Source organism: Leptosomus discolor, chromosome 6 (genome assembly GCF_034619465.1).
Source record: "Leptosomus discolor isolate bLepDis1 chromosome 6, bLepDis1.hap2, whole genome shotgun sequence".
Taxonomy (NCBI): Eukaryota; Metazoa; Chordata; class Aves; order Leptosomiformes; family Leptosomidae; genus Leptosomus; species Leptosomus discolor.
This window is the reverse complement of record NC_141396.1, coordinates 6,242,429-6,314,517: the sequence shown is the minus strand read 5'-3', so window position 1 is coordinate 6,314,517 and position 72,089 is coordinate 6,242,429.

Here is a 72,089-nt window from a genome sequence, read left to right as displayed (position 1 = left end):
ATCCCTGCAAGTCGGGAGCAAAATTGAGTATGATGTTTGTAGAGAAAATAGATGTTTTCCACAGAGCTACTTGTTCAGCTGCAGCACTAACTTTCCTACAGCAAAAAAAAAAAAAAAGTTCAAATATTGTTTTTAAAAAATTAAAAATGTATATTTAAAAAAAAAAAAAAAAAATCCATCCAGTATCTCTCTGGAAGGTGATCAGCTGCAAGAGGTAAGAAGTTCAGTAAAGAAACTTGGTGCCTGAGTTCTGTCGTTGCTGCCAGTTGTGCATGTTCTATAGAAACAGGTTAATGGAACTTAAAAATCTCGTTTAAATGTAATTCAGTTGCACCACAAACTGACTGAATCCTTTTCTGCTTTGAACCTTAACTTTTTAGAATAGGTCTAAAATCACGAAAGACGTGCTGAAGGTTAAGCATGAAAGAGCTTTTGTGACTCAGGATAAAAAGTTGCCTAAATGTTTAATTTAATATGCAGATAAAATCAGGGATTCTTTCCACAGCTGAAGTCTCTCCCAGAGGAAAAAGGTAAATTGCTAAAGGGAAAAAAAATCAATTGGTATTGGATAAATGAATGTCTAGAGGTACCACAATATTTGCAGACAAGTTCAGATTATGTGAAAGCTGAGTATCTGTGAGAGGGAAGTTGATTTGCTTTGCAGTGTTCAGTTGCCTGATTGCTTGCACTGCGACATAGATAACACCCCTGCTGCGGAGCATATGTGTATGTCACGGATCTTGTGGGAGTCTAACTTTTCCCATTCAGCCTCCAAATAACTGTGGGGTTTTTTTAAGTTTGTAAGATCATGATTGCTTTATTAAAAGAAAAACAAAACAGAACAAACAAAGAAAACGCTCTACCTAGGCAATTTGCTTCATACTTATAAAATACTAAGTTGTAACCGTGTCATTTATATGGTTACATCAGAATCACCGTTCAGATTATGAAACTCCTTCAATTTTCTGCAGATGGGTCTTCTCAACTTACCTTAGCTCCTAATATCACCCTAGAAAGTCCAAGACTTCTCTGCAGTAGAAGGATCCTGCTGTTGGATCTTAAAGGATCTTAAGGGATAGTATTGTACAGCGTTAATGACAAAATGCTGTAATTATGTGTTTTTCTTTATCAGTTGCATTTTCAGGCCTTGGCTTTACCACCTTCTACTTAGCTGGAAAATTACACTGCTTCACGGAAAATGGCCGGGGGAAGAGCTGGCGGCTTTGTGCAGCAATTCTCCCGCTCTACTGTGCCATGATGATTGCCCTGTCACGTATGTGCGATTACAAACATCACTGGCAAGGTAAGCCATGGAGATGCCTTTTTTCCTACCTTTTTTTTTTAATTAGCCTTGTATTTCTTTGATTATTTTTTTTGCATTAAATCACATGAGTTAAAACATGATCTTCCTTGCTCCTGGATTGATGCTGAGGGTTTCAATGCCTAAAAATACTGCAGGGACCCTTTACTCTTCCATTTTTTTTATATGTACAATGTACATCATCATATTCATATACAAACCTTCATCAGTGGGTTTTTTACACCATCATTTTTTACAAATGTACAGCACTGCCATAGCTGTCTTGGATGGACCCAGCTGTAGGCTGTTGTGTGGCCTAGTCCTTGCCTACTGCTTTCCCAGGTACCTGCTAGGTACCTGTTGGGTACGTGAGTGATTGCTAATATGTGGTTGCATGTGCATAGGACTGGACTGAAGCATTTGAGTGTAGTTAGTCATTGCAAAGATGCACTCAGTCATTCGTCTACATTCTGGTCATTTGATGCACGTGATGTAATACACTGTTTTTCATTCAAATCAAAGTATATTGGGCATGAGGTGGGTTCATGGCCCCTCCTTGAGAAGTGTAGAAACATTGCGTACCAGGCTACATAGCATAGGTTGTAACAGATTCTGCCCACGCTGAAAACCTTGCTGCAAAGTTTGGTGTTTTCTGTTCTCTTAATTTTTTTGGCCAAGGTTGTAATTGCTTCCAAGGTGTCAGTCACACTTTCTAAAGTCAGGTCCTACTTAAGGGAGAGAAATATTTCATCTTCTCGTTACATCTTATTAAAAATGATTTTCTGTAGTTTTGGACTGCAGATATTTTGTGGTTGATGTTTTGTTACACTGACTAGCTGTTAGCATGCCGCATAGTGTGGTACCATACATGTGGTACCAATGAATATTCATTAAATTGTAACTGCAAATAGATGCTGAATGTATTCAATATGGATGAGTAGCTTATTGAAGCAGCATGCGGTGTCTTTTTTGATTGTAAAGTACATTCACAAAGCTAGAGAAACATGCCATATGATCTTAAATCTTACCTTTGTGAGGGAGTGACAGTTATTGACAGAATGGGAGATGGCTCTTAAGACTCTTAACAGCAGCATTTGATATGTGGGTGAGTCGTATAAAATGTCTGTTCTTGGATGAACCTGCATCCTACATATAATGAACAACGGGATATTCTTAAGTGAAACATCAACAATCTGAAGGATACTTAATCCTAATCTCTTTTTCATTTACTTCTTATTGTTTCTAGTGGAAACTTCGGATCTTCATATTATGTAAGCATTCTCATGTAAATAACGCATTGTTATAGTACAGCTTAACTAGAGTAGATACCTTTCAGGAGGTTTCTTAGTGAGGTTGAATTAACTAGCACTGACCTTCATAGCTTAAGGCTATACTGCAGCATCCTCTCTTCCCTCACTTCTGGAGTGCAACACCAGTCAGACCAGCTGCATCTGTCACAGGAAGACTGTTGTCACAGGCTCCTTTAAAGTTCAGGTGTGAGATGTAACGGATAGAGAAGACTATGCTATTAATTTAGTATGCACTTTTATTACTAAGTTACAATTCTGTGACTTCATTCTGTTAAGTTAGAGTTATATCATGCCTTACCCTCTCACACTGATTCTTTCAGACATGGACCTAGTGGAAAGTCTGGTAGGTTGTACATATGACTTCCCTCCAGTGTCCACAGATCAACTTACTACTGTTGTCAGCATCTACACTTTCACTGTCAGAAAATCCTACCATCTATTATTTCTTTTACCATTCCTTGACTCTCTTTTTCGCTGCCTTTGTACCTGCCTTCATTCATGTCTCCTACTAAGTAAACCAGCCTGTAATTACTTTATCCCTATTTGTCCCCATATGCCTATCAGAAATACCAGTCTTGGTACTGTTATGTAGGTCATCTTGGCTTTATGTGGTGTTGCTGGTACAGTACTGCTGGCCTTGCAAACTACACTCCCCTCAAGGTCCTGAGTGCTCATTTCAATTTTCTGATTCATACTGGGTGCCTGTTGTTTACCTGTCTTCTAAGACTGGGATGGCTTGACCCTGGATGCCAGGTGCCAACCACAGCTGCTCTGTCACTCCCCTCCTCAGCTGAACAGGGGCGAGAAAATATAACAAAAGGCTCATGGGCTGGGATAAGGACAGGGAAAGATCACTCAGCAATTACTGTATTACTGTCATGGGCAAAACAGACTTGATTTGGGAAAAAAAAAAAAAAAATTTATTACCAATCAAATCAGATTTCCCTCAGGAACAGACTGCTCCAGTGTGGTTCTCCATGGGGTCACAACTTCTGCCAGCAAACCTGCTCCAGCGTGGGCTCCACCTTCCACAGGTCCACCGGTCCTGCCAGCAGCCTGCTCCAGTGAGGGCTTCCTGCGGGGTCACAGCTTCCTTCAGGCACATCCACCTGCCCTGACGTGGGCTCCTCCACGGGCTGCAGGTGGAGATCTGCTCCACCATGGACCTCCATGGGCTGCACGCGGACAGCCTGCCTCACCATGGTCTTCTCCATGGGTTGCAGTGGGAATTGCTGCTCTGGTGCCTGGAGCACCTCTTCCCCCTCCTTCTTCCCTGACCTTGGTGCCTGCAGAGCTGGTTCTCTCACATATTCTCACTCCTCTCTCTGGCTGCAGTTGCTGTTCCACAACAGATGTTTTTCCTCTTCTTAAATCCATTATCCCAGAGGCGCCACCACCATCACTGATGGGCTTGGCCTTGGCGAATGGCAGGTCCATCTTGGAGCTGGCTGGGCTTGGCTCCATTGGACATGGGGGAAGGTTCTAGCAGCTTCTCACAGAAGCCACCCCTGCAGCCCCCCTGCCACCCAAACCTTGCCATCCAAACCCAATACAAAGACATATCATTCTGTTGGTTCCTTTGCATAGTTTCAGTGAAGTACAGCCTATCTGTCTCCCACTGAGCACTTTCTGTTCTCATAGAGCAGTCAGCATACCAGAGCAAGACTCGACCATGCTTTTTCATGCTCCTTTTTTTGTGTTTGTGAAGCATCCTGTTCTCCCATAGCTGCTTAATCACCGACCATTAACCTTGACATGTTCTTTAAGGAGTCTCCTGGTTTCCTGCAGATGCCTTGTCGTGTTACAGGGCTCATTACTCTTCTTTGCTCACCGACACTCAGAGTCAGGGGCAGCCTCCCGCACAAAGCTGCTGAACGTGAGGTGCATGCCTCGCCAAGCTGGCTGGGGGGACAGAGGGCAGTTACGAATCTCATGCTCAGTGTGTGACACTTGGCTGGTTTGAACTCTGTTAAAGAGAGAGAGGAGCATGAATGAATGTGAATGGGTGTACAGGTTTACTCTCAAGTTTTGAACACGTTTGCAGTGTGTACTATCTCTTGCCAAGAGTAAGAATTATTTATGTACTGAAACATGTGCTATGAGGCAGATTATTATGGTTTATTTTATATATGATAGAAGAAAACTACACCCCAGGGGTTGTGACTGTGTCCATTACAGCTGCACATATTTTTGTCTTTGAAGTTTAAGGAGTTGGAGCTGAAAACTCAGCTCTTCCCAAGCTAAGAACAGTGCTGGCAGACATTATCCTGCAGGTGACACATGCTTGTACCTGAAAGAACTGCATTCTCAAGGGAGAGACTTGTTCACTCTGTAATATTACAGCACAGAAGCTCAGGCCTCAGCTTTTATGCTCAGCAGAGTCAACTAATTGTGTTAAATTACTTACAGTGGCGTTGTGATAGAGCCTGAACTATGTTGTGGGGAGTGAACGAGGACCGTCAATATGATGTCCATACTGTAGGTGAAGGATGGAGTATCCTTGCATTAAAAAGTCATTGAGTGGGCTCAAAATGTTAATGAGTACTTTATGAGCTCCCTTCCGTTTGGCTGGAGAATGTAGTATTCAAGATCTTGTTGTTGGTATTGGTGAATATTGGGATATTTCATTATGAATCCTGAATGTATTGACTACTTTTAAGTCCCTAGATCTCTGTATAGGCTTGTAACTCTGAAAGTGTTAATTTACTCATGAAATAAGAGGAGATTTTCTATGAAAAACAGCAAAGATAAATTCTGAGACTGAAAGAATATTCTTCTTCCTTTATGGACAAAGGAAAAAAAAAAAAAAGAAAAAAACCCTGCAAGCTGTGGCTACCACGAGCTCAAACAAAACACAGAGTTGTTGACTTCAAAAACAGGAGTCAAAATAGCTGCCTGTGTGTTTGCTCGTTACCCCCAGTCAAGGTCAGTAAGCTAGAAATCTTTGGCAAAAATCATGTAGTGAATTGGTATTACTGTGGTGTCCAAACTGAGGCTCAGAGTTGCATAATTTGCGTGTAAGCGTTTTGAAAGAGATTATCTAGGCAAGTTTTCAGCAAGTCAGAAATACTGGGGAACTTATAGAGGACTGGCAGAAATCTGGTCTCTCCGTAATTAAAAATAGTAATCGTAGGCTTGGCCTCGTTGTTAAGCGAAATAAGAAAGCAGCTGGAACAGTATTCAATCGACCACAGTTAAAGGAGGGTTATCTGAGAATTGCAGCCAACACAGATTTGTAGAAAATGAGTCTTGTCACAGTAACTAAATTTTTTACAAGTCAATGGATGCTGTAATAGTATACTATAGTGAAAATTCCTGCCCTTGGTAGCTTTTGTACCATGACAGTTTGATAGGGACAGTCCGAATGGGACAAAATCAGTCAGCTTCCAGTATGGGTAGGATAAGCTTCTGTCTCTTGCAAATACTGTGTGCACAGAACCACTTTTTAAAATCTTACTTGAGTCTCTATTGCATTTGTTTGTGATAATTTATGTCCTTCTGCATGTAGGAAGAGAACATAGGATTAGAAGGGATCTCCTAGGTCATTCAGTCTAGTCCTCCTCTTCAGCAGACAACTGTGACTTACAATCACATTTCATAAATTTATCCATCTCAATATTGAGTTTTTCAGGTTTTCTTGCCCTAGCTATTCCTGTTAAAAGGCTCCTCAGAATCGCACTCCTCTGATTACAAGCAGTTTATGAAAATTGAACCACATGCCCTTTGTTCTCCTATATACTAGACTGACAAACCAGGGCATTTAATCTGTATTTAAGTATTTTAGACCAAAAAAAATTGTATTGATTTACCCTTCTTTGTTATTAAACTCAATGATTCACCATTTTTATTACACTGCGGTTTCTTTGTAATTGAAAGTAAAGTAGGGAAACACAGGTATACACAGATGATATGGTGTTTACTAAGTCTTGTTAAAATAAAACATGGTGTCAAGTCATATTCTAGGCAGTGCCTTTTGCCTCATTTCCATTATTGTTTGTGTTCAGATCTGAGGCTTTCAAAGTCAGTGTGTATTTTCAGTGACGTTTTGCTCTGGTTGCTTGAACACGAAACACAAGATCAGGGGAGTATGTTAGTAAGAGGCAGGGAGAACCTGGCAACAGAACGAATCCTCTTACTGATCAGGTGCTATGAGGTTCCCATGGAAAACTTAAAATTGCCCATGTGTGAGAGCTGCAAATATCTCCTACAATGGCCTTGTTTTATCTTATATTATTTAATTTTCCAGTAGACGTATGGGAAAGATAGTTAAAAGGTGTTAAATCAGTTAACAGGCATGCTTAGTCTTTGACCTTTTGGGTGCTTTTAGGAAGAATTCACCAAGCTCAAAATTGTTCTTGACAGCTGTCTTTCTCAGGGGCCTTTCAGGAGCTGCAAGTGAATTGAATGGTTCTAGCTACAGTGGCCCACTTCCTGAAGGAAAATAATTTTCCATCTTATATCCTACCTGCTCCCTGCCTGCATTGGAGAATGCCTTCTGGAATACAGAACAGTCAAGAGCAGATCTGGCACTGTAGCTGCCATGTTTCCTGGGGGTGCTTGGGCAGGGACAAGGAGCAGACTAGTCAGTGCAGTAGTTTGAGGTGTACCTGTCAGCGGGAGAGCTCTGGATGCCATAAACAGCAAAGTTCAGCTGTATTGTACATAAACAGAAAACCTGGTGGCGGTCATTGTAAATCACGGCAAACTGCAAGAAGATACATGGGTTGCCTACTCACAAATGCTGGTCAACAGTGAGCTGGAACATCATGAATATTTAATACCCCATGGAGGCTGTTCTATTCCCCTTGTTTGTCTCCTGAACCATAGCCAACCATCTACATCTTGGGTATTCAAAATGTTGGAGATGTCCCCAACAAAATACCCATTTTATGTGTCCTATTTGATTGTGGTATTTGGCTCCAAATTCTTTATGAAAATTTGAAGTTCACATTTTCTGGGTTAAACACTTCCAGGTCAACCAAATGTCTTTTATTTACAGTTGTCGTTCCTGTCTGACCTTTCCATGATAACGTGCTGCTGATTTTGTTGCTTTTCTTTTCTAGATGCTTTCGTTGGAGGGATCATTGGCCTCATTTTTGCTTATATTTGCTACAGACAACACTACCCTCCTTTGGGTAATACAGCTTGTCATAAATCTTACGTCAGCCTGCTAGATCAGAACTCTGTGAAGAAAGAAGAGAGACCTACAGCAGACAATGCTACTGGCTTGCCTCTAGAGGGAATAACTGAAGGTCCCGTATGACTTTAAGAAATGTGCAGAATGAACTTTTAGCCTTCTCACATTTCCTCCAAACTGGTCTCTTAACACAGTGTTTCTTACTGTACATGTTTTTTCTTTTGTTTCTTTTCTTTTTATAAAGAGAAATGAAATATTTTATTTTCAATGCCATAATATCATACTTTTAAAGTTAAATTTTCTGTTCACATTGACTTGCTGAATTATCTGTTTTCAGTCTACTGCGAACAGATAGACTACTTGAGGGAAGGGGAAAGAACTTTAATAAAAACAATCCCATGTGGAGAATGGGTAAGACAGTAATTTGAAGATGTAGCTGAGGATATAGTAGATCTGGAAACAGATTTTCTGAAATACTGAGTATCTCCTAGGAAGTTCTGGCCATTTTCAGCACTCATTGATTTTGATGGGTGGTGAGTACGCGCAGCAGTTTTCATCAGATGTTCAGCATCTGTTGTGGCCAGCCATTTCTTCATATAATTTGGTAAGTTAGGGCATCATCCTTATGTTTATCATGTTGCCTTCTAACATTAAAAAAAATCTCCACGTGCTGGTAGAACTTCTTATTAATTGTCAAGTTGTGATGAGGTCATTCTGAGCTACTAATGATTGAGCTGCAGAAAGGTATGAACGGTTAACTGTTTGTAAGAGCCAAGACCTGGGCATTAGTAGTTCCACAGGATGATTCTGACATTCAAGAAATTCCACACTGTTGAAATTATCAGCTTACAATATCATATACATTCATAAATTAGGTGATTAGAAACTTGGTATTCCATCATTAGCAATTTTTTGAGAGCTCTTGCAGTAATTACTGTCAAAACAAAATGAAAGAAAAGAACACCCATGACATTCAACAAGCTGAAGTCTCTAAAACAAATTTTAAAAAATCCTAAAACTGTGAGGGTAAAGAAACACAATGTTTCCTGTAAATCTCTGTGTGCCATGTTCATTCTTGTGTAGTGACTCACTGCAGCATTGGTGATCTAAAGAAATGCAAAGATTTTCATTTGTGACTTAGGTGCACAACCATGAGTGCTTGTGGTGGTCTCCAGCTCTGTAACATATCCAGAGGAATGCTGGAGACAGTTTTCCACTATACCCATTCCACGTTTTCAGCTCATCATGTTCTTGAGCATGGTGTTTGCGAAGGTTGGCTAGGTACCTGGATCGAAACTCACCTGAATCAAAACACTGTTGGAATGGAGAAGGTTACTAACTATATGACTTTAGTTAATTTATTATTGCTAGGATCCTGTTTTGTTATGTATGCACTATGCAGTATACATCACACTCCTGTGAAATGACGTACCTTTGGATGGCAGAATGTCAGATTCCAGAATTTATTTTCTCAGATATCCTGTGAAAATGCAGGCAAATGTTCCAGACCACATCTTGGCACTTGAACATTTCTTAGCTGGAGCTGCTGGTTAAAGCAATCAAGATAGCGTTGATCAACGACCATTATTATGGTGCTTTAGACTGGAAGAGACTGCTGCCATAATTATGATTTTTGTGTTCCTGTTGGAATATGTATTGGCCTTGTAGGCATTTTGTGACTCAAACAGCTCAATGTCTTTACCTAAGGCTTGTGATTTACTTTTCTCAAAGGTAAGCTTGGTATATTTTTCGAGAAGAGCTACTTTCTGATTGGCAACACTTGATTTTTTATAGAAAGCAAGTAAATTAGAATCCCTTTAAAAATAAATGTAATAATTGTGTACAAGAGGATGCAACCTTATTATGTACAAACTCATATGATATTTGGAAACAACTATAAATAGGAAATGACATTAAGGAACAGAATGTAATGGGCATAAACCCAGGAGGGTTCTGTACAAATCAGGCCTGATCTACTTGTAAAACAGATACCAGTTTGACTGTGTCAGTTAGGGGCAGGAGTTTTTACTGACCGTTACAGTATTCTGAACTCTGGAATAGAGACAGTTACCCAGACATAACTGAGGTTTTGCTGCTGTGTATATATATATATATATATATGCTAGTTCACAGAACTAGCATCAGCAAAGCAAAATTGTTCTGGCATTGCATTTGCACTGGATTTGACAGAACACTCCTCTAATGTCATTGAGGTCCTATTCTAGAAATCCACACAGTTTAGTGGAGGTTTAATCTTTCTATAAAGTTTTTAAACCATCCTACGGAATTCTGTAACGGGGATATCATTTTCTATTACTTCATATGGGAAGACTAATGAAAGCCCTAGAGTAAGGGTATCATGTCTTTACATTGTGCAGGGCTTAGCCATTAGCTTTTTCTTTTCAGCAGGAACCCTAGTCTTCCAGGTTATATGCAAATGTTAAAAAAAATCTTAAATCAAAATTAGAAGTTTAATACTGGTGCATAGAGCATTTTGCATGTTTTTATATAGATCTGGCTTATTCTCAAAAATGAGTGGGGCCTCCTAACTGTGCTGTACACATTCCCAGTATTTTAATGGCTTTTGATACAACCAAGCTATCTTCTTGGGGGTGGGGAAAGCTTATATAGCCCTCAGATGAGTAGTGGCTGTTAAAAAATTGGAATATGAAGTGTAATGCAGCATAAATACTTACATTGCAAGAGTAATTGGTGAACTTTGCAAAGCAGTAAAGAAAAACCTATTTTAATGGGAATAAATAGAAAGTCATAAAACAGACAACGTAAAAGCTTTGATTAAAATGTAATTTAAATTATTAAAGACTTAATGAAATGAAACTTGTGGAGGGATCTGTAGGCGCTGTAATTACCAGTGCAAAGTCAGTGTCGGGAAGGCATTTTTGTGGATCAATGTGTTTTAATCTCATTCTTTCTCAATGTGAAGGAAATGTAATGTTGTTGTGACGCACCAATAAAACAACACATGAATGTGGGTTTGTACATCTGTGTATTATCATTTTTTTGAGAAGAATAAAAGTTACCAAGTTGGTTTCATCAATAAACCACGGTGGAATACTGCAAAAACCAAGCCCTAACGTGACTGCATTATTGATAAACATCAGCAGTTCCAGAAGTCATTACTGGAACAGCCGTCCTCCTTTAACCAAAATATACTACCCAAATTTCATCCAGGAAAATGTACAGTGTAAGTCTGCAAGACTTGAAATTTTGAAATATTTAACCAGCTGAACTGCATCAGGTCTCCTTCATCTGTCAAGCTCCATATCCCAAATAATACTAGGAGTGCTGTATTTAATAACCACTGTGGATAGACTAGGAAAGGATAACAAAAATCTAATCGAACACAACAGAAATGTCCTGAAACCAAGAGAAGCATGAGATTGTGAACCAGTCAGCAAAGTGTCCCCATAGTGAAGGCCTGTCTCAGGCAATGTGTTAGGAACAGAGCTGGAGTGTTTATGCTGATTCATTTTCAGATTTTGTCGTGTGCAATTTAGTTTGATTTGGCCCTCTGTTCTTTCTACATGCACACAGCAAGTTCTCTCTAGTTCATGTGAAAAAGGAACCTCATTTTCCTTCTTCCCATGGCAAAAAATACTGTGGTATGGGTTGGGGGTGGGGGGAAAAAAAAGTGCCTTATTTTTGTTTTAAGGTACTGAAATTCCATTGGCTTCAGTGGAACTGCTTTGGATCACTAAGCGCATCACATCCAGTAGGTGGGATAAAGCCTCCACCCCATTTTTGCCCACACTTTCACATTTTTAGGATTATAATTAGCAAAATATTGCAAGTAATTTGTCTGCAAATTTGGTTTCTTGTGATAACATGTATCTCTCCTGAGTTAGAAAACTGTTGGGTTGCTCTGACCTAAGGGAAGGGGAAAAGTCTTGAACACAGCAGCATCAGGATGGTGGGAGTGAAAAGGCTAGGCACACGTTTCTGTTGCTTTTGATGTTCAGAGTGTGTTTCAAGGTTGCCACTAGCAATAGGTACCAATGATTATAAAACTTCTGTATTACCTACTCACCGGTGTTACTGCTTACACTAGTGCTGTGCCAGCTGGGACAAATACGGCACGGGCCCTGTATTGAAAAGTCAGGCCGTGTTTACATTAATTCACAGAAAGAAAACAGAAATTCTGCTCTTCATTACACCAGCCTAAACATCGCTGTGCTGCACGGAGTTACTTCACAATAATACTCGTATCAAAGCAAAATTTGAGATTTTGGTCTTCTGTCACCATAGGCTGGGTCTCGCTTCCAGTGAACTCTCATCAACTTAAACATGAAAAGGAGAGCTGGAGTTCCTTTCCAGACCTATGTGTTGTATTGCACTAGTCAGCCTGTTGAGGGTGTGCTCTAAACAAAGTCAAGTTTCAGGGCTTGTGTGCCTAAACTGTCTTGGGAAGGACTGCCTAGAGACTTAACAGTCGCCATTTCAACGGTGTCCATCTGCATAACAGAGCGGTTTAAAAGTTGCATGAATGTCTGTCTAGCAGAGATTTTCTGTCTTGCAAGAGAATATGCTGAACACGTCATTTTTTTCTCTAGAATGCACATTGATCAAAGTCTCTAAGCATCATCTTCAGATATTCCAGTGTTTTTCTCTATTTTTTTTTCTCAATTCTCTTAGACAATCGTACATATAGGTAGCTCCCTCTATTAAGAACACTTCAGAAAATTCAGGACAGTATAAATGAAATTAAAAAATTAAGCATATAAATCCAAATTAACAAACTTTGCAAAAAGTTCTTTGCAGAAAAAGCAAGAGAATAGCATATTGATCAAATGTTATTTGTAACTATGCATTCAGTAGGATTAGTAATCTTTAGGTAATGCTATAAATTAAAATTCAAGGCCATGCTAATATGCTTTAAGTCCAAAAAGAACAAAATTCTATAAATAAACAACAGTACGGCTAGTGGATTAGACACAATGTAAAGATCAGTTAGAAACAGTTCCAAATTAGTTAATTTGATTGACTCTATTTTAAATAGAAAATTCAAGCACGTACTAGGGTTTTATTCCCACAGTTTAAAGGGTATCAAAATTGCTAAGCAGGGCCGTATTGTTGAACAGTTCAGATTAACACCCACAGCCATAACGTGTAGGTACATTTTTATCCCGGTTTGGCTGGGACAGAATCCCAGCCCAGCCATGCTGGCAGGCCCGTTAGCAGTTCCAGTCAGCCAGGGCAGCTGACCTGAGTGAGCTGCAGGGGTAGCCCATCCCGTAATGTCATGGGCGTTATAAAGGGGGAAGGTTTGCTGAGGAGGGGGAGTTCCTGTGAGGTTCCTTCTGCTCTTCTTCTGGCTTCTACCTGGTCCTGAGGACTGGATATTGATTTGGCTGAGTATAACTCTGTGTATGTGTTAGTATTGGTGGTGTTTTCATTAAATCTGTTTCACTTCCACCCACGGGTCTGGTTTTTTTTCCCCAATTCCCCTCCTGGATGGTGAGATGTTGTTGGGTGATTGAGCAATTGTTATCCTTTAGCCCTGGGTACAGGCTAAATGTAGACAATTTTCCATATTGCTCTTTCCCAGCTTTCTTTACAAGGTACATAATCTCATCTACTATCTTAAGAGTACACCTCGTACTCATCTGGTAAGCAGAATTTCGATGTTGCTCTCCTAAGAGACTAAAACTAAATTTGAGGTTTCTGGTAGGACGTGCCCAGTTTCATACAGTTTATTAACTAGAGAACTCCTGTTCTACAGGTGTGCAAATCATTCCCTGCTCAGAAACATGCTTTGAACAGAGAGAAGACAGTACTGTTTTGCCATTAAGTTAAAACTTACTCAACATGTAGAAAATTAAAATGACAAGACTGGTTGGATAATTCCTGATAATCCACTGAGTTGAACTGGGATTCCTTTCACAGATGCCTGGCACATTGGCTGAGCGCTACGGGGTTTTTGCTTCAACTTGCAGTGACAGCCAAGAAATCAGTGTTCAGGCCAGATTTGGATTGTGTTTGAACCCGGATAACTATACTAAAAACATCTCAGCTGCAATAGATGTATGCTGAAGGTACAGAAGTAAAGGTCTGCCTGTTACTATTTTGCTGGCAGCTTCTGAGAAACCTTCCCAAAGGGAAAGCCGAGAGGCATTTGGGGGCAGCCCACATGCCATCTGTGTAGCAAGGGATGAATGGGGCATGAAATAGAAAATCCTCGCTCGGTGCTTTGACCTGATAAAAACAATACAGCAATGCATTTGACCAGTTCATGAGTATTGCAGAATGTCAAGCACGGAACACAATTCAAGCAGGTCCTTAAACTTTCGGACTGAGGTTCTCTATTTGCCAAAAAAGCTCTTAATTTCACTGGCAGCTTTACAGCTGTCATCCGTTATTCTGTCCACCTACAAGAGTTTAACACTTGGTATGAAGACTCAATTCACGTGGTATGAAACAAGTTTGTTTCCAGGAGTCGATGGGGCTGTGCACAAAGAAGCTGGTTTTTATTCCAATGTTTATATATGGTTTGCTTTTATTTGACCTCTTGATCACAGTTATGGCTGTGGATTTTAATTACACGCACACACCTGCCCCACTCCCACCACGTCCTCTGAGCTCCTTCAGGTCCCCTCTTGTTCTTTTCATTTCCAGCGCAGCTATTCTGCTGATGAAGGGAAGGGGAAGAGAAGTGTTTGCTCTTCTACACATACCTTCTCCTGGACGGTGTCTGCCTTCCTCCTCTTCTTCTTCCATCCTCTCTATGTCAGTTAGAGGATTTTTAGGTGGTGCTCTCTGTTGTTTGGCTGTATATTCTCTTGCTCCTCTTTGAAAACTGCCTTTTTTCTGAAGTCACAGCTTTAGTCAGCTTGATATACACAGCAGGCACCCCTCCTTTGGAGCACTGATTTAATTCACAGACTGGAATGGTTTGACCTGACATTTGCAACTCTGTTATTTCCACACTCGGGGAAAGCAGCCAGCAGTTACCTTGGGATCAGCTGTTGGGGTTAACTTCCACTTTTTGATAGAAATGAAATAAATAGGCTGACACTAAGGGATCTGCACGCATAGATCAAGGACAGTGAGATAGCTCACAGGATCCCAAACACTGCAACTTCAGCCTGCCCTGCACTTCCCTGCTCCTCCTGCGTTAAGCAACGCAGTGCTGTCCTCCAGGCACCCAGCATCCAGAATGGAAATATCTGCCCACTCTGCATGAAACCTGTTCCAGACCCTTGAGGAGAAAAAGAAAGTCTCTCTTCCTCACCAGCCCCTGCTGGGGCTGCCCTAAGAAAGCCCCTATGAGTAAACACTATGTTTAGCTCTGCACATTGGAAAATCTCAGGAATGGAAAAATCTGGAATACCTGCACTTCATATGAATAACAAATGGAGAAACTGAGACCTCTAAGTAGCAGTAGTCATACTGGGGCTAAACATAAATTAAAACCAGGAAACCACTGACATAAAATAGCTTGGAATATTAATAATTAAATACATGTATATAATAACTCCTCCCAGCTTAATCCCTTACACAGACACTTATCCCACATGGGAGGTTTTGTATTTGGGGTTAACAGAAGCCTTGGTATCTATAAGCTTCCAAGTCTAATTAGTGCACTTATATATTATAAACAACATTTACCCACAACACAGAATGCAGCTCTTAAGGAGCTAGATATCAGTACAGAATTGCCCAGCTGAATCAAAACAAACTTCACAGAAGGACTGAGGTTGCCATTGTCTGATGCACGACGCCTCTCACTCTCAAGCCACAGGCACTTTTGAGAAGTGGCTTTTACAATTCTTAGTAGGTTAATTAGTAAAAAGAAGTGTCCAAATGCACTTTTGCTCTCAAGTTGAAGGGAATTCTTATCCTGATCCATAGGTGGAGCAGAAGCAGATTTCTGTTCTTCGCATTTTTTTGACGTTATAGATTGAGCAAATGCAGATCTGATCTGCGAGATGCTGTGAGGGACTGGTGAGTGCACTTCTACGAGTGTGGTTTGGAGACAACAATTGAGAAGAATTCTCACTCCCTCCATGATGCTTTCAAAGGCAGCCTACCAACACAGGAACACTCCCAGCAGGCTAATGGTTCACTTTTAAGAACCTTCTGAGATACAAAAACTTTTTAGTCTCCTCTGTCATCAAACATCCTCAGCCTGGCACAGGTGTCAGCTTATCATCCGCTTCAGACAGCTTGAATCCTGATGTGGCTACTTCAAGAAGGGCCGCAGTATACCGAATAAAGCTTCAGCCCCCTGTCTAATGAAACTACGTTGTTAGTGCTGTTCAGTGGAATACAAAAGCTGTAAAATAATTTGTTCCAATGACTTTATTGTGCATTTCCAGTGCTGTGACGTTACTGCCATTGGAAGCTTATTTCTATCCTCCAGCTTTTTGATATGGTCACTGCAGCAGGATGGAAAGAAACTGTGAAATAAAGACGACGCCAATCTGCCATCATGTGAACTGTCTGTGTGAGAACCATAGCTACGGCCAGCTTTGCCACTATTCTAGTTAGCATCCCTCTCTCAAAGTGACTTTCTGACACCAGTCAGAAGACTAAGAAGAGTGAAGAGATGCTGATTATGATAGATGCCCATTACACAATTGCTGGAAGAGGTGTGAACAAGGGAATGTTTGATTTATTGGTCCCAACAGCCTTGCCCATTGCCCCTTGCTGGACATATAGAGCAGATGACTTTCACTGAAAGCTCCCCAGAGTCATATTTTTGTCAAAAATCTCCTTGAGCTTTGAATTCAATTCCTTGTACCAGGGTTATTAGGAGAGAGGAGTCCCTTTTTTATTGAGGGCCATGTTTACAAGTCATTTATTGTTACTCAACAGACTCTTGAATAACTACCTCCTTTACCAGACAGACTGAATATACAATACTATTGTATTAGTCTGTATTCTGTGCACATCGCTTATCAGCATTACAGAGCACTTGTGTGTATAAAACTGCATTTCATCTTCATTTCCAGTCCAAAGGACTGAAGCCACAATGAAAAAATTCAGATGTCAGTTCTTACTGAAACCAATATAACACTATAAAAAAGGAAGGGGAAAAGAACATTATGGAAATGTCACAATGTCACTCTATTCTAATAGGTATAAGCTTGTCTATGGAGTGAATGTGCTAGAACTCATATCTGCAGCATTGTCCAACAAAGATAAAGCAACTTAAAATATCGTCTGTATCGGTGAGTGTGAAAAAGACTGGGGCTGGCCTCTTCAAACAAATCATTTCATGAAACAAAGGGCTAGAAATCATGTTTCTAAGGCTTGTTTGGAAAACAAGAATTCCATTTTGCAAGCATGTGATGCGTTAGAAAATAGTTTTCAGTCCATATGTTAATAAAACTCAGAATTTTAGGAATATATTAATGGAAAAAAGCTGATGATCTCTCCATACACCTCAGTGTATAAAGCCTTCTGCCAGCATGTGGAGAGAATGATTCCCACCCTTGCTTCTTCGAGGTTTCCAACCCACTCCTGTCTACCTAATATCCATGTCAAGTAAATCTTCAGTGCGTGATTTGTTCCTTCTTAATTTATTCCTTTCCTAATTCTACCCTGGGCTGAGAAACCTCCCCCAAAATGGCAGTGCAACTCCTCTGTTTCCGTGAATTGTTCTGACGGGAAACAGTTTCATTTTAGCTTTTGACCATTTTATTTTTAGCATCAGCTACAGTCCCCTCTTTTTTAATGCTAAAAGAAACCCCCCCAAAGAGATGAGCACAGCTGGTCTGAATATCCAATTCAGGCTAATGGAGAACAAGCACCACCTCAGACAAACCCAGCCTCCTGCATCAACATTTTAAGAGCTGACCAGCTTAAGGGAAGAACAGAGTTGGCCTATGGTGGTAAGAAGAGGTGCTACAGGAACTCCTGAGTAGTAAGTGGATTTATTTTTTCAATGAAGAGATGAAAATGGTCTCTATTGTATTTGGGAATTCCTAAGGTGAATGGAAATATATTAATTGTGAGTGCATTTCAGCTGGGAATTTGTGAAACTTAAGCACTGCAGGGTTTAACACAGTGAAGTTGTAGAAGAGCTTTATGTTATGGCTAAAGGGGGGGGTGCAGAAGAATTGACCTTGTTTCTTGATGGCCCTTGGTTTGTGGAATGTTTCTGCAGCAGGGATAATTGGAACTGATCACCTTGTGACCTTTTTCTAACTCTCACTAAATGGAGAAGCATGAGGGTTTGTGTTCTTGAGTGTATTCTCGTCTGCTATTAAATAAAGGCTAAATTCTAACTTGAAGTGTCCTGGCTTATAACCAGTCAAGGCTATTAATCTCTTCTATCTTTACTTTTATGGAATGATTATTCTGAAGAAGTCGACTAGTTTTTTGAACATGTATCTATTTAGTGCTTATAGTAGTTTCTAAGGAGTTATACAGAACTGTTAGGTGAGTAAATACGTATTTTGCTATTATGTCATCCTTGCTAAAAATAAGAGGAAAAGTTACACTACTTCTACTACTTTCTTCCTGTAGAACTATAGCCTTGACAGGGTGGTTTATTTGGTGTAATGGCTATACAATAAGAAGCATTTATAATGCAGTAAATTCAGCTAAGGAGAAAGGTGCTTTTAAGTTAAATCATAGAAAACCTGCCTCGTTATGTTGTGATAATCCACTAAATAGCTAGAGTCACTGCTGTCATTAGTATTACCATTCAGAATCCTACGTGATGTGTAACACCCTCAGAACCTAGGGAAGAAAAGCATAGAGCAAGGCCTGTAAGCTTGCTTTTCCTCTGCTAAATCTATGCTGGTAGCATTACTGACATTCACCTAGGTACATCAAGATTGTGAAGAATTTGTTTAAACATCAGAACTTACAGGCGCAATACAATCTAAAACACTTCTGTGACCTGAATTTCAATGGCTTTGCTAGGAGAGACTGGGACAAAAATACATCTTGTTGTCAGCTGAACTCGACTAAAAGCTTTTCTGTCACTTCCCCATCATGCTGAATTTTCACATAGTTTCAAAGGAAGGCAAGAGGTATAATTTACTCTTCTCGGTGTGTTAAAGGAATAAAGGTTAGGTTCAAAGGGGGAAGTTAATCATACAATGTTCAGGTAAGTGGAGAAAGATTCACAGATGCTTTCCTCGTCTAGCCCTGTGTAGCATCACAACCGATATTTCACAGTCCGGTGACGTGCTTTCACAAAACGCACCATGTCTTTCTTCGAGCTAAATTGCCTGTTTATGTCTTGGGTCATTTCTAAGTGCTTACATTAATGCTCCCACTAACTTTTGTGAGCTAATGCTGCTACACAGGAAAAAAAAAAGTCTAGAAGCTGAGTTTTTAGGTATGAAGTTTTTTCAAAGTGCGTTGATTACTTGCTATTATTAAACAGTGATTTCTGAAGGTGATTATTTAAGAAACAAAGATTCCCCTGCAAAGCACTGGCTCTTACTATCCCGGTCAAATGATGGTTTCTTTTTTACTCTCAGCAGTGCAGGGTACACAGCTGAGCAGTTCAGACTTTATTCAGAGAAGCTACAACTGGCTTATATAAGTGAGGTCTGAGCCAGGTTCCACCCAACACTGGGCCTTTAAATGAAGCTTAGTGTCTCTGGGCTTTCTTTACAGTCAACAGAGCATTCTGTCCTTGGACTGCTCTGGAGGAGGTTTTAAACCTCCAGCTGCAAGTGAATCCCTGACTGTTTAGGATGAATACAGGTATCTGGCTACAGACCTGATAAGGAAAAGTTATATCAAAATAAATGTTCATTAAGAAATAGAACTTCCTTTGATCAATGAAATCAATGGAGGCCAAATACAGTTGGGGAATACCAGCATTATACTGGTCAGCAATTTCCTATAAATTTGTCTGTGGTAAGGTGAGCTAGCAGGTGTGCTCGTGCTCTTAAACAAGTCATCATAAACTCAAAAGAGTTCTTTACATGAGATAAAATTTGTTGAAGTTTAAAAGTGGGTCAGTCAAACTGTTCCATTTCAACAAATCTTAACATCAATTATTCACGCTGATACTTGAGCTCTGATAAAATCTTTCACTCCTTCCTGCTGCACAGTAAATGCAGATAGTGGGATGGATAGTTGTCTGGGGTAGCATGGGTTGAATCGCTCCTAATCACCTAGAAAGGTTGTTTGTTTTTTTTTTTTATTTCTATTCCTGATAACACCCAACAGAAAATATGAAAGGGCTTGAGGGATAAAAGTACCTCTCATCTTTCCTTTTGCTTTTCTGGCATTAAACTCCACTAAGCAGAAGCTGTTTTTCCGTTCATCCTTTGTTCAGTGCTTGTTACAACGAAGGCCGTTGATGCTACAGAAGCAAGTTACTGTCTTGGTACTGTGAGGTCCCCCAGGGCTCTGTAATAGCTGAGCCACAGCTCTTCATTTGCAGGAGTGTAATTGCCAAAGCAAAAGAATGTCACCTGTTAACCCCTTCCAGGGTCCCAGTAACCAGATGTCAGGACACTCATTAGAAATTTAATATTGCAAGTTATTGACTTGCAGGTTTTGTTCAATGAAATGTAAACCCGACTTGATCATGAGAAGGTTTGTGGTTTTAGACAATTCTTTTTTGATGCCACACATAGTGGCAGTGAAAGTGCACACTGCTTAAATCTGACAGAAATAACTTCTAATGTTTAGGGCTGTTCATCCCCACAGAAGTGGTTTCTCAGGAGGAAGGAGTGAATTGATGATTTTTTTTTTTCTTTCTTCCATTTCTTTATGGTTAAATGAGTTCAGCGAAAACGCCTTCCTCCTTCACCTGGTGTGTGCCTAAAGAAAATGTACATGTCATACTGCATACGTGGTGATATTTCAATTTTCCATCAGCACCATCAATTTCAAGAGCAGCCCCTGAATTTATTTACACTGAGCATAATGACACCCTGTTATTCTACAGGAAAAGCCTGGAAGAGCACCACTCTGACTTGCCTCCCTTCCAGAGGTACCACTTTGATGTCCTGTGTTTCTTCCTGGAGCCCCAATCACTGTGCTGTCTCATGCATATCCCTTCCCACACACTGAACATAATACTGGAGATATGATCATATTTTCTAAGAACACGTAGCTCTGCTGCCCTTTTCCTGAAGCTTCAGAATGGATTTGATCCTGCTGGTTCCCTATTAACTCCAAAAAATATTTACCCGCTTTTCAAGTCTGTAGGTGCTGTCCATGATCCAGCTTTGCCTCCAGTATGGGTGAATGTGGTTGAAGTGCCCCTTCCAGAACTTCCCCAGCACGTGTTTCAGTGCATCTTTGTTGGCAGCCAAGTTAGTAACTTCTTGAACAGGGCAAATGAATGTGAAGAGCAAACTTAAAGACACTTTAACACCACAACAACAATCAAAATTACACTGCACATGGAAAGCTGTGAAGCTTGTATGAGCCCTGTATTTATATAGGCAATAGGTCTGGAATATTTCAAGTCATTAAGTATTAATGCCTAGTTCTAGTTAGAATCATCCAAATTTTTATTAAGTGCCAGGTATTAAATAAACCCTTCTTTACGGTACTTAAAAATTGAGAAGGTTAATTATTGATCATACATATTACGCTTTTCTCTTCCTCAGGTTTTGTGCTAAGTGAAAATCCTGATTAGAATTTGGACATGGAGTGTGGGTTTACTCCCTGCTTTGTTTGTGGATTGCTTTATTCATGGGCTGTGATTGTTGCCTTTTTTTTTGTGCTGTCCCACCCTTATTACTTTATTGGAAAACTGGGGGCTTTGCGTTGTTGGATGACTGTGTGCTGTGACCCTACTGTTAGCCCAGTGTGCCTGGCTCCAGAGTCACTCTTTATTTTATTGAAATGGGATCACAACAGAGGACGGAGCCAGAGGAACAAAGTCAGCGGCTGACTGAGATGCTTTGGGCTGAGCATTTTGCTTTTGTTCGGGGAGGGGCTGCCTTCGTTTTGACTGCTTTATCATCACTTAAAAGTATAAAAGGGAGATTCAGGCAGTCTTTCAAGGCAAACGTTTATCTTTTTGAAAACTTGAGCTGGGGAATGTCTGGGCTGAGCCCCAGAGGCTTCCTCCATGCAGGGCTGTTTTATCCCTTGTGCAAGGGCACGCTCCAACAGCCTCTCCCTGAAGCAGATGGAGATTAACACCATGCACCTGACAAGGCACAGACAATTTATTCTGGATACAGCTAGGAATATAGTAGAAATGGCTTACCTCAACTCTTTTGTTCATTCCAGTTCTTGTGACTCATGAGACTGTAATGTGGAAGGAGGACTGGTTTTCATTCTAAATTTCAGTGACAATACCTCACTTGCCAAGTAGTTATTTGTCATGGACGCTTTATGGCCATATGCAGTAACTCAGTTCTGCACTAGTCCCTCATTTCTATTTTAATGAGGTGAGCCATGGAGTATGGAAAAGAGCTATATGCTGTGCACTGTAAACCTTGAGCCTGGGACTACAAAAAAGATGTTCCTTCTCAGGAGAAAAAAGAACAAAGACAACTTGCGCTTGAGCATAGATGTTATACAAGAAATAACGGGAAACATTTCCATTTCCTCCACAGTACAAGCAATCACTAATGACCTACTGCCATTTCTGTATAGTCCAAATTAATGTCAGCTAATTGTTCTGTGACTTAGCAAGTCAGGAAATCTGTTACCTGCGAATGAAGGAGAAGACTGATTTGCCACAGCACTACAATGAACTCCAGAAGCTACTTCCTTGGATTTGTTTTTTCCATAGGGTGTGTTTTAAACGTAAGACTAAATTAAATTGTTCCATCCAGCATTGCAAATTACCTGTGAAATCCATAGAAATGTGGCTTTGTGCGCACAGATGAAATATTGCAAGCATTACTGACTCATGTATAAGAGATTACCAGTGTCTCAGCTGGGCTGGCATTCCCTGGGTGGGCATCCATGGAAAGCACGTTTATTAAGTGGCTGAAGGACAGCAGTGACAGCTTGATTAGTCACCAGCATTATTAAACAAAGTCCTGCTGTGAATGGAAGCCTGTGAGACAACATGTTATCAGCATGGCGTGTGTGACTGAGAAACAGGTGTCTTCCCTGGGATATTGGCTGGGCATTCAGGAAGGCATCCTTTATCCCATGGGAAAACTTCTGTGGTTTCTTTATATGCAGTAGTGATTACAGACCTGCTCTACCTTGATATAAGCAGGAAGGACTGAGGTGATTTTTTTGCCTGCCTCTGGCCTTGATCCAAAGTCATTCGTTAATTTAAGTTGCTTTTGGAGAACACCTTTAATTTTTCAGGCTTCATTCCTCCTAGCAGAAAAATGTCTCACAACCATTTTTTTTTTTGATGTATTTGTGATCTTCTCCTTTGTGTAAGTTCTGGGATAAGAACATAGAACATCTGGAAAGCTGCAGACAATGGCACTAATAAATTATCCTGCAAACTTTTTCAAACCCTCAAACCATGCAGTCTGAATTTGGGTCACTCATTTGCAAATGAATCTGTCTATCCTTGGTTAGATGGATGTACTGTAATGATGCCCTGGCACTTAGCTGCAGGCCATTTAGGAGATGGTTAAGCTGGCTTCTTTTTGTATCTCTAGCTGTTGGCCAAAATTAAAATCAGAGCACTGTGTAAAGTGCAGTACTGTTACACAATGCGACTGCAGCAGGAGATCAGACCCTGGACCTTTAAAATATTTGGCAAATTCTGAAATGGAGGGGAAATACAAAACCAGGAAACAAAACGGGGTGCTACGGACTACCTGTCAGGGTACACCTGCACTAGGAAAGTGGTGGTTTTCTTTGGAACCCCAGTCCAATTTTCTAGAAATACCCTAAAATTTACATGTTCTGTTTTGATAAAAACAAAAAAAGCACAGACAGAAAAAATAAGCAGTGAAGTTTTCCATCATGCATGACACGAAAGAAAATACTTCAGGGACTTCCACTAAACACAGTTTGTAATTTTCAGCAGAATGAAGATGAACATGTGGGATTAGTTATATTTATTCTGAGCATAACTTTAAGACCTTTAAAGATAAGAAAGAATCATTGTAGAATATTTTAGGGCAAATTCATCACTATTGTATGTCCTTTTGATTCCTAAACAAGCCAGTTTTTCACCCCCAAATAGTTGTCTGTAGTACTGCTTTTGCTTTTCTATCTGGGGACTCCGTCCCATTCCTGGGTGTCAAGAAACTGCACGTCTTTTCTAATGTTCTTTCTTGAAGTGCAGCAGGGAGTGTAATGGTGATGTTCAGCATATTCTTCACTACAAAACTAAAACTCATATCCAGTTTAGCCGTGTCCCAAAGGGTTTTGGAGTAGGACTTCAAGCAACCTACCCCTTACGGCAGTAGAGATGGGTGCTTTGAATAATCCCTGTCCTGAAGATATGAAGCAGTTTAAGGCCAGGGTTTCTGGCAAAAGTAGTCCTCAAATCTAGAGCTTTGCTTCAGCTTAGTACAAGCTTTTAATCAACCAGGGACCAGGAGTTTTGTGAGGAGCCGAGCATATTTGTTGTGCCTCGTTACGGCCAAGTAAATCAGTTCTTCTTAGTCCTATAATCAAAGACTCAAAGCAATGTTCAGGGCATTCCGAACACAGCCTTGCACATCTTGAAGCCAAAAAACCAGAGTCTACTGCAATTCAAAAGTGAGTTTGCCATCCTTAGGTGACCATCCAGTTTGCTACTAATTTATTCTGGGAAGTTATCTGTCACACTGAACTTTTTTATGATGGTTATCCATAATAACCTTACATATGTACTATTATCCTATGTCTCTATGCTATTAAAATTACATTAATCCACGTTTTTACATGATAGAAAACACTGCATTGACTTGTGAACTACACAATTTATCAAGTTAAACTGCTGTTTACCTTGTGTTTAAGGGGGGGAAGCTATTGCCAATACATAAACAAATAACTATTTACATAAGCAAATGACTGTTAAAGGTGAAAACACTTATCGGGCAATATTAATCACAAAATAGTGATTGGATTTCCTGGAAAGAAGCATTTGCTTCCCCGGCTCAGTCAGTTTAATGCCTTTGATATTCTACTCAGGAAACTTCTCTAATTCTATTAGCACATTATTTTTTTTTTGTTAACATCTCTAACTTATTTTTAGCTTGTTTATTAAATTTAATAGAACCTAGCAAGTTCTCCAGTTAAACCTCCCAGTTAACATCAATAGTACTTTGCACATGTCCATCAGAACAGCATATTTTAAAGAGAATGTTGCTTCACAAAAACAAAATTAATTGTTTGAAGACGGACATTCATGTGGCAGGAAATTTTGTAGCTTGCTTACAAGTTCTGATATTCAGCAAAAGCTTTAATGATGCTGCTAAAACAGATCCTTCTGTCTCTGGAGATGGAAAGTTTTGCAAAACTGAAGACCCCTGAGGAACATACAGTCGAGGAGAAGCGTTGCCTGCACGCCCAGCGCTCCGCGGCGCAGACTGGCTGCAGCTATCTTCTGCTTGCAAGGGTTCTGCCTCTTGAGGAGCAAACAGCGTCAGATGAGTTCTGGCAGCAGCTCTAAATTTTGGCTTCCTGAACAGTCCTCCTCTTGAGTTTTAACCAACAGTTTATGTATGAACAGCTTTTATTTCCTCTACATTAATTTGTCGTGAATTATCCATTATAAATGATATACTTAATTTTAAACCCGCCAAGGGATAAGTCTGGAAATACCCAAGGAAGACTATGGATCAATTACATGGGAAGTTGGCTAAATAACCTACATTTATCTTTACTAATGAATTCTAATGACTGATTGCATACCAATCGCTATAATAGTGCAGCTCTTACATTCCAGAGCAGGTTAAGCAACAGCTTAGCTGCAGTTACGTACCTGTGGAGAAAGCTGGCAGGAAAATCTTTCCTACCAGGGGTAGCAGACGTTAGGCGGACCACACATTGACGCCTGCCTCAGTCTTGTGAAGGATAGACTTACATGGCCACAGGCTTAAAAGTAAAACAAGGTCAGGGTGAATATTCAACCCCTGGCTGAAGGTCCTACAACCTGTTGCTACACTGAAGGTAGGATCTCTAAAGTGAAAGTCAAAGCTTGGGACAAGAACTGGTGGTAGAAAGTCTGAGACAGAAATAATCAAACTGGAAATAAGACCCCACTTTCCTAAGTGAAGAGATGTATTCCTAATCCTTTCTGTTTGTTAATGATAAGTAGTATTAAAATCACCACTATCTGAAGACCATACACGAGGTCTGTGTCTCTTTCTAAAAGATGCTGTAATTAAATCCCAGGTTAATGGGAAGCCAGGGTAAAGAAAAATAATCGTTTTTTTTTTCTTATTTAAAATCCATTAATCTACATCAGTAGGTGATTAAACTTGCAGCCAGGAAACAATCTATGGCTTTAGAATTTGGATTCTGGCTGTGACAAGTATAAAGGTCCAAAGGAAAAATTTCAGAGAAGTTCCTTAGGTTAGAATTATTTCCTTTTCATCAGTTTGCTGGGGAAGTTAGTTTGGGTCTTCAGGATTTACTGGAAGAAAAAGGATGCTAAATACATATCATAGAGCTATTTTAGCCGTGTTAAACTTTTTTTTTCACCCCTTTCCTCCCCCTCACCACACAATCTTTTTGACTGACAAATATATGTTTAATTTTCCAAACATCTATTGCCAAAGCTATCAGGAAGAACTTTTATTGCATTTTTTCCCTATGTATTTTTATCTACTAGGAAAGAACTTCTTTTGGGGTCTCTTTCACTTTATACTTCAGCAGTATTAACCTGGTAACTCACAGAAGCAAATAGGCATACATTTGTATGTAGTAATTCTGCCTGCAAAAAAAGAAATTAAGTGGGTTTTGTCTCTGGATGCATGAGCTCTCAAGGGAGATCTGCCTACTGCACTGAAGACTTAACGTGCTAAGTGTAACTTTATTCCATAACTTATCCCTAAGCCTATCCAAATTATGGAGCAAGAATAAACTGATTTATATTTGTTTAGACTTGATACTAATAAAAATACCTCACTGCCTGGCATTGCTATGGTTCTCATTACAGTTTTCTGGTTAAGCGCAGTATATAAATTCTTAACCCCCCCAAAAAGTAGGGATTTGCAGTGCTGATGCTTCTGTTTTGGTAAGGATATTAATGTATCCTAAGCTCCTGGTAGATTGCAGCTAGATAAAGTATTCTACTCATGCACTCTCCTGGTAGCTCACCGTGCTCTTGGAAAGGATGATCCATCTCCCACAGGGGACAGTGGTTATCAGCAATTCCTGTCCTGATATGGATGTTTTTGCAGGAGGATTTTTTTTTTTCTTTCAAAAGAGCTTTTAATGCACACATACCAGATGATACCTAAAGACTTGCATATTCTGCCATATATTTATACTCCTACTTATACTTTCAATCATATTTACGCCTCGGGTTGTTGGAGAATTAGGCAAATCCTCCACATAAATAGGAGAACATGAGGGCTAGCAATGATGTATGCGGGTAGCTTTAGGCTTAGAACTTCAGCCTGGTTATATAGATAATACCTTACATGGCATTATTCTGTGCTGTTTTCTTTGTGAGAATATACTGTTAGGAATGTAATAAGTCTTAATGTTCTGGGTAAATAATGAATAATATATTTGCTTAAAACATCAGCTTAAACTATACGTGGGAAACCTGGAGGAAGTCTCGTTTCACATGGGTACAGTTCAGCTGTGTTTTCTAGGGCAAAAAAACCCAAAACATTTTCAATGTGGGATGTGTCCTCATCCCATCGGTTCTTTGGCACTGAAGACTTCCTAAACTTTTGGGTAGCTCTTAAGCTGATTAGCAGTCACTTGTTAAATGAAGTGTGTCAGTTGTCACTGAGCACTATTTCCCAGCAAGAATCCCTCTAGGAGATGTCAGCCATCCTTCATCTGGCTTAGGGCACAATCCTTTAAAAAGGTACAGTTCCCTTTATCTTCCTTTTCTGCAAAATACAGCAATAACCTTCATAAAGCCCAACATTCATGAAATATAGACAGTTGGCACCTACAAGTATTTGCTAACACCGTCTTGTCTTGTACTGATCTGTGGTTTCTGTGTCAGTGACATTGCACTTGGGTGACAAACTCCATCAGTTTTGCTTATGAAGCCTGCAGTGCAGCTGTCCCTGGTTCATCATGTTTGTATGTTCAGACTTAGAAAAAAAAAACAACTCAGCATCTTCTACATCCTCCTTGGGCTCTGCAGGTGACCTCACCTACTATGCTGTATAGAATAATTAGGTTGGAATAGGCCTCTAAGATTATCAAGTCCAACCGTTGGCCTAATACCACCATGCCCACTAAACCACATCTACAAGTGCTACAACAACATGTGTTTTGAACACCTCCAGGGATGGTGACCCCACCGCTGCCTTGGGCAGCCTGTTCCAATGTTTGACCATTCTTTCAGTAATGAAATTCTTCCTGATGTCCAATCTAAACCTTCCCTGGTGCAACCTGAGGCCATTTCCTCTTGTCCTGTCACTTCTTACTTGAGAAAACAGACTGACCCCACCTCACTACACTCTCCTTTCAGGCAGTTGTAGAGAGCGGTAAGGTCTCCCCTCAGCCTCCTCTTCTCCAGACTGAACACCCCCAGTTCCCTCAGCCGCTCCTCACAGACCTGTTCTCCAGACCCTTCACCAGCTTCGTTGCCCTTCTCTGGACACGCTCCAGCACCTCAGTGTCCTTGGAGAAGCAACTTCATGTAGCCATCAGACAACTTTGGATAACCTATCCTACTGCCACTTGTGAGCACAGTCATCTATTTTTGATGCATCCCATGTCAGTCCCGTGTTACAGAGGTAGAGTTGTGGCCCCCAGTCCAAGCTGTGGTTTGCATGCTCCCTCTGTCAGCTCTCTTTCCAGCCCAGCCAGTGCCTGGAGGACAGTTCTGTTGGCTCAGCCCATATCTCCTGCAGGTCTCACCCTCCCCAGAAGATCTGGGAGAGCTGTGCTGCTGGGGGACTTCCCAGACAACTGGCTGGATTAGATGTGTGTGACAATTGCATCTGTTGTTGCTGTTCCTGTGTATTTAGGTCAGTGAGAGCGAGCTATTCGCACAAACACCCATCTTTGAAGCATTGGGACTGGTATCAGCTGTGATAAGATGCTGCAGTGCTGCTCTAAGAGCATTTGACAACTGTCAAGAACACTTTCTATTGCTGCTGAAGCTTAGCAGCTCAGGCCTCTTCTGAAGCTGCTCTTCCCAACCTTTTGTTATTGGTGTATTTGTCTCCTCCCTACCATTACACTACTTGCCATGCTGCTTTCTGGAGTGTCTGGGGTATCCAGTATAGCTCAAATAGCTACTACAAATTTGATACTCCTTAATTTATTTTTTTTTTAGGGATACCTCTATAACCCCAGGGATATGCAGCATTTAAATATTTTCATTCTCACTCAGAATTTTTGCCTTTGTAGGCAGCAGGATATGTTCCTCTGTATCTGTTTATCAGGAGCTGCTGGGTCTGTAGGTAAAGGATTAGATCCTGTTTCCTTATGACCAGGTAACACACCGCAACAGGAGAGCTGAGGGCTGTATGGTTCAGGGACCACACAGATCCTTTCAGCTCTGATCTCTGCCTGCTCTCGGAATCCATCTTTACTCTCTGTATGGAATGTTCTATTCCCCCGCTTTTCTAATGAACTCACCCTTTTCATCCACATAGCAGCCAACATATTTTACTAAATGCCTCCCTCAGTACGGGTTTAGGTCCCAGGTTTTAGTGAGAGCTCCTTTCCATGCTCCAGCTGTGTGCTTTCTCTTGCCTGAGGCGTCTGGCCCTGTCCTGGCATATGTACCAGCCTCCAACACCATCACACTGACAGGACACTTCTATTCTCCAGCTGATAACCGCTCCTATGAACAGTTTGCTGCTTTTCACCAAAAGTGTCACATTACAGAGCAGTGTCTCTGTTTTATTGGTTTCCTCTAAATTGAGTGCCCCCAAGTCCAATCTCACTTCCTACATTTCGCTAACTATTGCTCTATCTGCTGCTTTACAGCATACTATAATAGACACTTTTTGCCTTACAGCTTTGCAAAAGCTGGTGGAAGAAGTTAGTGTTTTCATTAACCCTTTCGATAGCCCCCTGTGCAGCACTTTTTCTCTTTTGGGGATTTCTGCTTTGTCTGACTCTCTTGACAAATTCTTAGATTCCTATGTTTCTGGTGCTGTCAGTTGCTGATTTTTTTTGTTGTTATTCCTTCTGCTGTTATTAATGAGCTCTTTACCCTGTGTGCCTTTTCAGCTAAGACCTCTTCACTGAGTAATTTTGATTTTTCTATTGCGTTTATAGTCCCCAATCTGCTGAGACTGACTGGGTCCCTTTGCCTTGCAGGTGCTAATTGCCTTGCCAAGGACAAATTCTGGGCCAATGGCATTTCTGTGTGCCTTTTCTCATTTCTTATACCAGTCACGGTAGGGTTCCAGAAAGGACTTGCTTAGCTAAAATTGTAAGATTTTTCCGTTCAGTCTAATTGGTGAAACTGAAGAAAATATCAGTGCTTTTTTGTCTCCCTTTAAAGCACATATTTTGTATGCTTCATGTGAGTGCATGGCTCTTCATACTCCTGGAAGAGAATTTCATTATTTAAACTCATCTTCCAGAGTTAACTGAATACCATTAAATCAGCAAGTGCCTCAAAAACAGATATTGTCAGAAACAAGTTGTCTTCTGACTAGATTTGTTAGTGTCTGTAGCTCACAGGTGCAGGGTACTTCCATCTTCTGCTATTTACGTTGTCTTGCCTTCCATCCCTCTGAGGGCTTAACTACTGTCCTGCCACTTCTTCTATCTTCTGCTCAAGCTGTTTTTGTTAATTTGCTTTGCTGCTAGCTGTTATTTGGGAATTACCAAAGGACACTGACAGAGCTTTTCACACTAAAAACCTGAATTCCAGCTGCTGGGCTGGGATGAGGTGAATAAGGTGCTTTGCATAAGGCACTTGCTGTTTCTAGCTCTTCTGCTTGTTGAGGTGGTTCTCCAGAGCAACCAGGATTTTTACCCTGAAGATTGACTGACTTCTCTCATTACCAACAGAAAAGTAAAGGGTTGGATGAATCCCTACAAAACAATCCTTGTGTGGGCATCATACCTCAGAGAACTCTACTCCAGCAGGAGATAATTTGGTCCTTTGTTAGACTCCTATTTTTTCCTGATTAATACTAACTTGAGGTTGCTAATAGTCTCAGAAAATATGTGTACTGCAGCAACTGGCCTTTCTGACTGCCTCCAACTGCAAGAATATGTTTGTATTAACCTGATGGTTGAGTGAAGTTTAACAGATATCATTACTGTGCCAGTCAACAAAGAAATGAGCAGAAATGCTTACTGAAAATCGTGTGTTTGAGGAGAGTCAACTCATTAACTCTCTACGAACTCTCTAAAAATGTCTTATTGGCTGTGGTTGTCGAAGCATCAACTCAAACACGAGGAATTGTACAGCACTGAGCTGACACCCCCCCACCCCCCCCTCCCCTTCAGGCGGTGCAGCCCTGTTGCAAATTCCCATTCTTGTTGGTAGCCAGTGTTGAGCAAAGGGAATGTGCTGCCCCTTGCTGCTGTCTGTGAACAGAACAGCTGTTCACAGTTTCTGATGCAATGATGAATGACAACTTTTCTTTGGGGTGGATGCTTTCTTTACCTGGTTATCTTCTAACAGTCTGTATGCAAAATGCTTGCTGATATTGTTAGCCTAATACAGTCAATTGTGAAGCCCGCACTATCAAGCATTGTGTCTGCAGCTTTACCTCACTACGATATAAAATACTGGGTAAGAAAGCAAATACCTGGGATTTATTCTGCTTCATAGTGATAAAACTTGGATGGGGCAAGCTCAAGGTCCACAAGCCAAGCCGCCTGGCTTTTACGCTACAAAGTTGTCTGTGTGCCACGTTCCCTCCACAGTTTGTGTTGCCCTTTTTGGAGGACTAACAGTGTCTCTTAGGGCAGAGAAGTGACCTGGACTCTAAGGATGAAGCCTGGAGAAGCTCCTCAGCCAAAGCAGATACCAGCCACTTTTGATTTCAATCAGCCTAAGCCCTGAGGCTGCTTTGAGCTTGATAGAAATACATGACCATTTTGGCTTTAGGTCCATGAATAGCTGAGGAACAGCAAAGCACAAGCCCCAGGCGAAGGTGTGTCGGGTTTACTGGTAGACAGTCTGATTGCTCAGCACTAGGGAGGTTCCTTTTAAAGCAAGTTTTCATGATGTTTTCAGTGCCAATAGGGCTCAATAAAGAGATGCTACAGAACAGACCATTAAAGCAGTAGTCCATGTGAAAATATGGGCTTTCAGTATTAGGTTTTGAAAGTAACCCCAAGAAGGATGGATATTTCTGCCAGAGAAGAACAAACACACAAAAGGTTATTAGCTTAGTGGGAACTTTATAAAAGGAACTAAACACAGATGAACATGAAATTAAAATTTTATATAAATGCATTGGATAACTAGTTTTATACTGGCTTAATTAGAACAAATCCTTTCCCCTTGCTAATAATGCTAATTCTAAAGATCTTATGCTTTAATAAATACACTTAATAAGGAGAAGCTGGACTTAAGGAATATTGAACTATTACCATAAAATGAGGGAATAGTTGTACACAGAAAACGGTCTTAGGGAGAGCCCTAAACCAGCATAGCATAGTTCATAAAGTGTTACCAAGTGAGCTATGATGACTTGCCCAGCAAGTCCAAGAGTATCTCAAGCTAATATGCTTAGCCCAAAATAAACACAGACATCTTTAATATTCTACAAGAACTTGTTTAAAATCAGAAAAGGGAAACGACAAAGTGCTGAAAGCCATTTTCATAATGGACCCTTAAAAATGCACCTGAAGTTCTCATGAGTGCATGAATTAGGCCCTTGTAACCCTCTGCTTACACGTACTAAATGGATAATTTTGCCTCTAATGATGTGCTTATATGCAAACAGACAGTTAAATCTTTCTCAGCTCTTTTGGATTTGCAGATACAGAGCCCGGTACAAAACAAATGGATGAACCTTCAGTTTTCAGGCCATTGAAAATTTGAACTTTAATAGATTTTTCACCTTTCATTTCTTACAGTCTATAAAAGTTCTGCATTAAATAATTAAATTTGTCCATCCTACTAACAGAACAGACACTGTATTATTTTCACAGAATGTCAGGGGTTGGAAGGGACCTCTGGAGATCATCTAGTCTAACCCCCTTGCTAAAGCAGGGTCACCTACAGCAGGTTGCACAGGATCACGTCCGGGCAGGTTTTGAGTATCTCCAACCTCCCTGGGCAGCCTGTTCCAGTGCTCTGTCACCCTCAGAGTGAAGAAGTTTTTCCTCATGTTCAGGTGGAACTTCCTGTGCTCCAGTTTGTGCCCGTTGCCCCTTGTCCTGGCACCACTGAGAAGAGCCTGGCCTCATCCTCTTGACACCCGCCCTTTAGATATTTGTAAGCATTGATAAGGTCTCCTCTCAGTCTTCTCTTCTCCAGGCTAAAGATCCCCAGGTCTCTCAGCCTTTCCTCATAACAGAGATGCTCCAGTCCACTCATCATCTTTGCAGCCCTCCACTGGTCTCTCTCCAGTAGCTCCTTGTTTCTGTTAAACTGGGGATCCCATAACTGGACACACCACTCCAGATGTGGCCTCACCAGGGCAGAGTAGAGTGGGAGGACAACCTCCCTCAACCTGCTGGCCACACTCTTCTTAATGCACCCCTGGATACCATTGGCCTTCTTGGCAATCAAGGCACATTGCTGGCCCATGGTCCCCTTGCTGTCCACCAGGTCCTACTCCACAGAGCTGCTTTCCAGGAGGTCAACCCCTAACTTGTGCTGGTGCATGGCGTTATTTCTCCCTAGGTGCAGGAACCTACACTTGTCCTTGTTGATCTTCATTAGGTTCCTCTCCACCCAACTGTCTAGCTTGTCCAGGCCTTGCTGAATGGCAGCCCAGCCTTTTGGTGTATCTGGTTTTCCTTGGGAAAGTTTTCCAGTTTGAGACATACCAGAATTAGGAATATTTCCTAATTTTTATTTGAAATTAAAACCTGGAGAAGTTTTAAAAAATAATAAGTCTCTTGGAACAACTTGTTTAGTTCAGCTCTCAGTTCTCATTCTTTTGCTTTCTTAGATATACAGAAGTCAAAAAATGTTCTGTTCTCTTACTATTATGTAAGGGACATGTAGTTCTCGTATATTTAAATTTAACCTTTTTTTTAATCCATCATTTAGAAGGCAAAATTGTTTTATGTCATCATTTGTGGATGTAAACAGTTTGTCTCCTATTGCCGTGTCCTAATAACCAGAGTAATACAGAGCTATGCTTAAGCTTTTTACTACCCTTTACATAAGGATCTAACTAATGTGGCTCAAAGCCTTGCACCTACAAGTTTGTTTTGAAAGAAGTGACGAGGAACAGTCAAATCCTGACACACAATTAAAGTTGATAGGAAATTTGGAGTGGCTTAGCATAGCTCAGAATATCTGGGTGGGCTTTGGACTTGTGTTGCAAATGCAGATTTGATCTTCATTTGTGTCGAGAGACTGAACCAACCTGACCTTCTGTCATCTTAATATAAGCTGTAACTTTGTATCGGGTAATTTGATTAAAAATTTAAAACCCATGAGATGGGCGAAAGGTTACCTGCAAAACCAGGCTTGGTAGTATGCATAGTGTATTCACCAGCACATTTGAAATGAAACAAGGTCTTAGGAATTTACTCAAATACTTCAGTAAAGCCACAAATGGGAGTATCATTCTGATTCTTCCCAACCTGCAGAGGCTGTGGTACTGCTGTGTAGGGGAGAGAAGAGGAACTCGCTGAGCTTTAATCCGGACACCAACGTTATCCCCAGAATCAAATCGGACCCTGCCTTCTTTCCACATTCTAGCACCTGCTTGAAGTATGAACGGTTGTGGGTATGAGCAGCTACGGTGGAGTTGGAGAGTAGTTCTTAAAGTGACTTTCAAGGACACATGCGCCATGGTTTAAATAGTGCAACCAGATTCCTGTGTGCTGCCAGATCCGCTGCTAAAGGCAGCAAGGCTTGATGCCGACGAGTTTTTATTTGCAAGATCCGGGCTGTGCTAAATGACAGACCATAACAAGAAGTTGGAGATTAGAACCTATGGCCAGGGCTTACATCCAAACTACCCTGAGCTTTTCAAAGACATCTGTGTTCATCGTGTTTCCATCCAGCCTAGGGCAGTTGCTACAGGTCTATAAACTGCAATGTTCACCGGGTCCAACAGGGACTCACTTGGTAAACTTGAAAAAATGGAGCTGTAGGTAGTTAACACCATAGTCACAGAGCAGGCTGAGGACTGTGATACGTGGGTACCACAGCATTGACCACACGTTCAGTTTTGGCCTCCCAGCAAGGCTGATGGGAACGCCCCCGGCCTGATCCTTCAGCCAGGGTTAAATTTCTGCAGTAGATGTCTCTGCATAAACACTTTCTAACACTAAAAGACATTCAGGCACTTAGGCATACTTGTCTGGATACTCGTACTTCTTCCTGACAATAGGGATACAATCTCTTTCCAATTGATTGGAAAAGGGTGCATTTCTGTCTCACCAGTAAATCACACAAAGTGACTTAGCAGCAGTTTTGTATCACAGAAGGTTAATGAGAGGGAAAATGGAAAGTGTTCAGATAATAGCACCACATCTTTTTGCTCTGAAAGTGCTTTGGTTTATGCTGTCATTATCTTGGTCTTTAAACAGGCTAAGAAAAAAAAAAAAAACAATATTAAAACAAATTTATGGAGTAGGATGCTAACCAGTGAATGGGAAACAGCTATTATGAATATTTATATAATGTGTAATGAAGACCACAGGCAAGGAAGGTTTCATTGATCTAGATTGGGGAGGGGAAAGGGCCTTTTCTTAGTAATTTGCTAATTGGACAGACTCACCTGAGGCCATGCAGTGAGTCTGTGGCTAAATGTGGAATACAGCCCACAGCTCCTCAGCCTGCAGGTGCCTTGTACTCTACACAGGATCTCCACAGGCAGAAACACTCAGCAAATTCTCCAGCGGTTACATGCTCCAGGCTGGGATTCCTTACATCATTTACATCCATCACTTGCAATTTGCTGTACTAATTCCACCAGCTCAGCACAAAACCTTCAGATTTATCACAGGACTTATGCTATTGTTCGCCTCATGATCTCTCCAGTCAGAGCTGCCACCAACTTAATTGCGCTGCAAGGAGCTGCTACTGAAGGATCACAATCTGCAGGGATGGGACAAGTGAACACTGAAATTTTGGGTCATTTCATTTTGTATAAATATCATAAAGTCTGATTGTTTACATGGACCCTTTTAAATATGAACAGCTGCAAGACAATGGAAACGAATGCTCTTCAATTTCTGTGTCTTTTTGACAAAAAACTTTAGATGCCAAAGTGTGGAGAAGACAGACCGAGAGATGCAGATCTCTAAATCATATAGTTGTATTTGATTCCTCAGTTAGATGGGGTCAACAGCCCTTCATGAGCCCAGTTCTGTGATATTTTTCAGTACTTTCTGAAATATATCCATGCTCAAATCCTTGTCAATCAGCTTCCAAACAATGATTTTTTTTAATTTTTTTTTTTAAATTTTTGGTAGCTGTTTGGCTGCATTCAAAGTTTTACATGCTAGATAGCTCATTCTTTAATTTAGGTCTGCATCTTCTCTTGTGTACATGACAAGTATATCACTGTATCCTCAAAATCTGTGCATCTGTGAACTTCAGCAAACATACTACTAGTAGCAGGAGTTCTGTAATCACAGTCTAGCTTAGTGACCTGACAGAAGAAGGCAAGAACTAAATTTTGTTCTCTTTGCATGTAGGGAGAGACGGCTGCGGTCTCAGCACGCTTTGCTGACAGCCCTCCTTCACGTGCTCTCTCCAGGGGGTGAGCAATGTGGTCTTTGAGAGCACAAAGTTGGAATTTTGTTAATGAATTCCAAGTCCGGTCTGGTTGCCAGCTGTACTGATTTTATTTGCTTGCAGCACTGAGGTACCTCAGCTGCCTGTCGGCCAAGGCACTCTTCTAATTCAGTCCCGCATGGCAATCCGTCTATGCGAGTGGCTTTTCACAACTTACGTTGGTTTTGCACAGTGATTTACTTCTCCTGGCTTCAGCAATTAATTAAATTGGTTGATTTCATTTTGGTATTAGCAAAGCACTTCTGGGTTTTTAAAGTTTCTGTCTCTACAGGGGTTATCTCAAATTTCTGTGATGCGTGCCAGTCAAAACAAGCTTGCAAACAGATCTCCATCAGAATGGCTTCTGAACAAAAAGATTTTTCAACCAAAATATTTCAGTTTTTGTTAAAATATTCATAAGGGTTTACAGGTCAAAAGCCATAAATCTAAAAAAATGAACGTATTTTTGATCATGGTTATATCGTTCATAGGAGAAACATAATTCTCAGCACTGATGCACACACCAAAAATATTCTTCCGCTTGAACTTAAAAGCTTCACAGCACCAAAATATTACATGACCTAAATGCCCAGTCTAATTTGATTTACTTATAACTTACATGATCAACAGGACAGTTCTGATACCTTTGGACTTACCCCCTGCTCAGCATGTCCTCTGACGTGGAGCCTTACACTGTGTCTATTCTTCATTCCCATCGGGTGTCATTACTCTCTCTGACTGCTAATAAAGGAACTTTTTGACAAATGGCAATGTAAGAAAGTGTCCTTTTCTATACCTTTTTTTTTTAAATTTAGTGATACATGCTGTGTTGTTCTGTGCTTTTGTTGTTGAACGTTGCATGCATTTTTAAAAAAGTTTCTCAGTGCATTCTGTCCTCATAAGGCAAACATTCCCAAACTAATGTTAAATATAGGTGTTTCTTCTGATATGCACAGTTAAATGCTGAAAGCGAAGGCTTACAAGAGCTGATGAGACAGGGAATTGCTGCTTTGATTTAACAGATACTGATTAGCCCAAAAATATTCACTTAGGATAAAACTAAAAGTAAATGGGAGGAAAATTGGGTAATCATGATCTTATAATACTGCAGGATGTGCATGGGCTGAATACCAAGTTTGGTAGTCTCTGCAAGTACATAGAAAAATTGACACTGAGGTTACCCAGAGAACAGTTATTAATTAATAATTAGGTGTGATAATAAGTTTAGCCTGTACAATACAGAAAACGGAGACACAATCTACTTCCAGAGGTTAAGGCCAAAATACATATTTTTTTTTATTATTAAATCATTATTTGTGAAGGGTTTGATTTCCCTTGTCTGTTTCTGTGCTTTTAAAAAAAAAATATTTTCTTCAGCTATTTCCCCTTTCAAACAGTAACTCCCAGAATAGCTGGACACAAACACTACAAATAGGATATTTGAAAAGATAAAAATTATTTTACAAATGAAAAGAGGGACGCAAATGAATGGGAGGATGAAAGTTGATTTACAATCCAAAAACGTGTAGATCAGAGAGAAGCATTGAAAGGAAAAGTATTTCTATTGCGATCTGTGCTCTATAATAAAACCAGTATGCTTCTACCTATTTTTTTAAAGTTCAATTTTCTTTCCTTCCTTGAAAGATGCCCAAGTTTGCTAATAATGAAACTTCATTTTATTCTCAGCAGCTTATATTGAGCTGTGTATGGGTAAAATTCCTGATCTTTCACGTGGATTTGAACTTGACATTCTGCTAACAAGCAAGATTCTGTGGTAATTAGCTAGGCAGTGCTTTGTGCTAAGGCTGTCTCATGTCTTACGATGAAGGCTAGCTTTTAAATATTGAAAATGAAAGAGGATTTCTTGTTGGAAAAGCTGTTGAAGATTCATAATCTTGGAATTTAATTGATTAACTACTTCTGTTATTCCTAATTTTTGACGGGTCTATTCTGAACATTTGTTTCCGTTACTCCTTTCTAGAAAAGAGCACAAGTTCTTCCTCAGTTCATCCTTAAAATCTCTCACCCTTCACTTTACCGTGTTTCTTTCAGGCTCAGCGGAATCAGTTTAATTTGAGGGTAGGGCTGTAAGAGACTACAAGGGTGTAATGAAACCCAGCTAGGAACTGCAGGGTATCATATATATATTAACGTATGCTTAATCCCAAGAGTGGCAAATTAATGAAGTAGAGACACCTTTATGGCACAGAGGGGGCTGGCAACTAGTCTTCCTATTTGTTTTTTTTTGTTTTGGAAGTACTTGTGTGTTCGCTGAACAACGTAGACTGTGCAGCTCAGAGAAGAGAACTGGGTGGGGAAAACACTGACAGACATTAAAAGCTGAACAAGAAGAATGGGATTTTCTACCAAGATTTGGGTGCAATTATTTTATTATCGCTTTCATAGCTGTGTCTCCTACATCCTGGGACCTCCTGGTAGACCTGCCACTAGGCAGGAGAGGGCTGTGACCTACTGAAACAGAGGAGATCTGGGGTACAAGCTGTCCCTTGACCTCACCCCAAGTCTGAATGTCATTTTCACAAACGCACGCTTTCATTTCATCTTTAACCTTTTTATTTTTCTCCCTGAAGGCTGCTCTTCAACCTCCACCCCTTCACCTGAATCTGATCACAATTGCGTCGAGCTCCCAGAGTTCAAGTGATTACTTTGAGGTTGCTTCTCTCAGCAGCCGTAGCTGTCCATTAATTCTTCTTTTCCTTCCATTCCTGTCCTGCCATCATGTTCATCAGCTCATCACTTTTTCCTTTCATCCGCCTCTTCCTTCTCTTTAAATGTTAAAGCTAAAAGCTTTGACAAAGCCCCGATTACTCCTGCAAAGGCTCCCTATAGCACAGTTAGCTCTTTGAGACATCCTTTTTACTTAGAAAATCAGTAGTTAGCCTCTTTATATTGCTGCTATTTCTTTTCTATTTATTTTTTTTTAGCAGATTAATTCTGGGCCTATCAGTCTTAGTGTTAATTATAGTCCCTTTCTTCAAATTATCCCTGGCAGTTTCTTTTACTCCCAGTGAGGATCTAGTTGCCACAGAGGAAAAGTATGCATGTGTTTGACCCTGAAATTTCCTCCAGGCAGATATGCTCTATTGCTCATATAAGATGAAATAGAAAAAGAAATGGATGGAGGGGCAAATTCCAGTAATGGCTTGTGAGCAGTGCACTGCAAATGTTTTCATCTGCTAGAAGTGCCCTTTCTAGCCACAGAAAGCTGGCTTCTGGAGCTTTCATAAAATCCTAGACGCACTGACATATAACCTCTAGGAGCCTGGAAAAATGTGAAAATCCAGTGGCGTGATACTAATTTATATCTTACTATTATGTTTTAAGGTAAATTGCTTTCCTTTAAGGAAACTCACTGAGTTAGCCTCATTTGCTTTTTTTATAAATCACTTTGAACTCTACTGGTGCAAAACATTGCATAAGGGCTTGGTATTATCATTATTTATGAAAGAAAAATTCTGTATTCAGGCCTTATTACACAGTAGTTGTATGGTTTAGAATTAGCCCTCTTACTTTACTTCTGAATCACTGGTTATCGCCCTTCCTAGATCGTGCTTGAAGATGGAGAAAATGAAGCATTGAAGGATTAAAGCCAAATGAGACAAACCGTTCTTTCTTAGTGCAGACTCTATGGAGCTGGATTTATGGTAACAGCAGCAGAATGTTCACTTTCTAGACTAGCTGTCCTTTGCTAAAAACAGCTGTAGGCTTTAGAAATATGGTGCTGAAACTTCAGAATATGGATGCAAAGTTAAGGTAGACCTTCTGCTTAGGAGGTAGGGGCAATGTTTCACTGAAACTGTCACACAGAGGATGGAGGGAATGCAGAGAAACATCTGAAATCAGGCAGTTCTTCGTTTTGAGACAGACAGGGCATGGGAATAAAGAAAACTCAACTCTGTATCACTGGATGCATTGGGGATGGTAGTCGTCTATATAGCAGGGAAAGCCACGAACAGCACTGTTAAAATGATCCGTGACAATATAATGCTAAAGATCTGGATAGATTCTAGAGGGACCTGGGACATAAAGGAGACAGAAGCTGCAAAGTATTAAGCTGCTTATTAGAGGTCTGTAAGGAAGACAACTACAGGTAGGCTGTGGGGGAGCTGTGCTCGATGCACAGGTCATTTAGGTAGCTGACAAGTTGGTCAAAGAACTTCCAGTGAAACGTGCTGGTGTGTTTGTTTTTTTTTTTTTTAAGTGAAATTTTTCTTTTACTACAGTAGTTTTTGGATTAATTATTTTTGAGGGGAAAAAAAAAAAATTCTTTTCATGGAAATCGGGACTTTTCATTCTGTAAATGGTGAGATCCTGTCCAAAGCTGGAGGGATAAGTGCTTTTAATGGTTGCACAGCATCTCTGAGAACTGTTCGGTTGACTGATGTCTCCCTTTTTTCCTGCGCTATGCTATATTATGGATATATTAATGTAGTTCACTCACAGCTATAGTGTCTATAGGTCAGATGTATCTAGCGAGGACTTCCAGTAATAGCTCCCTGGTCTCTAACACACGGCTGCTCCTACTGGGAAATTGAATACGGTGTAGAAGGTCCTGGGCCATCCATGGAGGTAGAAAGGACAGGAGTCTTGGGTTGTGCTGCACTGAAGGTTGTTCTAGATCTGTCTTTAACCTTGAAACGCCTCCACACTTCACTTCTGTCTGTAAATGTGTTCAGCCATTTGTTTGGATTCTAAGACCTTCAAAGCATTACTGGCTTTTACTTAAGACAACAAGGCTGAGCTTTCCTGTGTTTTAATCCGATAATAAATCATCTTTCACTGGCTGCCCTTCAGTGACTCAAAAAAGACCCAATTTTGCTGTCTTCTCTTAACTGATTTTGAGAAAAAAGATATGTGAAACCTTGCTGGGCTAACAGAGGACACTATTATTTTTATTTATTATCTTAATATCTGAGGAACGGAGGAGGAAAAAGATAAAATTATGCAAGCTAAGTGGGAAAATGTATAAATTATTACAAAAGAATCTCAACAAATTTGATTTGTTTTTTCTGTATCATTATCTCTAGGTAACAACATGACATTTCTTACAGCCCCCTCCTCCCCAGTGTTGACTAATAAAGTAGCTAATGATCTCCTATGTCTAAACAAAGTACAAATATTTCCAAATGTCTTAATCTTTCTTGGTAAACATTACATGGAAAGGGATTAATCTAAGCAAAAGTATTTTCTGATACAGAATTAATTTGCTATTTCATACTATGACCCAATGTATCAACCAAGGATGCATTAATGACTCCTTCAAACACCTTCAAAAATGTCTGGGAAATCGATTTTATTTTTCCTATTCCTCTGGAAATGTCTGCAAGCTTCACTTCTATAAAACTATAACATGATTTTGGTGTCTGGATGCTCTGACTCCTTGTGGAAAATGATGGAGCTGGAATAAACTACAGAATAGAGGAGATTGTCAGCACTGAACCAATTTCTAATGCTGGTCTGGGACACAGAATCCGAGATTTCCAGTCCCTAATGAGTCAAGGGAAGTCATGGAACTGTTTTCCTCTTCCTTTCCCTGTCATCTGAGGAGAGATGCAGTTTGCTTCTCCTTTGTCCTAGCTGTTTGGCAAAGGGAAGGAATGAGTCAGTGAAGAGCATCTGCTCCTTTGCTTCAGGACCCAAAGTGAGCTGGAGGTGGAAAAACAAGGACAGAGGTGTCATTTTTCCACTCCTTCCTTTCCTTTGTGATTTGTAATCCATTAGCCCGAGTCACTCTACAGGTCCCTGGGTCTTCCTATGTGCGAAACAGAAGGCAGAAATACAGTATCTTAGGTTGGAAAAAAGTGATTATAAAGTCTGTTGTGCGTAGGAAAGTGCAATTTGTATGTCTGTAGCACTGTGGATAACGTGTCATTCTTAGGACAATATTCTCTAATATTGATGCAGCTGGGAAGGGTTGTTTTGGGTTTTTAACCTCAAGGTTTGGAAAGCCATTCTCGTAACAGTGTGTATGTATTACGAACCTTTTGTTCATGGGATGCTGAGGGAAAAAGTGAGGTCTCATAATGCTCTTTTCTGGACATAAACCCCCTGGTAAGAGGGGTAATCCTCACATCCAGAGCTTACCATTTCAGGGGCAGCTTGGATCTCAGCTTGGTTGACTTAGATGAAACCCTGCTCAAAGTGTTGGCTCTGCATTCCCTAGCACCTAAATTTTGTTGGGGCACTGCAAACCAAGGTTGAAGTATCTGATCTAGGGCTACAGATTCCTCTCTGCAGCAGGTAGTAAAAATTGGGGTTTGCAGTACTTCATGTAAAGCCTGCATGCCACAAGAGAGTTTAGGATTTGAAGTGTTTCTATACATTACACTGCAAGCAAACTTGAGCTTTGATCTACCTGTACTACCAGCAGACATGAGTAAACTGTGATATGAAATTGGTTTTCTGCTTCAGTAACATTAAGCTTGGCCTTAGTCCCTTGTTAATGCGTATTGGTTTTAGTCAGCTTTGAGTGAAGGTTAAGCAAGTTCATATCTTTCCAGGAATAAACCATGTAAATGTATCCTGTCTCTCAGTTCTCCATCAATAATTTGTTTAATACCGTGAGCCTGATCATAGGGGAACTGTGATGAAACATGTGGTGAAGTACTGAGAAAGGCTAGTGTAGCACATTAATGAGGTCAGCTATACAGTCTACTTCACAGGAGAGAAATAATTAGATATCCAGTATTTTGGGTAAGTTTTTACTCGATGCTTCAGAACAAGACTGTTGGAAAAGTAGCTAAGTTTCATCCCTAGAATGCACACGTAACATTTATTCCTAATTAAAAATAAGAAGAAATACTTACTTCTGCAGTGGCTCAGAATGCCTGATAATTGATAGCAACTGAGAAAAGAGGTACAATTTGTCTAACTGGTGAACAAATAACACAAAGGAGCATTATATAGCCTTAATTATTGATAGAGCCTCAATTATTGATAGAAAGGGCTCAGCCACCAAGCTTAGCGAGAAACAAGTGTGAAAAGCCTAGATCTGTCCCTCTGTGTTTGGGAGAACAGCTCTTATCCTGGTTGCTATCTTGTGTTAGTGCTAACCCCCACTGGTGATGGCTGTACTGTAGAAAGAACTGCAGGACAGGCCCTAACGAGAAAACCCTACACTTACAGACTGAACTCAGATAAACAGTCAAGTTACTGAAGCTTAAATTCTCTCTCATCACTTGGGACACATTAACTGTGCAGGCGCGTAGTTTTGTAGCCTGTGATAAGTGACTCAGCTTAGCTTTCATCTGCTTCTGGACAATTATCACAGCTCACCTGATATATGTATCTTGTTAAACTTCAGCTGGTTGCATGTGCCCCAGACCTCCAAACAATTTTGGTACTAGGTGAATTAAATTCTCTTGCGGGTGTCTGCGTGTCAGGAATCTAAAAACCCCTATCATACACAATAGTACAGCTAGCTTGACATCAGAATAAAGAGTTTCTCACTTTACTGGCAGTGCTAATACAGATACTTCTAAGCAACTTTCTCTCTTACACTCCCTTTGAAATAATGGAGTCTGCTTCCCTTTACATGCAGTCATGAACTGTTACAAGATGGGGGTACTAGTTTATGAGCACTTTCCAAATCATTAAAAATACATATATCGGGCTACCCAGTGCTATAAAACATAGATCAATGTGTCACTGTGCAGCTCATGAAAATACTTCTAAAGGCTATAAAAAGTACCACTTTTTAAATTTTTGATTAGTTTCCTTTGTGCTTAAGTGACTAGTACAACGAGAAGGTGGCAAATACTACTTTTTTTTTTTTTTTTAATGCAGGCAGAATAGACACAGAGCATTAATAAGACAGAGCCCATTCCCTAACCAAAGTCTTTACTCTGTATTAGAGAGTCTCTTTATACTACAGAAATGCTTATGCAAAACAAACTCACTCGTAAGCCTCCATTGTTAAAGGTGAAATGTAAACCAGAACGTAAAAGAAAACTTCAACTGGTTGTTGGAGTAGTGGTTGTGGTGTTATTTTCTAGTTCTAACTTCCTCTATGCTGTTTTTGCCAGCTTTTGTCTCTCCTTTGGTATAGTTTTTGCAGGAATTGTTCTTGTTAGAATGTTGAAGACTAAGAGCTGATGGGCTTTCCTGAGGACTTCTGCATGCACTAGTAAATAATAAGCACATATTGGTAAATATCTCTCTAGTAAATCTTAGCCTGAACATTTCTGAGGACTACAAAACTGTATTGCCAAATTATTTAGACAGGCAAATTAAATTTGCCTCAAGCATTTACTGAGGAAAATCATGAGATTATAACCCTCCAGGTTATTTTAAATTTCATATACTTACAAGGATTTCCACATCACAACATATCCCTTATGGTGTTTCTTGTATCTCTACTCAAGCTTTCCATTTAACAGATTCAGCATGGATTGGATGCTCTGCGTCGCACCCCCACTGGTGACAGAATGGAGTGAAGTAGATTCAGTCCATTATCAAAAGTTTGCTGCATCGAAGTGTGTGATAAAGAGAGGGCAGATTAGGTTCTTTTTGATATTAGTCAGGAAAGGCAAAAAATAGGCATTGAAAGGAAGTGGGAGCAGTGTTACCTGTCTTGCAGTATTAGCCTTGGGATACTGGGATTTAGAGGTATTATTGTTTAGGTATATTTCTCTAGGGTTGTGTGGTTACCCCAGATGAGATGGCCCAGATTGTGGAGAGACTTGCCTGATCTGTATCCTTGCCCAGTGACAATAAATCAGCTTCTAGCAAAGCTGGGCTCTGTACTTTAGCGGAAGATGCAGTTGAGCTCAGACTTGGCACTTCTCATCCCTTGCAATTATTGGCCAACAGATGCAACGTGTTAATGCCTTGGTCCTGAGCAGCTTATTAAAAAGCATTGGGAAATAAACGACAATCAGTGTAGCTGGCAGGGGAACATGTTCAGAGTGGCTAAACAGGCATCCAGCTACTCCTGCATGGCACCAAGCATGTGGCAAATAGAAGGTATAGCTAGGAGCCTCATTAACATGTGGCTCCATACATTCCTAAAGCATCTACATTTCTTCCTAATATGACACATCTAGTCATTCTGTTCTTGAGAGTAGGGGAACTGGAATATAGGATGTAAATTTAAGGAAAGTCTTTTGCGTAATTGTTTTTGCAATTTTTCCTTTCCAACACTCATTGGCAAGCAAAAAGTTATGCATACACATGGGCTGAAATTCAAGCTCCCTATATGCATAAACACATTTATGATGGGGCCTGAAGACCCCGTGCTTCGTGCTTTGGTAGCTGTACGTAGGCTTCTGTGCCTTTGTAATAGCCCTGCATCAAATTTCCGTATTCAAATGCTATAACCTCTGCAAGGCTGATGGGCCTCAGGAGCCCCACTGAACACTCACAAAACCCCATTTATTTTAGGTAATCAACTGCAGATGAATCAGTCTACCTGACCTATGAGCCCTCTGTATTTAGCCATGATACTATGCTGCCTTTCATGTTATATGCATTTAAAATAATCATGTCTTTGGATTATGGTAAGTAATGTCTGAAGACATATCCTGCTCACTCTATGCAGAAGACTGCATTATCTCCATGCACACCATGGCGAGTTCTTATGTGCTTGCATAATATTAATACTATAATTAGGTGACACATTTTTCCATCTGTTAATTTCCTGGTGTATTCACTGAGAGCTGGAAGGAAGATGCAGGGAGCAAGTATTTTCTTTGGAGACAACCCCTTGAGAAGAGTGTGTGACGGTTGACAGGTGTCAACTTCCTTTTAGATTTTGGTGAGGTCCCCTGCTTTGGTAAAAAGCCAGAAGAGCAGTTGGCCCCATCTGCAGCCTCAGCTGGAACATCAGAGGTAGCAGAGACAAATCTGAAAAGCAATCACACAATATGAGACCCTATAAAACAGAAAAGTTTCATGCCAGGTGGGAATATCAGAATATCACTCCGAAGGAAATTCCACATTCTTGCTTTTCTTCCCAAAATGATTATTACAGAAATATGGCTAAGTGGACTTCAAGAAAGAAAAATAGATACATGAACATATTTGGGAAAAAAAATAAATAAATTGTGGTTTGTTTTTCTAAAACCAGAAAAAAATATGGGCTGACATCCTTACTTATCCCTCTGCAAACTCATTTAAGTTACTATTGACAAAGGCAAATGTCTAAAATGTTTAAGATCAGAGAAATAAATTTATTTGGAGAGAAATTGCTTCCATTTTGCTTATTTTACTCTAAACGATGCTAGTGAGAAGATCTGGGTGAGGTATTTGCATCAGTGGAGCTGCTCTTTGTTATAGTTTTTTACAGAAAGTCACTTTTATGCCGTGGTGAGGGAGGATGTACCAGTAAATAAAACCCAGTCCTTGAAATCAGTGTGAGATAGGTGTACATGTCTTCTTCCTAACTTTTTTGTTTGTTTGTTTTTGCTCTGCCTTTCCTTTTAGCCTCACTATGAACATTTTATTCAGCTCTAATTTTAACTTCTTTCCTTTTTAATGATTCTGAGAGAAGCTCTTTAAAATACTTCTCTGGAGGTTCTTTCCCTTGTGACATCATTCCATTTTGTTCTTCACAGAAATCAGGTTATACCCTTCCTGATTAGATTTTGGTAACTTTTATTAAATGAATATAAAATTTTGAAAGGTTAAACTTTTGCTAAAAGTCTATTTTGAGAAACGGTCCCTCTGAAGGCTTATACAACTTAATCTCTCAGTTTATCTTTCTGACTTGGTTTTCTCCTCCTCCTCACCACAGTTATCAATCCATCTGAGTACCATACAAAAATATAAAAATTTTCTACACATCCCACTGTTTAAAGAAATAAACAGAAAAAACCCCAGAATTCTAGGATCGTATGCTTGACTCTTAAGTTATTCTTGACCATTTTAGAGAGGCATATATGGAAAATTTAGGTCCAAGTACTTTGATACCAGTGAAGTAAATTTTGAGTGTACTGATATACACAACTATTCTAATGTCTAGAAAACTGTGGGATCTTACTGTTCATTAGAAAGAAGATAAAATCACTTTTTTCCTGGTTTCTATTTATATTTCTATTAAGATGTTTTTTAGTAACTAAATACATCGACTTACGATAGTAATATAACCACAGAAAAATGACAATGAGTGGAAATTTAAGTGTAAAAGAATCATCTGCATCATGAAGAAAAATGAAATTGTCAGTTGCATCCATGTTAGGAAGTGCTAAAAACTGTCATGTAAATAGGTAAAATTAATATGTCATTCTTCCGAGCTTTCCTAGAGCTCATGTTTCTTGCCGTTGTTTTATCGGGTGCTGTTGAAAGTACACGAAGTAATAGGCAGAAGCTTGGATGGGTGATAAATGTTGCTGCTTTAGCAGTAAGAAGTTTTACAACCCCATAGTTGAGGTTCTGGTGAAGACCGCCACTCTTATATTAATGAGTGACTTGACAGATGTGAACTTTTGGGAAAAGTTCAGTTAGGTTGTATCTATTCCTGATCTAATCTGAAGGTTGAAGAGGGGTAGCTGCTCAGGCACAACTGGCATTGCTTTCGTACAGGCAGGCTTGCCATATGAGCAGACACGTCCCCAGGCTGTGTTTCCATTTGGAAATGTGATGATTATGACTGATGACTGTTCTAAATCTCCTTTTATTTACTCCTCAACTGACTTGTACTAATCTTAAACTAACCTGGAATGGACCCTTTGGTAATAGAAAAAAACCCTATATCTTGCATATCTGGAACTCTGAAAGAAGCTCAAAGCCTGGTGATAAATAATTTCAAATCACTCCTAAAAAGATCAGAACTCTAAAAATCTGAAAGGATTGAAATGTAGCAATAGGAAAGTTTAAGGTAGCTGCTGGACCACTGAAATGCACTTCAAAGCATTGAGACTTTGTATAGGTCAATGTGTTTAACAATTTAATTGACTGTCAGCATCTCAAGCTGTCAGTGAAACACCAGTCTCTGAGGTACATCTGGGTACTGGCTTCTGGGCGCAGCCCTTCTTTTTAAAGTCTTTGATCAAAACGGTGATGGTTCTGGTTATTTCCAACCTTATCATTATATAAATCAGGAAGTTAATATGAGAGCAGATTCTCAATTACACTTATTACTCGGTGGCATCCATGTGAAGGCAATGTTCTTTGTAACTGCTGGGTGGGTGCCTGGCAGATGAACACAGAATTGCAACCCAGCTCCAGGTTGAGCTGTATCTGAAAACGTCCTCTTTACTTGAAAGCATTTCCTTTATATTAGTGTTTAATTCTGGAATTGTCAAAAGTAAAACATATCAAAGTCTTCTGAGATTTAATGAGATTTAGGCTCCTGTTTGAAAATCCGAGCTGAAGTGTTACTCGCCTCTGCACAGAGGTTTTATCTTTTGGTGGGATGAAAAAGCATTAGATAAGTTAAACAGTAAAGTTGTACAGGGATTTAACATTTGCTCTGAGGTGAGAAATAGAACCGGTTTGTATTCTCTCCTCTCTCAGCAGCAAATACAAAGCAAAGAGCTGATCAATAGTCACTCTGATTCAACATTTGAGTACAAGCAAATACATGCAGGCATCTTAAGAAACAGAAATAATACATACCTCCAGCTTTCCAAAATGGTCTCCAAGCTGAAGGCAGTGACCACAGCTTGGGGAAGCCACTAGACCGAGAGCCTAGATAATGAAAAAGTCTTTGGACATTATAAACACTTGATTCCAAGAGCAAAAGTGGAAGTAGAATTTATCAAAAGAGGAGCAGTGGGGAATTATACGGTTCTAACAGAACCATAATCACTTTCCATTCTATGTAGGTTTTTTTGTTCAGCTGGTGCACTAATAGCAAATAAAATGGAATATATAGCACGATCAGGAATTGTAGATATTTTGAGTTTAAACGGTATGGGCTGTAATTTTCCACAATATCATTAATCCAGATGTTATGAAGAAAGTAACAAACCAAAAAAAAGTAAAACCAGCTTGTACTGATGGCGCTTCATATTATACAGATTTGATTATTCTTTATGGGAGCTGAGCTTTCCCAACGCTCAGACTAGAAAAAATATTCCTTATGTTAATTGCATTTGCTGAAATCGCATGGCTGACCAAACAAATTATCCTATCTTGGATAGGAAAGTTGTTTTAGCCATGGGCAAGAATAGTGCCAGGGATGTATCTACCAAAGTTAAGCTCTGATGAGTAACCCAGAACTAGCAATATAGAGAAAGAAAGAATATTAACCCTTCAAAAGTCTTTTCATTTTTGTCAGATTTATCCATCACCTGCCACAGAGGAACTCTGCTTGCTGCCTTCATCATTGTGTGACTCATGGGGTCATTTGACTTCTTGACTAACTCTGAACTGGCCAGTTTGTGTACAGCAGATTTCAAGTCTGGATTTTCCGGTGGGGAACTTCTCTGGGAGAACCAGAGCGTCTGCAAGGCTGACCTGCCTAGTGCAGTATTTATTCATGAAACAACAGGTATCATAAAAGAAAGTAAGAGACAGTCCACGTAAGAAATCTGCTGCTGTAATGTAAGAGAATGTTAAAAATATCTGAATATTTTTATTCAGTAATATTAGTAACTCTTTGAACTTTTTTTTAATATTGTATTTCTGCAAGTACTCTACTGCGTGACTTTTACTCATAAAAACGCACTGGAGAAAATGTTGCAAATATTGATGTTGCCCAAGATGAAATGACAGCTTGCTTTATAAGATTCAGAAGCCTTTATAAAGTGTGATGCAAAGTAAGAAAAGCTTTAGGTGTGTTTAACAATATTTACTAAATGTGCTATCTTTATTACATGTCTTATTACCTCCCCTACTCCTTCATCTTTCTACCCCTCACCTTAAGGTAGGGTATTAAGAAGTTATATGCATTTGAGCTCAGCTACCCTGTTCCTGTCCCTGCCTCTGGTATGAGGAGAAGTAGAGGTAAGTCAGTAAAAGTGCTTTCAAAAATTTCTTCCTTTTCTGTTTATAGAAAGATCTTGTGTCTCATCTGGGGGACATGAGTTCCAGGTACACAGACCAAACCAAGGGCGAGGTCCAGATTGAGACTGTATTGTCTGCACCTCTACTTAGTCTTTCTCACAGCTGCCCTTCCTTCTCTGCTCCTTCCATTAATTCTTGGAGAGCACAGACATTTCTGTCATGGACAGAACAGATTTTGATGCAAGTTTTTTCTTAAAATAACTTGTGACCTTGAAGTAAATAATGTGCAAATTTAGAGATGTACAACATGTTTTGTTTAACACTTATGGCACTTCATTTTATTTTTTTAAACATTTTTTTTAAGGAGTGTTGGTGTGAATCTTTATGACGATTCTATTCCACAGATCTGATTATCTTCATTTATCCCACCATTGTGAAACATTGTGTGAGCTTTCCATCGTTAATGAAACCAACTGGATTTTAGGGCTCTTAATGCAGCATATCTGGTGCTTAAGATATAGCTTACCACAAAAACTTGTCATATTACAGCCAAAACCATATCTCAGCCTAGCTTTGAGCCACTTCCTTCCTCTTCATCTTTCATTTCTGTATAGTTCGAGCAGTGACCAGTTTTGTCATCAGACAGCCCTTGCACTCAGTTCTTCAAAACAGGTAGACACATCCCCCAGTTTCAATGGAACAATTTCTGATCTTTATCACAGAATCATAGAAAAATTTACATTGGAATGATCATCCAGAGGACATCTGCTCCAGCCCCCCCCAGCCCAGGACAGAGCCAGCTTTGAAGTTAGATCCATTTTCAAGCTTGATCTGGTAGCTCAGGTCCTTGTCCAGCTGAGCTTTCAGTATTTCAAAGGCTGGAGATTTCACAGGCTCTCCAGGCTCCATTCCATGCTAAGCCATTCACACCGTGAAGAATTTTTATCCCAGTATCTGAAGCAATTTTCCTTGATTTGACATGTGTCCATGCACTCCAGCCATTTTACTGTAACCTCTGAGAGCAGTCTGTCTCTGTTTCCCTACACAAATTTCCTCTTTACCCTTGTTGCCCCATTGCTTTTCAGGCTTTGGTCTCCAACCTCCACAGACCTTGTTTAAGGCACTTCTTACCTCAGCAGCCATGTCAGCAAAGGTGACCTTGCCCCACTTTGTCAGATCATCCATTCTCTATCTAATTATTTACAACTAAATAGCCCTTTCTTTACTCCCTCCTCTTCCTAAGAAATATCTGAACATCATTTTCCAATTTTATTTCCATTAGGGCGGAGAGGAACAGATCGGTTCCTCATGTTATATTGCGATAGGGTCTGCAAGAGAATAAAGAACTGTTCTCCAGTTGCATTGGTGAAACCTAGGACAAGCCTAGACCTAACTTCTCAGCTCAGTGTAGGATGATTCCTCTTTCTACATCCTACCATGTTTTGCTACAATTACCTGTATACAGGCACAGATCAGTCAGAGATTCTTATTGTGCAGACTTTGCACAGGCAGAAAACAGTTTTAAGAAGCAGCAGAATTTTATTTCTAGAGCACAGTTATTCCTTGTGGATTGGTAGAGTGATAAAACATAATTAATCATAGGTCCTTATCAACAAAATATTTGTTGTTAAAGTTCAGAGACGCTGGACATCTCTTTTAGTCGGTTGGTTTCCCTCATGTCTCTTCTCCTGTGTTTTAATAATCTGTGCTATTTTTATTTATCATGAACGACCAGTCTCAGACTAAATTAAATAAACCACTGGGACCTTAATTTGTCAAGCATTACCTAGGGTTTTTTTGTTTAATTAAAAATACTTGAAAGAGTCTAACTAAAAAGGCCAGAGAATATTAATCAAAGGAAATACTCTCTAAAAAAGTAGTTGCTCCTTCCATGTGGGCAGCTCAGGTTAAGTATCTCAAAGGAACGGCCACATTTAGAAATTTTGAAATTTCAGCTAAACTACTGTTTCAAAAAGGAAGAAGGATTTTTCAGTAATTTGACTCAGTAAGATCTAAATATATTATGCAAGTTGCCTTACCTGAGGTGCAATTACCACACTACCTTTTTTATTTATACAAGCTGTTACCTAACTATGCTTTAAGCCAAAGACTGCACAAAAAGGTTTCCAGACTTATTTTTGCCGGTTATGAAATTAGTGTGCTGATAATTAAAAACCATACTTAGGAGAGAGTCTGAACATTTTGAAGCTGCATTTTATAGAGTAGCAAGCAAGTAAAATGGTTTATATCTACATTTATACATCAAATCTTGTCCAGAAGTTTCCAAAACACTTAAGAAAAATTTAAAGTGTCCGTATAAGGATTTTGTGTCCGTGCATATTGTGTAACAACAACTTCATAAAATACAACCATTTCTGGTGTTGAATCAGTTCTGTGTTTAGCAAAGCATATAACACCTTGCTGCAGTTTGGGATGGAAAGTAGAGACTGTCATTTCATCTGAAACTGCAGGGAAAGAAGAGATGGTATTATCTGAACAGAAATCAAAAACAAGAGTCGTATTGACACGGATATTTTTGCAAAGGAAGTCCTGCAATTCCAAAGAGTCTGCCTTTTTCCGTTGTTTTTAATCTCTTTCAGAACAAGAGCATCTCTACTAACTTAAAGCCTCAAAGTACCATATGGTGACATCAGTGTTATTTAGCAGGGACTCAAAGGGATGAACTGGCAACAACCGAAGTTAAAAATCTGTATGTCTCACGGGCACTGTCATATGTATCCTCGAAACAGCAAAGTTTTACTAAGTGCTCCATAGCTGTTTCCTAATAATCAAACTTTTAGCTTTTTTTTTCCCATGTCTCATGTTCACACACTTAATTACAACCTATTACTTTTTAAAATGCCACACATGAAAGTTAACAGGGAACAGTGTTCACTGCATAAACTGGCATTCCCACGGCCTTATGGTTTTGCCTATGTTGACCTTTCATTGCAACAAACGTGAGCATAACAAATAGCATAAAAACATTCAGATCATCGCCTCATGCCCTGACCCTACTGACTCAGACCAAATACACAGCCCACTTTCAAAGGTAGCATTTTCTCATAACCTAGCAGATGCCAGGATAGCCATGCTAAGAGCGGGCAGAATCAAATGAAGACTTCATCTGCATTTCAAATCAGACAGTGATTATGCCCTTTTCAGAACCAGCAGATAAATCACGTGGCATCCATTACGTGAAGGTTTGCTTGTAGGATGAGCAAACACACAGATACTGTTACTAAGAAGAAATGAAGTCCAGGTAGGTCGCGAGGTCAGTTTCAATACAGGGAATGTTTGTTTACTTTCAAAACGCTTACCTTTTAATTGAGCTATTAATAATTGTGTGAGAAACACTACGGTGGTGAAGAGTTAAGGATCCACAGCAGATAATGTGAACAACTTCCAAAGCAGAGAGTTTAGCTGTAACATGGCCTGCTCACCAATGATGCTTTTAGAAACAAAAGATACTTTCAGAGTAGCCGAATACCTTAATTATGTAATTGGTTATCCATGGTACATGCCTGACTAGAGGCCCTAGCTTGCATAAATTGTTGTGGTGACCAAAATGTAAGCCACAGTAGAACCGGGCAAAAGTTGTCACTTATATAAATACCTTTTGCAATTTAACTTTATTGAAAAGCACAGTTTTAATGGAGTTACTACAGTTATAAATGTGGGATGATTAGTTGTTTTGGGTGAATTAATTGTGGACAAGAATGGAAAATTCAGAATGTTTTATCATTCACTTTTGTTTTAGTGTCTCTGTAGTTCAGCCCCCTCTATTTTTCCTGTATATGACAAAATTAACAATCCCTTTGGTGCTGGGTTTTTCTCACCTGCTCTATCTTCAGGTATTTTGAAACAGAAGAAAGTTTACTGATCACAAGCAATTGATCTGGAGAAGTCCTATTCTGTAATTCTATCAGTGGTATCAATAGGTACAATTTCTAAAGGAATAGTAGGTTTCGCTGGATAGTAGGTTCAACAGGATTTATGTGGGATCATTCCTTGAAAATGAGATATGGATTTGACAATCAATTGTGCTTGGTCCCCCTAGGTTTGTGGGTCATGATGCAATTCCTTTTAAATACTCAACCTTAGACATGAAGGAGCAGCATGATCTTCATAAAATGCTAGGCATGATTTACGTGATGAGTTGCTCAGAATCTATAATCACTTCTGAAAATGCCGGTCCACATTGAATCAATTTTACCAGATATTGTAAGATGTCAGGACTTATTACTACCACTTTTATTTCCTTAAAATGGAACATTAAATCATTATCTCTTGATTTATAACCCATCAGATATAACTTTGACAAACAGATAAAAAAACAATTTTAGCTGCAGATATGAAAATTGATACAAATAAGCACAAAACCCCCCATGATGTGATGTACAGTTACTGTGGGGAGAACCCACAGAAGGATTATAGTTTCTTATAACTTCTTAAGAACTTATGACCTTATTATTTGCACTCAGGATTAGAAAATTTTTCCACATGATGGTTATTGGAGTACGACATAAATTGTGAAATTCCACAGCCTACTGCTGCTATTACGGTGCAGTCTACAGCTGCCTTCAGTGATTACTCGTTGTGTTCACAGAAGTGGTAGCTTTTTTGCAAACATCACGTCCCAGCGTGCAGATCAGCCATCCCAGGTAAGACCACACCACTGAATTTGGGGAATCCAGGAGGTGGTCTGGATGAGCAGCTCAGTGACGCTGCAGTAGTGACTGGAGCTGCCAGGGATTTCAGTGCTGGTCCACGTGGCAGCACTGAATCTCCTCTGAAGTATTTTGTCTTCAGTCCTTAAAATGGGACCCATATTGACTTTACTAGTCATGGCAGATGTGCATCTGAAAGCTGCTGGCCCAGATCTTCCCTCCCAAGACAGCTCTGACTATTATATAAACCTTTCCTGACAGACCATCGTCTTCTTGGACACCCTCAGCGACAAAGACGCTCCAGCCTTCTCTGGTAATCTCTTCCCATGCTCCACTATTATTAATCTTTTCCTTTTACACTACCTTGAACTTCCTCATCACAATTTAAAGTTACTGCTTTGTGTCTTATAGGGTGCTCAGGGTGAATCGTATCTTCTTCTGTTAATAGTGTTTTATGTATTTGAAAATCTATCATTTTTACTCTCACTCTTTTCCCTCTGAAGTAGAAAAAAAAGAAAAGAAATTCCAGTTTGACAGCCAGCGATTAAAAACATATGATGCAATCAGTTAATGGACTTTGGAGGGGAATTACCCATGAACCACAAATGTGGGCACCTCTGACTTTTATAGACAATCACGCCAGGTTCAAATTCCCATATGGGACTCTTCAGTTACTTTCTGCAGAAACCTTAAGCACACCCTAAGTCTGATACACAACAGTCCAAAACACAGTTTAGAAATAACAAAATCTTTCTGTGATATTTCTAGAGATTTCCCTTTTGTTTCACAAGCATAGTGCCATGATATCTCAATCCACAGTCCTGATACCAAGGGAAACTAGAAAATACTTGATCAAACCCCAGGAAGTGTAGGGTTTGCATTTGGGAACAAGGACTTGATGATCTTAGAAGTCTTTTCCAACCTAACGATTCTACGATTCTGTAAGTGGAGCCCTTTCATTGATTGCTTGGCCACACTGCTTTGGTCTTCTTACTTATTATTCAATTTGACGTGTTGCTATGAGAAGGGACCTTGTTTTTGCACTTTCTAACTTCCCCATGTCCACTAAAGCCAAAAGTTTTGGTACTTTCCTAACAGGTCAATATAACACACTGTAACGTAACACACTCCAGATAAGGTTAAAGTAGTGATAGCAAAACAGGACTGTCAGCACTGTCTATTAGTCTTCACAATAGATTTCACAGTTGTCATACACACATCTGACAGATTTTAAAAGTCAAAGATTACAGAGTCAAAACAGAAAACAGCTCAAATGTGGTATTACCTCAGCTGTGCACAGTGCTAAGCCCTATTGAAAACTGCCCTGCAACCGCATCTGCACAACAAACTCGTACCGAGGAACATTGTGTTTGGAACAGTAAATGAGAAAAAGATAAACTACATCATTCAGAGAAGATTATTCCCTCTGTAGATTGTTTGATAAGTAATAGCATATTTAAGTAGGATAAAAGAAACAAAACTTCAATTGCGGGGAGTGAATGGAGGAATCCCGCTTTGCTAGCTCTATCTCCTCTGATCCATTTCTACCACAGCCCCCCTTGGCACACATGTAATCTCTCAGCAAACATTGAAGGATTGCTTCTCAGCGATGTTAGGGGACTGACTCGGGGGCCTCTCTGCTTCTGTTTGTGCCTTCTCACAACACCAGACTTACAATACCGTATATATTTAATGAAAAAGAATAATGGCAGAGAAAGGAGACTGCACAATGCCAGGTGAGCCAGGGTGACCATGAACACTTTATTCCTCAGTGTGTCCTAAACTAACAGGTTAACACTACCATTCCGGCAGCAGTAAAAAGGTGCAGACATCTTCCAGACACTAAGAGCGGTGATTCATTTTACCTAGGTCTTCATACAGATGTATCAAAGAGTCACTGAAGGTGTATCTAGCAGTGATGTATGATGCTGCATATAAATACCAATTATTTGATCTGTCAGGTCCACGGAGTGAGAGAGAGAGAAAGATCAGCAAAAGGGCCTGCAGGGGAAGCTGAGGTGTAGGGGGAGAACAGGAAGAACCAGGAAATTATACTAAAACACGTCAGCCCGAGGCTGGTGACACCCTGGCAGAACAGTTCTTCCCCTTGGTGGGGACAGAGATCCAGGTGCCCATACTCCCCTGCCCCATGGGTGTTTCTGCACCTCCACCTCCATGCTTCCTTTGCGGGCTCTGCTCACTCAGCTCCCTTAAAGTCTGGCAGTTCCCCTTATCTATAGACCTAAATAAGAAGAACTACTCTCTGACTCAGTAAGTATCTACAGTGTTAAAAAATAATTACACCGTGTGATTAATGCTCCTTGATTTTCCTTATTCCTTGTCAGTGTCTTTTAAACATTTATCATATTAACAAAGAATCAATGGTATGTCAGTGACTAAAATAGTGTTTGAAGAAACGAGGGCAAGCAACATACTAACCAGAACTCCATTACATTGACATGGAAAAGTTATGACCAGATACAGGCCTTGACTTTTTCTTCCTCTGCTTTGCTTTAGTTGGAAATTCAATAAAATGGTTTTGCCTTTAGATAACATTGCTCAGATTATTTGCAGCTCTCGTTTGGGTGCCAGATTATTATTTTTTATTCAGAAGAGTCAAAAATCTACCCTAAGATTTTGGGAAATGAGGGTCTGACCAGTTGCTTCAAAGTCCACTTCATCAGAATAATGATACCATATGGAACACTCTTGGATGGGGAACAGTATAAAAATTTGGGACAGCAGACAGAATACCTATAAACCAGAAAAAAGCTGATACTTTTCAGAGCTACTAACTCTTCTGAAAGAAGAATCTTCTAAATACTCATTCTCTTCTGTTAATACTAAGTTATCCTGAAACTATCAACAAAGGCCATACACTATTATTCAAAGAATTAGATATTTTTTAAATTTATAGGTAATATAAAGTTGTCTGTAAACAGTAATTTTTTTTTAAATACCCTTGAACAGCATCAGTGGTAGAGGCTAATGGTTTACAAGGTAGTTGAGCAGCAGAGTGACAGGTCCTATATGAAACGCTGCTGGCTAGGAATCTAGACGTGGTATCGTGGTGAGCCTGACTTTGTATTATCTGGGTCCCTCTCCCAATTTTTTTATTGTGTAATGGATCACCAGGCAATTATGCTTGTTACCTCTGCCATCTATTTCTCAGGAATGTTGTTTAGGAAAGTTGATCTTACCTTCTTGACGTGTAGCAACTACCACTACTTACGAAAATACTCACGTGCCATGACACACACGGAGAGAAAAGGCCACCAGCATCTGTAAGAAGTACTCCTCTAACCAGCATACACAAGAATTTGGTACCTGTGAGTGTAACAGTGGTGCAAAGAGCATGCAGGGGGAAACAGAGACTCTTGTTGCCATCCTGAAATGTGGTTGGTGTGCTGTCTGGCACATCATTCAAAAATAGACAGAAGGGATCCTGAGGGGTCATCCAATTTATCTTCCTATCTTCTATCGAAACTACCTGACTATTTTTTTTATTCATCTTCTCTGAGTAACTTTCAACAATACAGATCCTGCCTTCATTTATTTTGCCCTTTCTATTTTCACCCACCTCCACCTGCCGCCACCCCAGGCAAAGCGTTTTGTACCTCACCTTTGGCATACCAGCGAATTGAATGCTGAAAGAGGTCCTTAAGGTCACCTTGGCCGATCTCCTTGCACATCATATACCGCAAATTACAGCCCCAGTTTACTCTGCAGCTGTGCAACAAATCTGGGCCTGAAAAGACCAAACCATACCTGATCCCATTACAAACCTGAGGGAAAAAAAAATGTGCTTTTTGACAGCTGGACACTAACTTTCACAAAATGCATTAAAATGTAGCCCAGCTGTTCCTTTCATTTCTCTTTAGAGCATTTAACCTTTTAAATATGCTAAAGTGCTATTGCAAAGAAACATTCAGAATCTATATTCTTTAAGGACGGCAGTGTAGCTATTTCAAGTATGGTCTGTGAGCTGGCATATTGCCCAGGAGAACAGCTTATAACTGCTCTCACAATGAGTTTTGTTCACAAAGTCGGTCAGTCTTTATACCTGTTTTCAGAAAATATCCAGGGTGAGTATAGGCAGCCCAGGTAAATAATTTTTAATTAATCACAGTCCCCTCGCTCCATTCTTTGCCTCTCTCCCTGAACTCTTTCCTTGACATTTCAGTGTTTACTTCATCAGTGGACTTGATAGGATGCAGTCTGTATTTCTAACTTGAACCTATTAAGCAGAAGTGCTTAAAAGCAGCAATAATTTACAAGACAGGCAGGAAGGCAGGGGCTGGTGACAAGACTTTCTGAGCAAGTGCGATATTAAACCAAGCAAAGGTTTCACCTAGAGAAATATGTACCACAGCTCCAAGCTGATGCAGACTCGTGCATCGTTTCAGGTCAACGTTAGGTTTTCTTCAGCAGAGTCATATGCAGTAAGTCATTTATCTTGAAGAACTTGGGCTTGTGCTTGGTGGTGAATTTTCTTTTTAGACGATATAGCGTTATTCCCATTGCAACCGTATGGTTGCGTTTTTCTACAAGGGGAAAATATCACACGCTTCCTGTACACCCAGTAAGGTCAAGTAAAGCTGATTTAAATTGTGCATTAATACTACTATGCAAAGGTGAAATTTATTTTTGTGTTTAAATTAATAGTCCAATATCCAAACGTGCAATTCAGTGTTATCAAAGACATGTTAATGTCTCACTCACTTTACTGACTGTTTTATACCGCATGGTAAAAGTTCCCATTGCATTTTATCCTTGCAAAACCTAAACGTTTATGCATAGGTTGCTTTTTTTCCCTGACCTGTATAGCTCCAGCAAAAGTGTGAACTAAGTTCTTATTACAGAATCTCTGATGAATAATGGGTAAAATGTTAACGCCATCCACGATACTGTCTGCAAAGATGGCGATTAGGAAGAAAAGCCACCAAAACCAAACCCAAGAGTTTTTGCATCAAAAGCTGAAGAAATTCAAATTACAAACAAATGCATAAAAAAAATCTGGTTTTTTTACAATTACTCATCAGAATATAACTTCCAATATCTTTATATGGTAGTTATTATGTATGTTTTTAAAACTTCAGCAACTTTTATAAGACATGAAGATCCTCCTGATATTTGATCTGACATAAATCTGTCAGACTGGAACAATTGACAGGTGACACTTCAGAGCTCTGGTTTGCCAAAAACTTGATGAGGAGTACTTTTTGTTTGGAAGGAAATGAGTACTTTGGGTTTAGCCACTTGATACTCAAAACTGCTTCTTAATTGCTGATTTCATAACGTTCCCTGTTATTCCATATATCTGAGAATTAAGGAATTTGCTGAAAACTACGCATTTATAAGAGCTGAGCATCACTTTTCTTCATATTTGCAAATTGCCTGTGCAGGTCTCAGGTTTGCTTTTTATTAGTGACGTCTCGAGGCTGTTCTTCAGTCAGATGTGAAACTACTAGGTTTGAAGTTTATTAACAAATAAATCGGATACTCTGGTTGAATGCATGCAACAGAAATAGCTTTCAAATCTACTGTAATGCACCCACCAAAATAAGGACTGTGACCAGAGCTGCTGCATTCTTCTGACCTACCGGGTTTCCTTCTTAATCAGTCCTTGCATATGTCTGATGGTAACAGTTGGTCGGAGGCTGCTTCTCTAGGACAAGATATGTGTGAAAGGGATTTTGAGAAGGTCTTACCTGTGGCAGCATGGCCTGGGAGCAAAAGACTCCCTGATTCTTTGGTAGCAAGAAAGAATCTTTCTCATTATCTAATTGAATTCTTTATGAATGATTCTCTTGTTCTTTCTCAGTCTAAGGAATGAGTTCTTTCTTTGTGGCCCAGTGTTTTGACACTTCTCGTGCATTGGTGTGGTACAGTTGTGTCGCTGCATACCTAGCAATGCCAATGCCTCAGCCAGGTTGGTGAGGCTGTGAGAGATGCCTCATCCTGCTGCTAAAATTTTGACCAGCCAGAAATGGTTATGAGGAACCTGGAACTTCTCTTCTTCATCCCAGACAAAAGCAGGTCCTGGATTTGCTGCTCCCACAGGCAAGCTACAAAAATGGTGGTTTGGTGAGAGGTTTTTGCTTAGTCCATAGGTGAGGAGTAGAAAGCAATTTTCTGTCTGCGTTGGCTGAGTTAAATAGATTTGTTAAAGATCTCTGAACACTCAGAGTACTTGAGAGACTTTCCTGAAGCTATTGCTTATGTGGAATAAAGGCATATCCTTTCTCCAACACCTAAAGCTGGAATAAGTAAAGTAACACTCAAACTCATTTGCATGCAGAGATACGTTCATGTGTGAATCCCCTAAACTCCTTCTCAAATAAACCCCAGTCATGTGGCTGCTTGCAGATACCAGCAAACAAAACAAGTTGCAAGAGGGGTTCAGACCAGGATTTGGAATTTTGTAACACAATCAGGCATAATTTTTCCTCAATTGATTGAGTCAGCTGATTAGCATTGAATAAAACCTATTTCCTGATTTGAAATTATACTCTGCTTACATTATTATCTATTTCTGCTGTTGGCCAGGCCATATTGTAATTGTTCACCCCACAATTAGATGTGGCTTTGTTTTCTCCTTTATGCTATCGCCTCACTGCAGATGCAGCCTTACAACGAGCTAGCACAGGGTGCTCTCAGAGTTCTTGTTTCTGCTTAACATCTTGGAAAACCAGACAAACAAAATCTGTCCCTGAAAACCCCTCAGGGCTGACAGGCAAGCTGAGTATGAAATTTGCTACATCCTAGCAGTTGTGCTGTCTAGTGGTGAGGAATGCTGTCTGTCAGCTTTCCTTTGCAGCTAATTTCTTACAAATCATCCCAATGCTGCAAGGGGGAGGTACAGAAGCTTTACCAAATAAAAAGCAAAAGCCTATGTTGTCTGGAAAATACGCTGTCATTCCTGCTTTTGTTTTATTTCACCTGTGAAAAAATAAAAGCACCCCAACTCTGAAAGAAGTGGGGAAAAGACATGAATGGGAATCAAATCTGCCCCATGCTAGTAAGATCATTGCTTTTCTTCCCTTTGTGTGCTCTATTGAAGCACTTACTTTAGAAAATAGCAAAGAAGTTTCACTGACAAGTGTAATAACGCAATTTTCAGTAGGCACTGGCTTCTCTTTATCTGTTTCTGTTTAGGACAAGAACAGAACAGCATAATCTGATCCTTTTCTTCAGTCTTTTCCATGTCCTTAGCTATCTTTGGGTACAGTTGTGGTTTCAGCATTGATTTAAAAATTAATTTTAATCACAGTATTTGGAATCCATTGGAAGACTTATTGAGAAGCTAAAAGCAGGGATGAACTTCCAAGTGTTCATCTCTTCTTGGCAGACATCAGTGAAACATCCCCGTGACCTACGGGCAGCCCACTGCTGGAATGGCCTATAGTTGGAGGCAGAAAGCCAGTCCTGATCACACAGAGGCACATGGATCCTGGCCTTACAGCAAACTGTTGCTCTCGGATTTATGGTAACTGTCTCTGGCTTCTTCACAAAATGTAGCATTTTTTTCTACCTGAAAATTTAGTGCAAGATGCTTTTGCCTGCCAAGGTAGATTTCACAGAGAATATAAAGACTCCAGTAAGAGAAAAAAAAAAAAAGTATAAGATAGTGGGAATAGGTTAGTAAAGTCCAGGAATTGTAATACAAAAATCTTCTTTTTCATACGAAATAGAAATTAAACAGAAAATGGTAATGTGCATTTTGACCTTAACAAACCCCTACATAAATTGCTGAAATAGAAGCATTCCTCACGATATTCATGGTTTTCTTAATCAAAGTGTTTCTTTAGGCAAGGAGTGCTTTACAATGATTACATGAGCGTAAGGAGGACACAGAGGTTCCAGAGAATTTAGTATCTTGACCCTTATGCAAGATGTTTTTCTGTAGTAGATGTTTGCTGTTATCATGGGGTGCCTGATTCAAACATGGGTCAGCGAGGCTGTGCTGTGCTCGGCTAAAGCACCTGATGGAACACAGTCTTCCAGTTCAAAGTGTACTGTCAGGTCATTCTTCTCATCACTTCCCTATCTCTTCACCTCATACCATCATTTATACTACCCCCTACATGTTATCTTTTCTTCCAGGTTTGAAAACAAGTTGAATGTGATAGGCTTCCCTCCTTTAGTGCCCATCCACCTTTCTATGGGCATTATTTTTGGACCTCAGTTGGGAGTCTTGAATTTATTCAGTTAGGCTGCCACTTCTCTTTTTCCCTCTTTGACTGGTGAGTTTCTGTTATATGTGCAATCTCTGTTTTTATTACCAAACTGTGGTATTTAACATTGTCACATTTGGAGTGATTATACATCTTGACTATGTGCATTCCTGATTACAAGCTTCCCTTGTGAAGAGCTCCATCAGCACCTTGATTTTCTTTCTGATTTTCTTCTAACTATCTCAAAATCTTAGCACTTTGCTGGGTGTATGTTAGCAGTGGACTCAATCTTGAGGTGATATTCAGATACAAGCTTAGAGTTTCCTTTATGTATACACCAGTTGCTCAGTAGTCCACATTTTTCGCTTGTAGAAAAAAATACCTCAGTTGAAGTCGGAGGAAGAAACTGCAATGCAGACAGAATTTTTAAAAACTGAATTCAAAAGCATTTTTTACAGTAGATTCTGTACTCCAAGTCTTTCCCAATTTCAGCCACTGGAGGAAGACTGCTTCTAACTAGAGTCCGACTCCAGAACTGAACACCTTATTTTTAATCTGCTCCCAATGCAGGCAATGTAGATACAGGGTGCCAGTTTTGATCAGTCTGGGCTTGAGTAAGTCCATATGAGCTGTCCCAGGAGGGAGATAAATCCAAATACATTAATGTTGCAGAAACAATCCAAGCTGGGGAGCGAAGACTCTGCATCTTAAGAAGACACTGAGATCCCAGGGATTGTGATGTATTTCTCATTGGGCTGTGAGAGGCTTTTTAGATCTTAGTGTCCTTGTGGAGTCAGTTCCCAGCACACCTTTGTCAAGGGGCAGAAAGACCTGAGGTCACCTACAACCAGGGGATAAACACACACAGTAGAGTAATTTTACTAAATAGATTATTGTTGGAAAATATGACTTCAGCGTGACAGGCATTTGTTGCAGATGGTGGTGTTAGGTTGACAGTTGGACTTGATGACCTTAGAGGTCTCTTCCAACCTAATGATTCTAGTGTAGACAATAGCTTCAGCAAAAGATGAAAATGGAAATATCCTTTACAAGTTAAGATACTGCCAGTTTTAATCTTAAAGCAAGAAATTCAACCAAAATAAAAAAAAAATGAATTGGTTTAAAACAGTTGCTCTAAAACAAAACAAAATGTTTTCAGTCAGCTTTTGTACCAGGTAATGGTCCCCACTTTTCAGACGCAGGACAAGGAACAGTTGGCATTTTTCATCTCTTGGGCAACTGAAGTAGGTGTGCCTACAGATTTTTGCCTTTTCTTCTGACAGTCCCTGTACAGAAATTTTCTAATCCATTTCAAGCACATAATTATTCTGAGGAACCTACTGAGGCTAGAAATGGAAAAGCCTAAGGTATGGAGGACCTGCTGGGCTGATATTACATGCCCAGCATGAGACCAGTGTCGGGCAGACCGCAGCATTGTGGCCAGCACAGACAGCCCCGTGGCTGCTGGCTGGAGCCCATACATGTACCTCAGAAAAGGAACAGCTGCTGCTCAGAGAAGAAAATGATTTTTGAGGGCTGCCTTATATGGTGTAAGCTTATAAAGTCCATTTATTCAGCCCTGCTTGTAAAGTCTGTGCTTGTTGTACTGGCTGTGACGGAAAATGAATGAGCACTGGCAAGGAAAGCCTTGATCGTGGGATGTGACAGTGCTAAACTAAGCTATCAGCATTGATTTTGTTCTTGGGAAATGTCCTGCTATTCTCTGAGCATTAGGAATGACTCTGGGAGGTGGGCTTTTAAAACTTTTTTCTCAAAAGCTTGTAATACAATAGTTAAAAAAACGACATTAGTGAAAATAATAATAAAAAAAACTTCCCCTTTTTTTTTTAAATGATATTTGCACTTCCTTGTTTTACTGCTCACAAACACCTTCTGTTCTGTTTCCCATGGATTTATAAATGTATACGTTATTCATAGGCAAAGATTCAGTGCCTACTTGTGGAAGAAACTAGATCATCAATTTATAACAATTTAATTCCTCTCAGTCCCTCCTGGTATTCGAGGAACTTCCTTGGAGGTCAGATGATGTTTCCCTGTGGCATTATGCACTGCCCTAATAGATATACTCCACCATCCCAAGTTGCTTTCCTTTCCAGCTCACTTTAAACCAGATTTCATCATGCATGGTAGCAGCTGGGGATAAGTGGTAGAAGACTACAAGTCCACCTTTCAAATGGTCTGGTTCCTAGGAGGCAAAGACCGTGCTATGTGATTGTTGAAGGAAAAGCAGGAAGGGATTCCTTCTTCCCATGTCTGCAGTTGTCCATGATCTCAGTATCTTGAATTTTAATTACTACTTTACAAAAGGCACTTAATTAAGGTTTTTTCCTTGTTCAACTGATGAAGAAACCTGCATGTACCCAGCCATGTAAAGTGTGATGGTGAGGAGACCCTGATGTCCTATGGCAGGCAGCAGTGAGGGTTCATTTGGAGTTCCCTGTGCAAATCTGGGCGCAGAAATGGGCAAAGGAAGATGAATATGAGTTGGAACAGGAGCAGGAGTAAGGAGTATGATGTATGGGGGAAGCCTAAAGGAGCTTTCCCTTTCGAGCATAACAAAACTATTTTTGTGAGGGAAAACAGCTCCTCGCTCTAAGCACATCTAGGTAGGATGAAACCAGTACAAAAAGCACAGGACCAGCATACTACCATCAACGCACAAGAACAGGTAGAAAACACCATCCCTGGAGCTGAAGGACTGCAAGACCACTGATGTTTTCACCCAGCCTTTCCAGCAGAGACCATGACTTGTACAGGTAAAGGGACAGCCTGGCACAGAGTCAGCTGGTGTTGGAACTTGCTTCTCCAGCAATGGGACTTGGCAGCTCTGTCTTATCGTACACTGCACTGCTGAGAGGCACTGGCTGTGTCTTGAGCAGAGATCTGGAGGACTAGTCAGGATTTTTTTTCATTTATAAGCCACAGCTCCAGAGAGATGAATTTTAGAAGCGCTGGTGATAAACACGTTGAACCTCCCAGCTGCAGATTTTTGTTAGACAACAGCCAAGAAAAAGGGAAGGAGAGAGATCATAAGCAAGAGAATCCTGTTGTGAGAAGAAAAATGCTGTCATATCCCATTTACTGTTACATGCCTAGTTCTGTTAATGTGTTTCCATTGCCTTCAGAGATCAAAGTAATCGTTACAGGGACTGGAGCAGAAAAACACTTAGCAAGACCTCATCTGTATGCTACTGTTATGGCCATGCTTGTGTGGCAAAGTCATGTCTGCACTTAAGTCTGTTTCTAGCAATGTATTTTGGGAAAATATAGGTAGCATTCCCATATTGCTTCAGTGAGAAAGAAAACTGTGCTTATCCAGGGAAGAAGGGAATGGAGTAGCAGCACCCGGGGGTCCCTGAGACAGGCTGCCAGCTACACAGGTTTTGGGCTATTTGACTTCTCTGAAAGTGAAAAATCTCAGCCAACCATATTATAGTTCTGTGATCTCTGCTGGGCTACAGAGAAGCATGTTGCAACCTAGCTCAGTACTGAGTGTCCAAGCTAGGCAGGATGATTCGTGATTAGCTGCGATATTTACTCACATAAACCACGCTGTGCATGAGCTTGAGCTGTCTAGGTCCTACTCTCTCAACGGGAGGTCACAGATGCAAATCTGGTGCCTTAATGTTTGTGGATGTGAACAGGGACATCTGTCAGCTAACTTTAGCCATTCACAGACCTGTCCTTAGATTTGAGTCGTCTTCAGTGAAGAAAAGCTCTTCTTCTGGAGGGAGAGGGCCAGCAGACATTTTGCCAGGTTAGTTAAACCCAACAGTGCAGCGTTGCAGCCGTCAGAAATTACAAAAGAACCAGACTTATGTAAGCCTAGGGAATCAGTGAGTATTTTATGTCTCATACAAACTTTTGTAAGCAAGAGGAAAAAAAAAAAAAATTCAAAGCAGGGGGCCGAAATGTCTAAATCAAAGAATTATTTCTGGCTGAACCTTTCTAACATCTTGGATGTGAACCTGATGGATATTCTTCACCCCAGCAAAGTTGTACTGAATGTAATGAAATAACTTGCAGTACTTAGCAACAAACTGAGGAAACTTCATAGAAAACCATTTGAAAATTCAGTCTCTTTGATGAGATGGTGCTTCATATACTTAATGATGCCAGTGTTAAGTAGAAAAATCCTTTACTGTCCTGAGGCCAAAGTTGCTTTAATAAAGGAGAGAGAAGAGAGAGAGAAAAAATGTTAAGCCATGTCTCTCCTGTCAGCCTATTTAATTAACATTGAACATTAATTAAAATGTTAAGTAATCATCTCCTGTAAGTGATATGGAAATGAGTATGCCTCAGCTAGACAAAATTCATTGACATACATTAATATATTCATGTTACATGGTAGTTCTCTAGTGGCTCCATGTTTTCAAGCTTCTTTCCTTTGTTTTCCTATTCATACTGATAAAACCCTATTACTGAACAACAAGTCTGGGATCATCATTATAATAGCTCTCATCCAAATAAATGTCACCCTATAGGTATTTTTTTTATTAATTCCCTTTCTTTTATTGAGCCTTCCCTTTGTCCGATGTATTACTTACTTCGTGTTTAAAAAATCATCTCCAGCAATATTTTGAAAATATATCTTAGTTAGTTTCAATTCAAAATCTCAGATTACAAGTGTTGTAAATGTTGAGTTGTATCTAAATGTTCCAAGCATCAATAGTATTTGTACACTTTTGTGAGGAATGGAGACCAGCTCCTACAGAACCCTTCTTAGACTTTTGGCATACATAAAAAAGTGACAATATTTTATTTGTGGGTAAATACATTTGTATTTAATTTTCCTGCTTTCTTAAAAACAAATGAATTTAATTAACAAAATTTTATTTCTTGGGTAAGCACTCAGAAGTAATCCGTAATGTCATTTTTTAGAGTTGTGGAGCTGAAGCTGGACCTTCTTTGATTCATCCAGTGCCTGTTTCTACATCTTAACTGCCAAATCCTATTAAACTTTGTCAATTCAATGATATTGGGCAATTTTGGAGGGAGAGTGGTGTGATTTTCTTTTAGTTTTCATTGAAAAACAGTGGGCATATTAAGCTGACATGAATTGCTAATGCCCATATTCATCCGTGTTTTAACATCCATGACCAGAGACAAGGAATTTGCAAGTCTGCTTGGTTTTGATGTGAATTGCATATTCTCAGAAGTGCTTGAGAAGAGTATTCCAGAGAATATGTGTGTTATCTCTTTTCTCCAGGTGTCTGTTTTGTAATGTTTGTAGAAGAAACAAGAATACTGTTTTGTAGGATAATCACGGGGATGCAAAAGTCTTAATGTCTATGTTTGGTACCAATGGCATTTCTGTCCAATTGTTCCCGGAGACATGAGGGAGGGTGTTACGACGGCAAGCACTGGAAATCCCACAGAATGACAAAACAATGAAAGCTAGATGCAGTGTGGGGCTACCTTTATGTTTTCTGTCATGGAATTTCACAGCAAAAGGCAAAGAGAGAAGTGACTGCAGTTACTACAGGGCAGAGAGAAAGATATCAAGCATGGAAAATCCAAGCTCTCTTTGACCTGAATGTAGGAAAATAATAGAAAAGGTAAGTGAAACCTTTAAAAATCATAGGCATAACATCCTGTTCTTCAAACAGGAACGATTCAATCAGAATCTTCTGGAAATCCCTACAAGACTCCTAGGTAGAGGGGGTGAAACTTATACAGCTATTCACAAGGTGCAGGTGTGGTAATGTTTTATTGTCCTGCCTTATACCTACCCATTCTCCATTCAGAACCATGTGGTAATGGACTCCTTAAGTCTCGGCTCCGTATGGGTGAAAAAGAGGTATAGAAATATAAATAGGTATTTGAAATCCAGATCACTGGAAATTACTTGCATCCATGGCCATAGCATCTACAGTCCTGTATTACATTTTCAGCATAAATACAGTAGTTCCAGGGTAGAAGTTAACTCAGTGTAGGTACCTGTCTTTCAGAATGATTAGCAATAAATGCCCAGCTAATAGGTCCAAAAAAGCATTTGGCACTTCAGTATTACAGCCACGACTTTGACCAAATTGAGCTCCGTTCGGTTGGGTGTGCATGTTGCCAGCAGTCTCCTGATAAAGTGCCTTCATCTCCCTGTCAGATCAGCAAGAAACAGAATAGTGGTCAGACCTTTGCAAGACAAACCCTTGGCAGACCAATTAAATTAACTCTCTGCCCGGACGCAAGTATTATAGGCTATTGAGAATGTTTGCTGCAATTTCTTTTTATTGCATAAAAATTGATGAATTTTCAAAAATCATTATCTTCATCAAAACAACCTGTTCTAATTAGACATACTTCACTTCAAGAATAGTTGATGTTCTTTTGTTTCTCGTGCCATCTGCTTTTACTGCTACAATAGACATTTCTAGGAAATTGAATATGGTAATGCTCTTTTTTTTACCTCTTGTGTAACAAAAACTTCTTTTAACACGTCTCTAGCTGAAAAGCAGAGCAAAATAAAGACAAAAGCAAACATGTAAGAAAAATTTATCTAGCTTTCGCTGAAAACAGGCTACTCTAAGCAGTTTGAACTTGTTCTGTATTTTATTTTCCAAATATCTTGTAGCAGTCAAAGGTCCATGAAAAATGTCAAGTTATCCAATTTATTACTTCTAGAGGGTAAAGGCTCTACTGTCTGTGTACACTGTCAGCTTTCCTCTTTAGACTGATGAGTATGGAGCAGCCTTTATGAGAATGGAATTTAAGAGTGAAATTCTTCTCATCTGCTTCCACTTGAATACGTATTCAAGCTGTTTCAGCTGAACACCGAAAATTTTATTGTAGACTTTAATTTGGATTATTAAATGGGGAATCTGTATTTGTCCTTTTTATCTAAAGGTATCATAATGAAGTGGCACAGCCTATTCAGTGCAGCTGAACTGTACTAACTTCCTGTAGCCAAGGCTGTCAGAAGAATAATCTAACCCTTAAATATTATCATTTGCTTTTTGCTCTCTGAGTAGATTTTGTGCTGTCTTCTCAAATGAGAGTGAGCTCTTTCGAATCTTTATGGCCAGACTGTTTTCCGTGTTTTTATCATCACTCTTATTCTTGTGTCAAAAAGAAAACTGAACGAGAGAAAATTGTCACTGGCTTAATATACTACAGTGTCAGAAGTTATGATCAGTAACAGAAAAGTGGGCAGACTGATTATTTTGGAGACAGTTTCCTATATTCTAGTGGGCAAGGTGAATAATACAAACTAAATAATGCCTATAAAAGCTCAAATAGGACTGTCTCACTTTCTGACTGTGGCACGGCAAAATGATTATATGTGAAAATTAACTTAGTTTTAAGATAGGACTCTGTTGGCAGACACTATGTTGAGCTAAACTACAGCTTAGGCTCAAGGATTTGGAGAAAAATATTCTCAATCCTTCAGTCAACAGGTGCAGAAGTTGGTGGTTGTTCACTAACAGCCCAATCTGATGTCCTCTCAAGTCAAAGACAGCCCATATAGCCAGTCAGAGCACATATGTTCTTCTTTGGAAATCACCTTACTGCAGTTCCTAAGAGCTACATGCTTCCATTACAAATAGTCACATTCTCTTTTAGAGCTAGCATTATGTGTCAAAAGATTCAAAGTCACAGATGAATAAACTAGTCCTTCATTCTCTCATGAAGGAGCTCCTCACAGGCCTACATCAAGGTGACCTAATCAATGGGGATGATGACTTGCTGTTGATTTTTACCCTGCTGAAGACAGATGGAGGATACCACTACACAGAGTCGCTGAAGTCCCAGCTAGTGTTAGGTATTTGTCAGCAATTCCATAAACTTCTAGAAATATACTTCTGTTAACTTCATTTGTCTGATAATGAACATTTAAGTATACATAGATCAAAACTTGGTGACTACAGAATGAAAATAACATGAAAGGACAATCTTTTTTCCTCTTTATAACAGTAAAAATATTATTTGAAAAGACAAAATATACATAGTAGTGCCAAACATCAGGTTCTTTCTTTGCTCAAAGACCCATTAAAGTTCAGTGTATGATAGTAACTTCACTACATTAATGAATTCCTTCGAGGAATGTTCTTTTACCTCTCATAAATGCAGTCATTTAAATCTTTGTGTTTATGGAGTTCTTTATTCATCACAACAGTATATTTATAAAAAAATCTTGAGGTGTTCTGCAGGATTAGAGGTTTAGCTTTATTAGGTTCTTAAAAATGGAAGCCAAAATTGCCCATTGTTTTTTTTCAAAATACCACGTAGGCTTTGAAATCCATGCTCAGACATTTAAATGGTTTGGTTTCAAAGATGATTCCAGCAGACATCTGCGGCACCATGTTTTAGTATTTAATCACTTTTACTTGGATTACCAAAACTGCAATTAGCAATCTTACCTACAGATTAGTTTTGGAAACATACCCAAGCCATTTCAAGAGCTTTGCCTGTGGTGTGCATATGACTATGTCTGATTTCTTCAAATCACTTTCCACAAATCATGATGTCTTATTTTTCTCTAAGCCACCTCATGATTTAAAATAATCAGAGACAAACTCTCAGTTCTGTTTTACATTTAGAACCTGAAATCGTACAGTTTTTGAAATCTCTGTAGCTTCTCTCTCTAATTTTTGAGAGCCAGAACCGAGATTCAGAGACACCATGTTCTGTTCTGAAGGAATCACTGTGATTTGTACTTTTGCTTTTCTTCTCAAAGAAATAAATTTTCTATGGGTTTGATGCAAACTTGGCTCCCTTTCCTT